Raw genomic sequence first — 61497 nt, 5'->3', positions numbered from 1 at the left:
TCTCATCTACCCCTGCATGTTGTTCCTGAGTACCGAACAGAAATAGACAAAACAAGAACTGCATTAATGATCAATCTTTTATGGAAGCTTGTTTACACCATGGATTAATAATAATAATAATAATACAGTTGACTGTGATATTTGAAATCTTAAAGCTTTGATTATTTTCTTGTAATTACACATTTTATCCTGCAAATTTGAGCAAAATGTGAGATATGAGCTCAGGGATATACAGATTGTAAGATATAAACAGATTTTTTTTCAGTTTATATTTCTTAATTATGACTTTTTTCCTCACAACTGGGATTATCCCGTCTTTAAAATTTCCCCCCAGAAATGGCAAATTTATATCCTCATCATTTCAAGTGATGATTAGCAAGCTTATATCTCACATTTGCAGGTAAAATGTCAAACTGAGATCGTTTTTGCCTCAGAAATGCAAATGTAAATGTCAAAAATGTGAGAACTGAACTCATCAGAGCAAAATAAAAACAAAAAAATCTACATTTATATCTACAAAATTGACTTTTTCCTGTATTTTTAAAAACTTCAAATAAAATCTGATTTATATATACTGATCAAAAAATAAATAAATAAAATAAAGAGAACACTTGGAGTTACATTGTGTTGTTTAAGTGGTCCCTTTATTATTATTTTTTGAGCAGTTTGTATAATTTTAGATTTCAGATATATATATATATATATATATATATATATATATATATATATATATATATATATATATATATATATATATATATATATAATATTATTTTGTATATAAAGTTGAAGTTAGAATAAAAGAAATTTAAAACTTTTTAAAAACCATTTTAAGGTCAAAATTATTAGCCCCTTTAATTTTTTTCAATAGTCTACAGAACAAACAATCGTTATACATTAACTTGCCTAATTACACTAACCTGTCTAGTAAACGTAATTAACCTAGTTAAGCCTTTATGTGACTTTAAGCTGTATAGTCTTAAAAAAATATCTGGTAAAATTTAGCTTAATATCATCATGGCAAAAGATAAAATAAATCAGTTATCACAAATGAGTTATTATGTTTAGAAATGTGTTGAAATAAATCTTCACTCTGTTGAACAGAAATTGGGGTTGGGGGGCTAATAACTCTAACTTCAACTGTATAGGTCTAAATTCACACTTGTAAAAAAAAAAGAACTGCAATTCTGAGAAGAAAAGTCTGAAATCACAAGATATAAACTCAAATAATTCCAATTATACTTTTTGCAACTTTTGGTTGTTTTTACAGTAGATCACAATTAACATTTTTATTTATATTTTCAATTTATAACCAGCAGCAGAAACAAGCTTTCATAGTTTTGTGAAAAATGACACATTGGTACAATTTAAAAACAAAATCATGTAAAAAAAAAAAAGATAAAAAGAAAGCAGTTATCCTCTTGAACAAAACCTGACTTCATTGGCTTTGGTGCTCAATAAAACAAGAAAACTTGTGTTGACTGAACATGGTCCTTTAAAGCTATTGAAAAAGCAAATAATAAGAACAAAAGTTAAATAATTAAGTTAAAAATAAACATCTGAAATCCCTCATAAAATCACGATTAACAATTAACACGTTTTTGGAGGCAAATCAGCCGTTGTGAGCATGATTTGTGGAATGAGCACCACAACCTAGTGGACAGACATGTGAACAACATGGCATTTACTACACAAGATCACCTTAAGAAGAATCAGACACACACTTGCACACACACAAACTGATCTGTGGAAATGTTCACATTCAGACCGAGAAACAGAAAATGGAGTGTAATTGTTTTTTCAGTGAAAAAAATACACAACAATTTAAAACAAAATAAATAAATACAAAATTATTCACAGCACTGGCTGTCATGTTTCAAACAGCTAATGAATTTATATGGAAAACAATATTATTAATGTGATTATAAATAAAACCCAGCAATCCCTCTTAAAACAAAGCTGAGTGGATATTTGTTTGTGTGTGTGTCTGCAAATGTGTGTCATTGTATAACACTTTAAATGGACTGTTTTTATTGAGTAAATGTGAAAGATTGTTCATTACGGAGTGTACTGTCCTTTAACTAAACAAATCATCAAGAGAGGCCTCAGCAAATGCTTTGCTGTCATAGGACACAAACTCAGAAAATATCATCGCAAAGAAAAGAAAATGTCTGTAAAGCAGATTTCAGACATCACATTGTGTCTAAAATAAATAACTCAGTGCATAAGATGTGTTTTCCCTCTCTTTCACATGGCCAGAACGAAAACAAGAAACGCCAACAAGCTTAACGGACAACCAAAGCTCAACCCACAACAAATTATTACACTTCATTTGTTTACAAAATAGTTTTTCTTAAAAATCCAAGTGAGAAAGAAAAGGATGAACGATGAAATTAAAACCGAAAAAGGTGCCGATGGAAACAACTGCGTCTGATTGGCTGACTAACTAATGACATCACGGCTGCGCCCTTGGCTAGAAGTATCAGCTGACGTCTAAATCACATGTACAGCTGTGTGGGTGAATCTCACTTCATCACAAAAGAAATTAAAAGCATATTTTGTGTAAATAAAAAAAAGTAATTTTATTACATCATTGTGCTAAATTAGATTTATGCTAATTACTATGATAATGGTTTTTAAATTCTACATTTTGTGAAAAACATTTTTGACATTGTGGTAATGACAATGATTTAATGTTGTTAAGGTAATGAAATTGTATTGTCATTACAGCAATGTGAATTTTTTTTGTCATTGTGATAATGAGGATGTTATTGTCATTATAGTATTAATAGCCATTGTCATTTGGCTAATGCTCTTTTTGTGTCACGGTAATGACATTATTTTAATGTTGTCACGGTAATGAGAATGAAATTTTATTGTCATTAGAGTTTTGTGAATTAGATTGTCGGTCATTAAAATAATATGAAAGTTATTGTGATTATTGTGTAAATAGAAGACTTCATTGTCAATTGGCTACCATGATTTTTTGTCATGGTAATGACAATGGTTATTGTTACAGTAATGACAATGGGTAATGTTATGGTAATGAGAATGAAATTTTATTGTCATTACAGCAATGTCAATTAGATTCATTGTGATAATGAGAATGTTATTGTGTATTAGCCATAGTCATTTGATTAATGAGATTTTTGTGTCATGATAATGACAATGATATGATGTTAAGGTAATGAGAATTATATTTTTTTGTCAATACACCAATGTGAATTAGATTTTCTGTCATTGTGATAATTATATTGTTATTGTGATTATTGTATCTTAGCCATTGGCATTTGGCTAATGAGACTTTGTGTCATGGTAATGACAATTATTTAATGTTGTTAAAGTAATGAGAATTAAATTTTATTAGCATTACAGAAATGTGAATTAGATTTTTTGTTATAATAATGAGATTATTATTGTTATTATTGTATATTAGCCATTGTCATTTGGCTAACGAGATTTTTTTGTCGTTGCAATGACAATGATTTAATGTTGTTAAGGTAATGAGGACAACATGTTATTGTCAATACAGTAACGTGAATTAGACATTCTGTAATTATGATAATGAAAATTTTATTGTGATTATTGTATATTCACCATGAGATTTTGAGCTAATGAGATTTTTTTTGCCATGGTAATGACAATGATTTAATGTTGTTAAAGTAATGAGAATTACATTTTATTAGCATTACAGCAATTGGATTTTCTGTTATTATGATAATGAGATTGTTATTGTTATTATTGTATATTAGCCATTGTCATTTAGCTAATCAGATTTTTTTTGTAGTAATGACAATGATTTAATGTTGTTAAGGTGATGATAATGAAATTTCATTGTCATTACAGTAATGCAAATTAGATTTTCTGTCATTATAATAATGAGAATGTTTAGTGTAATTATAGTGTAAATAGAAGACTTCATTGTCAAATGGCTAAGAAGATTTTTTTGTCATGGTAATGACAATGACTTAACGATATTAAGAATAGGTAATGAGAATTAGATTTTTGTCATTATGAAAATTATTATTATTATTATTATTTAAATACAGAACTTCACAGTCAATTCGCTAATGAGATTATTTGTTACAGTAATGATAATGAAATTGTTATTTTATTGCGGTAACTAAGTAGATTTTGTCATTACGGTAATGAAAATTAGATATCATTGTCATTACACTAACATGAATTAGATTTTCTTTAGTTATTATAGTAATCAGTACAAGTTTTAGCCCTGCTAGACTGTCTAGTCTGAATTGAGGATAATGGGAATTAGTTTTTTTCTCATTACCGCAATTTGAATGAGATGTTTTTTTGCAGTACAGTAATGAGAATTTTGCACAGAAAAGTTCTCATTTTAATAAAAATAAGAACAAAACAAAAACGCAAAATATACTTTTTTTTCTTTTGAAGACATGCTCTTTGTAAGATGTCAACACAGCTCTGTGTCTTCCCGCGTTTGAACCTTACGTTACTGTATAGCGGCCCAAACAGTGACTGAAGAAATTCAAGTGCTGTCACACAAAAATCGTATCGCCACACGTGCACACACACACACACACACTTAAATACTTGCTACGATATAAATAAATAGTCAGCTGTCAGTGGGCAAGGGAGAACAGGAGGCTTGCAATAGAAGATCGAGCAAAATACACAGGAAACGGAAATGACGCCCATTGATGTAGTGCTGGACAATTTTTCTGCATGATGGGACTTTTCATGGAAGGTAAGAGCAATCTAGGCCTAGAAAACAAGCTAGCCGTTTTAAGAAATGTCCAGGGGTCAGTTAGTGTAATGGTACAGGACGAGGGCGATAACACTATGTAGTGACCTGACAATAAGGCACAGTGCTCTGTTTGCGTCGATCATTCATGCTGCTGAAAGAAAAAACTAGAACTCTGATGACAAATAGCCTATTATCGTTTTCCCTTCATTCTCTGCTGCTTCCGTTTCTGTCCTAAATGGTGCCAAACAGGAGGATTTTTGCTCTTTAGCACCACAGTATTACACTACTATAATTTGTTCTCCATACAAAGTCAACTATAGTGAGTCCATGAGGTCCTCATCGAAAACATAACGGTCGTCACAACTAGTAAACCCTCCAAGCCCAGTCTGCACAATGTCGCACCAAGCTGTTCTGTATCGACATCCAAGAAAATGTGACACTTATGCTGCACATCTGGAGGGGCTAAAATGGACAAGGTAGCAGTGCAATCATGGATGTATCGTCACAGCTCGTGGATGACGTGTAAATAGATGCGCTATTCTGCAACTTAAATATATTTGGTGCATGTAACATGAGTAAATAAACAGCATTCGATCAAGTCTCGGCGGCTGTCAAGTGCGCAGCCGGTATTGCACGTGGATCCATGGTTTTGGTCAGGGCTTTAGGGCGCATTCAAGATGGCAGTCGCTTGTCAAATCCATCAGTTTGAACAAGTGTCAGTCCCGAATCCTGCAACCAGGCGTGCATTGTGCAGCTGAGGCAAAGGGCGAGCTTTATCATTTGACTGAAGTGTGTTTGGTCCTTGTGCCCTTTCCTTGCTGTTTTTGTTTTGTTGTTGTATTCTTCTTAGCTAAATTGCTTTATTTTATTTTTTACAATTTTTTTGTTTTCACGATGGCTGAATGCTTCTTCAGTCCTGTTTTGTAAGAGAGGTGTGCTGTGAAAATGAATAGACGGGGATCTGAATATGCAGCCAGAATGCATTCCTGCGGCCCCTCACTGTGTTTGCTGAGGTATCGAGGGGCAGAGTTATGAGGACAGGGCGGGGTTTGAGGGGTCTTGAAGGCGGGGTTTTGAGGGAAATGGGGTGGAGCTTGGCAGTAGTCTCATAATTTTTGCTTTCCTGAGACGATGTTGCGATGAAGCTCTGCATTCAGCTCCACATACTGTCCTTTAGTGCAGTCCAGGAAGTAGAGTTTGTCGGAAACAATGTTGGGGTCGAATCCGTCCCGTCGCATGTCTGTCTTCTGGAATTTAAAAGTTCCTGAAATAAAATAACCCAAACAGTTAAAACAGCAAGCCTATACATAAACAGTTAACTTCAGAATTACAATACCATTGCGACTTTGAAGATTTATATAGTGCCTAAAGAAAATCGTATGATGAATTTATTTAGGCACTGTATAATTCTTCAAAGTTGAAATAAATAAATAAATAATTTGAAATAAATAAATAAATAATTACTTTATTTGTCATACAGCCTGAAATCAAATATATATTTATATATTTATATGTATGTATATATATATATATATATATATATATATATATATATATATATATATATATATATATATATATATATATATATATATATATGCATCTTTACATACAACAGTTTATTTATATTTTTCTGGTTCTCGAATCTGATTAGTTGATAGCTGTAAGATTTTAAAGCAATATCAGCACTCATACAGCCTCTTCACCCTTGTGTATTACTCCACCCACACGAGTGGTGAGCAGAGGACTACAGTTAGTCAAATATTGCAACTGTTGGACAACATAATGTTCTTTTGAGGTATTTCAGGCAAGAATGTAGTTGTTTAGATTGCAACTAGCCAGTTTATTTATGAAAATAGTGCCTATTTTAAATATTTATAATTTTGGAGATACAGAGCAGAGCAAAGATGGTTGACATTCCGGCACAAGATGGCGACAGGCACCGCTTAAGTCACAGGTGTCAAACTCAGTTCCAAAAGGGCCGCAGCTCTGCACAGTTTAGTTCCAACCCTAATTAAACACACCTGATCAAATTAATTGAGTCCTTCAGGCTTGTTTGAAACCTACAGGTAAGTGTGTTGGAGCAGGGTTGGAACTAAACTGTGCAGGGCTTCGGCCCTCCAGGAATTGAGTTTGACACCCCTGGCTTAAGTCCTCAGTGGAGAAAAACAGCATTTTTTCAGTGTACGGTTCAAACTACAGCTAAACAAAACATTTTAAAACAGATAAGTCAATCTCTCCCTTTGTATTTTGTAGTGCTGTATTTACACCATAGTAATCTGGTAGAGTTTGCTTTACTCTTGACTTTTTCAGGGTTAATTGTTGTGATCTCCCGATTGCAACAGAGAACTATTGAGAACTCTCTGTAGATTTATAGCATTTCATGCCATTCAGCCTTATTATCTTAAAATGTGAGCAAAATTTTTTCATCACTTAAGCCATAAAGCTAGTATTAGAATAATTCTTGTGTAAAGTGATGTTTGTGAAGTAGCAATAGTTTCTGCTATTCTATTGCTCAGCTGCAAAGGTGTATGAACAGAGGATGAAAGTAGTTCCTCTTACAAAAAGATTTTTTAAGACTCTCTGTGTTTGATTTTCTTTTTTATATACACGATGGGGCCGTCAAACTATTGCACTCATATGATATTCCGTTTATACAATAAAGTCACTGGTGAGACACTAAAACACTCGGCCTGCAGCCTCTAGCCAACGCACGCCTCCCATCAGTGCCGACCTACAGCCATATCGCACTGCGAGTAAATATATATATATATATATATATATATATATATATATATATATATATATATATATATATATATATATATATATATATATATTCTTTTCTTTTTCCTTAAGAACAAATATAAAATCATTGCCAATACAATTAAACATATATGTTTTTAATTCTAAAAGCTGGAAAATATTTTAAAAGAACATGGAGCTGCTTGTTAAGCACATTAATTTCAAGTAGCATCAATAGATAATTTACTAGGATTATTCTTAGCCTGGCTGATAAAAAAAAATAAATCATAGTAAGTTAATATTTCTTAATTTAGCCTACTTTCATCTAACCAAGTCAAAGCTAAACTCAGCTGGGAGAGTTTGAATATTTCAGCTTAATCTTTTATCGTGCTTTTGTGCAATGCCCCTAAGATTTGTGAAATCTCACCTGTTTTGTCCACTTCTGGTAGAAAGCGCAGAAACACAGGACGGGCATAGGGTGGCAGGGCCTTCTCCAGGTCCCTGCTAAACTTGGCTAGGTCAGTATTGTTTTCCGGGTCTGCTATGGCTGCCATCCCTGCCTTACCTTCAGCACCTGAGGACAAAACATCAATAATAATCGCACAAGGGCAAACTTGGTTTATAACCTAAACCTTAACTGCATAAGGAAAGCCTACAGGCATGAAGAACCCTGAGCCCCTGTGGACTAAAATAACCTGTGTAAGGAGATCATTGCCTGGTCAGGTCGAGTGTCAGTGGTACAAGGACAGACATCTTTGAACTAAGGTAGATAGAGAGTATTGTATCTTACAACAGTCTATACTCTTTGGCAATCTGTTTTATGGCACATTGTACAAGATAAACTATTGATTCTTTGGTCCTGACACATATTGAACTAAACATGAAAAGGGACCAACTATGCCCCATTTACAAGATGTAAAATAAGTCTCTGATGCCCCTAGATTGTGGATGTGAAATTTCAGCTCAAAATAGCCCCCAAATATTTTTTTTATACCTCTTTGAACCCCCCCAGCCCCCAGCACAATATAAGCCCTTTAAGTAAAAACAGATGAAGGCCTCATTCAAATAGAGAAGTGTTTAGCAGTATACACCAAAAAGTTGTATTATATATGCATTTTGTCCAGAAGCAACTGGCGTATTGGCAGTATAATTTTTTTAAATCCTATGGCAAGATGAAAATGTCATTTTCAGATCGGTGCGAACACCTTATCTGTGTTTTGTGAAATGATGATGTCATCAGGCCACATCTCGTCCCTAGTCAGACACTGCTTTGTCATGTAACAGCAATAACAATGGCAGACTACATAAGTGTGTTTGTGCAGCAGAAACTTCTGAGCTTAACAGCTTTATTAAAATGCATTCCCCCATGTTCATCTCATGGTCTTTGTTCACAGTGCAATCTTCACCGCTATTTGTGTATCTCAATGAGAGAATTACAGCGCCACATACTGGTGAGGAATGTAAAAAAATTGCAAAAGGGAAAATCAATGACTTTGTGTGGTTGTAGCCTGATGGAGCAAAATATTTGCCATTTATCCTGAATCTCTTTCATATTCCAAAAATCGTCTCAGCTATTTAAAATTCGTGCAATTCAGTTTGTGAGTATGTGGTGTGTGTGTGTTTATTCTTACATCAAGAGTGAGAAAACACTGATGATTTTTAAACAGATTCTAGTTTATCAATTTGCATGTTGACCCAAAAATGTTTTAATATATACTACACACACACACACACACACACACACACACACACACACACACACACACACACACACACACACACACACACACACACACACACACACACACACACACACACACACTTACATGCTGTAGATCATAATTCTGCTAATGACTTTGTTTTGAAGGTGATTGTATTTTTCTTTCGGACGTCTGAAATGGACCAAGCTATATTCAGCACTTTGCTGCCATTCCTTTATAGATCTAGTGTAAGCAAAAACCAGAGACAGGCGAGGAGGAGACTTTGTTTGGCTCAGCATTCCCAGAATCCTCCAGGAGCTACTGCAGTCAGCTTTGTTGCAATTAATTATCTTCCCCACATACTGGCTGAACATCCCAAGGATCCATGAGACTTACAACTTAAAGGAATAGATCTCAGCAAAAACATGGTTTTATATAAGACTCTAAAATACATCATTTCCACTTTGAATATTGTTTTGGAAGAACACAAATTTCTGACTGTATTTATACGGAATTACTAGACTTTGCACAATTTTGTTTAGCAATGGTAAACAATATTAAAATGTCACTTTATTCCTAGCAGATTCTTTAGTAATTGTAATGTTAGCTCAAAACTAAAGAGAGCAGAGTAATTTTATTTAGCGAGACAAAGTTCAAATTATAAGCTGTGTTCTAAGTCACAAAATTAAGCAGGCACTACATTTAACTTGTTTCACATCCGTTAAAGTACATTCAAAATAGCATTAATATAAAGACTACAAATAGAATCCAGATGCACTTCATCTGTTATTTATCATTATCACATGACCAACTCACATTGAGTCACTCCTCTCTAGGGATGTGCAATAATTCGGAATCGAATCGCAATCGCAATTAGTTAAATCGCAAGAGGCTGTGATATGAAATATTTATGTATTATTTAATTTCCCCCTCTCAGAGCAAATACGTGACTGCTGTCTGTGTGTGACAGTCTTACTAATCAATTGAGAGAGCACACTTTCATTTGGCCCAATCAAAATTACGCAACATTTAACATTTTTTCTAGGCATGTACCACATTTTTATCAAAGTAAAAGTAGTTCAATACCCAAAGATTTTTTTCAATGCAATATTGTTGATAAAAAAAACACAAAAATGTAGTTACAAATTAAAATTGACCAAATTCTCTTTTTATTTTTTTTTCTAACAAAAGAGTAGTCAAAATTTCACAGACTGCTGTACAAGCTGTGCCAGATGCTATTAGCCAAAATCCCCCAATCAGAGCCTTTGGGCCCTATCATACACTCGGCGCAGTGTGGCGCAAGGCGTGGCTCAGTAGTCTTTTGGTAGTTTCAGCTTGGCGCAAGAGTCATTTTGAGGCGTTGCGCTACGCTGTTTAAATAGCAAATGCATTAGCGCTCATTTGTGCACCCATAGGCGTTCTGGTCTAAAAAGGAAGGCGTTCTGAGGCGGACCGCTGGCGCGTTGCTAATTTGAGAAACTATAATAGATTTTTCATTAGACCAAAACAAACCCGGTCTAAACTCCGGCGCAGAGTTGCGCCTAGCTTATGCACTGCTTAATACGCACAAGAGAGCAATAGGCAAATATCTTTACATATGAAAAAAATTAAATATTAAGGATATATATAGGATATAATAAGAATAGATATAGACATAAATATAAAGGATTAAAATATTACAAAACATATTATTTTCTAGCCTACATAAATATGAAAAATCACTGCTTTTATGTCTTCATCTCGGGAAGCTTTTTCAGTTCATTCATAACAATTTGCTTTTGTATAATGTTATTATTATTAGCAGTATTATTTTTTATAGCCATATTTATATTTGTTTTATTAAAAACAAGCTTAGATTTGTCCACCTGTCAGGTTTTAGACCATAAGGGGCACAGCATGTGTTTGAGGATATAACTCAGGTTTTTGAGCACATTTTGGTATTATTATTCATTTATTCGTTTGCTGGAAATTAGAACTGAATTTAGAAATAGTTTTGAAAAGAATATTTGCTCTTAATAAACAAAAGTATTTATTTATAGACTAATTGATGTCTGTGCGTAAAGGTTTCCCTATCCAAGAGCGAATGTGAAAGTAGTTCCATTATCTCTCATTCTCACGCAGTAGATGCTCTGTTTAACAGTTTTCTGTTAAAAAACTGTTAACTGTTTGCTTGTGAAATGCTCATTTTTTCCACTTAGACTTACTTTGCGTCCTGTAAATAGCGAAAGCGCTCTTGGCGCGACGCAGCTGACTCTTATAGGGAATGGGAGATGAGACTCTAATTGGTTTATTCTCAAAACACACCTATAACTCATTAATAAAATAAACTCAACCCTTTTAGACCATGCGCCACTGCGCAAGGCAGATTTCCCGTCCTTAAATAAGCAAAAACGCGTCCTGACATGCCCTGAAAGCGTTTGCGTCCTGTGTTTTGACCGTCAAAATAGAGCCCTTTCTGTTAAAATAACAGGTCACACTTTATTTTCATGGCCCGTTTGTTGAATTTAAGTTACATTGCATCTACATGGCAACTAATTAATTAGATACAAGATATAGACTTTTAGATTGGGGTTAGTGTAAGTTGGCATGTACTTGCAAAGTTTCTTATAGTCAGTTAAATGTCTGTTGAAGGAGCAGTATCAGCAGATATTAAGCAGACAAGACTCAAATGGACCATCAAAATAAAGTGTTACCAAACAATATATTAACTTTACAAACGTTTCAACCATTTGTATGCCCTCTTAATAGAGGCCCAAGCACAAACACTTAAAAAATATGTATCTTACTTGTGCATATATTTCTAGCATCTGTGTTAAAGCACACAATCAAATGGAGTTTACTTTAAACAATGGTCTCAAACTGAATTCCTGGAGAGCCGCAGCTCTGCATAGTTCAACTCCAACCACTTCCAACTCACAACTGCTTAAAAGTCTCTAGTAGTCTTGAACACCTTGATTAGTTGGATCAGCTGTGTTTGATTAGGGTTGGTACAAATCTGTGAAGAGCTGTGGCCCTCAAGGAATTGAGTTTGAGATTTATGCTTTACAAGAATATGTATTTGACTGTGTATCTTAAAAAATTAAAAACACTTGGGCTTATAAAAAGCTAAATTATTTGAAACTAAGCTATTTTTTGTTATTTGGTCCCCAACATACAAATGGAAGTTATCAGCTTAACTCAAGTTTGCTGCACAATAAATCACACATTTAAAGTCTGCGTGATTGGGAAGTTTTTGAGACTTATTCATTACTTCAAACTGAAATGCAATATTGAGTAGGGTGGAAAGCTTTCTTTTGCATATCATTCCATCATAGCAAACTAACTCTAAGAGAGGGTATTAACCTCAGACATTCATTGAAGATTACCAAAACAAACTTTTTTTTCAGTGTATTAACTTGCACCTATTATATATACACCTTAAGAAAAACAATGGGAGCTAGCAATTAAAACTTTTTTTAAGAATTTAAGGTCACTGATATGAAGACAAACAGCGAAAATAAACAGAAAAGAGAGAAGAAAAAAAAAAACTCAGATTACCTGGCACCTCCACTCCGTACACCACCACATCTTTCATGTCCAGCAGTCGGCTCAGTGTTCCCTCAACCTCAGTAGTGGAAACGTTTTCTCCTTTCCAGCGAAACGTGTCTCCTGTGCGATCTCTGAAATACATATAGCCAAAGTCGTCCATCACCAGCACGTCCCCTGAGAGAAGAGAGAGAGTTGTTAATTTATTGCCATATCAGCTTCTCTTGCTGTTTTATAGCAAAACCAGATCAAATTTACAACATTTTATATCAGAACATTTTCACTTTTCTGTAATACAAAAACAAAAATAAAAGTATAGATACCTGACAAATATGCACTGTCTCCCTTTTTGAAGACATCCTGGGCAATTTTCTTATTAGTGGCTGTCTGATTGACGTAGCCATCAAATCGCCTGAGGGGGTCGTTCTGAATGATTCGACCCACCAGCTGACCAGGCTCTCCTGAAAAGTAAAGGAATGAATGTCAAATGAGATTGTTTTTGCATTCTCTGTAGTGCCTCAAGCAGTATGTAATACTGTCAGCTGATGCCTTAGTCAATATTAGGCATCATTATTGTTATCAGTGATAACAATGGCGATATTATTAGAAGATTTGTGTCTTTGCTTTCAAAATGACTTTTATTTTGACAGCACTAAAATATCAAAAAACAGGAACTCTCATTCTTAGTCTTCTATAGTTTGAGGTTTTTGATTAACAGATCTGACTTGCATGCAAGTATTGCATATTTTCACAAAATTATTTGAGAAAATATGAATCCTAGCTGGTAAGGTGGGTACCATGTTTTTTTTTTAACAATTTCTAAAAATGCCTAGAATTTGATTAATACATGGTCATCTAAATAATTATTCTTTATATGAAAATGAGTTAATGTTTCTTTCGCAATTATGCATTTTCAAAAATATTTCAGAAATTATTTAGAAACTATGTTAATTACATTTAAATCTTATGGCTCCATGTATTAATTCATGTGTTTTAAATGATAATACACCTTTATATTAGCCATCATGCTAAGATATCGACACTTGCCAACCAAAAAAAAGCAGCTATGCAGAAAAATCCAACTGTTTATATAAATAATATTTTATACATGGTAATAATAATCTGACTTTACATCAATAAAGGCAAATCAAACCGTTGAGACTGACTTTACAGCTAGGGACAAATAAAGAGACAGCTTAAAACGTATTTTCTCTCAGAATTTTCATATCTATAAAATGATCTATATCTATAACTTTTAAAGCAGCTATAAAAATGAATTTACAAGCAGATTTTTTTCTAATGTCTACACAGCTTCAATCAATAAATAAATATAAAGCAAATGTGACATTACCAGACTTCCAGGTTTATAAAAACTTGTAGTCTGATTTTTATGTAAAGAACTGTTATATCAATATGAAATGATGCTTAAGAATGCCTTTCTTCCTTCTTTCATGACACATATTATATTCCAAAATTTTATATAATATGATATAATATAATATAATAAAATATAATATAATATAATATAATATAATCAAAAATATGTTTTTCATTTTTTGACCGTTTATAACAAATCAAGCATTTTTAATCAGCTACTTTAAAATCATAAAATCTTTTGTGGGTCTACTCCATGTATCTTTTCTAAGGTTTTTATTTATTTTTACAAGATTTATTTTTACAAATGTTTAAGCAAGTACTGTACCTGGACCGCATGGGATACAGACTCCATCAGGTCCTCTGATGAGCTCCATGGTCTCCTCATCCACTTTGACCAAGCGGATAGGGTAGACATAGGGCAGGATTCGGCTATTAAATCCACAAGCACCTGTCTGAAATTAAAACATCATGTGTTCTCATTAGAATTGCAAAACTACTGTAAACACTATATCAAGCAACTATTTTTTCAATTATCTTAAAGAGTCAACATTACAGTATTATCAATATTATTATCTTTTATCCAAGAGAATTAGTGACTGGAGCGCATAATAATTGTACAGTTGAAGACCAAATTATACATTTTTCAAAGGTTTCCTAAGTGCTGCTTAATGGAGAGAATATTTGTTTCCAAGATCTTTTTAAACAATAATTTAACCACTAATTTCAGTTGTCTTTGCCACGATGACAGTACATAATAGTGGTTTTATAAGATACTAGTAGTGCCATATAAAAGTCCTTACTAAGTTAATTAGGTTAACTAGGTTCATTCGGTTAATTAAGCAAGTCATTAGACAAGGGTGGTTTGTTCTGTAGCCAATCAGGAAAAAATTATATCTGATTTTTTTTTTATATATCTGTTTAATTCTATTTAATTATATTTTTTTAAATGTTTAAAATCATTGTAATACAATCAAAAGATTTTTCTCCAGTAAAAAAAATATATATATATATATTTGCTATAAAACATTATTTGGGAAATATGTGAAAAAGAGCTAATAATTTAGTTTCAACTGCAGGTGCAAACTCGCATGTAAGCTGAAACTGACCTCTTTAAAACATTCTTCCAAAGCTCTTAGCTAAGCCAGTTAATTAATTCTAAATTTTTATTGCCAATCTCAGCCAATCATATCCTTTTGTTTTGGATAAATTTTGAAATTCCACAACCAGCTCCGACCAGATCCTGCTCACATTGACTTTTAATGACCAAAAATGCAACATATTAAAATAGGATGAAGCAATTTGGATACACACAAGATTGTGTGATTTTTACAAAAAAAGTGTAAATTCAATATACCGTGTTCAAGGTATACCACGGTTTGGAAAAGTCTTTTAAAAACAGTCAAAAACAGTTAAAAACAGTTTTAAAACAGTCAAAATTTTCTGTTAGACCATACCTAAGGTATGAGTAAGATTTTTTTATGTAGATTTTTAGTTTTTTATAGGACAGCAGTATCTCCAGCAGAAAAGATCTCCAAAGATGCTGTTTTAAATAGTTAAAAAAAATCTGTGTTTTTTTAAACAAATTAAGGCAGCAGAAGTCCATAATTCATTTAAATTATTTAGCCTGACACGTTTACTGCTCCAAAAATATTTTTAATTTTTGCCAAATTAAAATATATTGTGTACAAATGTCACCCAGACATTTAAAAATAATATATTTAGAGCAGTAATCTAAATACCGTGATATTTATATCCAAGGTTACATACCGTCAGAATCTTATACTGGCCCATACCTAGTTACAGGTAATAACATTGTAAAGAATGTTCCATTCTACTTCATAAGACCTCAGTGTATCATCAGTAGACACATGTATTCATTTTGCTTAGCCTATACATTTTTTTGACTATCAAAGTTTTGGTATCTGCTAACATATGTTATATGAATCACCAAGGACCATGGCTTCAGCTAAAAATCTTCTTTATGCTCTATTTAAAAAAATAGAAACGTCGTCTACAATGTCTGTGGGTGTGTATATTATCTTTAAACTGTCATTTTTGGGTAAACTATCTCTTTAAATATTCCATAAGCATACATGCTAGTTTATGATGGCCTCATAAAGTTTATGGTACTGCACAAATTGCCACAACCCCCAAAAGTGCATCTATCCATTTCCACATGCATTATCCAGTGTTGTAATGATTTACAAGAGTACTGCTCATAAAGACTGTGTACAGACACTCAGTCTAAAGTGTGTTTTTGTATGAACAGACCTTGTTGTCGAAGTTGCCCAGGCTACAGTTGCACTCAGTGGCACCGTAAAACTCAGCGATCTGTGGTACATTGAAGCGGTTGGTGAATTCCTCCCAGATGGACTGGCGAAGGCCGTTCCCGAGTGCCATGCGCACTTTGTGCTTGCGCTCCGTGTCCTTTCTGGGCTGGTTCAGCAGATAGCGGCAGATTTCACCAATGTACTGCACAATCTGAGATGTAGGACAAAATATAAGCACAATTTAAATCCAGGGTAACTTTAATTTGCAGTCGACACAACTGCGACACTAAATTTGAGGTCTGGAGTGTGTTAAACACTGATTTTGATTCTGTTGGATATATAAATCATCACATTAATATTCATCTATGACAGATGTTTCCAGTAGGCCAGTTCCCATAACTTGTGTAATTACTGTATACAAGTTTAAAGTATACAAACAAAATCTCAAAATTTGTTTAGTTTGTGTATTTAAACTCATTTACATTGTTTGTGTACTTACTTAAAGAAAAAAAAAAAAAAAAAAACGGTAAAAGTCTTAGAGCAAGGGTGCCCAAACGTTTTCTTGAAACGATGAAGGGCAAAGCCAAATTTGATTGAGGGTCGTGGGCCGAAGATAAATATCAAGTTGTATTAAAAGTAGCCATGGATAATTTCATCATTAATTTCAAAATAAATATGAAACATAACTTTGCTATATTAACTAATGCAAAACAGATATATTTTTTATTTATAATGTACCTAATTTAATGAAAACATAAGAATTTCATTTATAACACAATGGAGTTTAATGCCGAATACACTAGTCAAGCAACACCTGCCTTTGCTTTGATTTGCTCATTGAGGACTTCTGAATTCAGTTCAATACATGATTAAGTCTTTAGCGTTTTTACAATGTAGATTATCTCAAAAGTGCTTAACATAGAAGTTCTAGTAGATTAAAGCTGTGTCATACCAGTTTTCAGAGTTCAGTTTAGTTCAGTTCAGTGTGGTTTAAGTTTCACTGCTAAAAGTCCAAACAAACACAGAAGAGCAAATCCATCGATGAAATGCTCCACAAGTCCCATACAAGCAAGCAAGTGGCGACAGTGGGGAGGAACAAACTTCACCAAATTGTGAATTTTGGTCTATGCATTGAGCAACAGTATTGTTCATTTCAAAACTAAAATCATTTACAATATTAAACTGAAAAATTCAATTCAGGTTTGTCTTATGTAGCTCAAAAATAAAACTAACAAACAAAAGGTTACGTTAATTAGAATGACTCTATTAAAGACATTAACCCAAACCCTAATTTCTCCCTCTCTTCTGAGATGGGATGGCAGGCCCTAGTTTGGGCATCTCTGTCTAGATGGCCAAAACAAGACGAGCCAATTTTTGAACATTGTGTTACACGTTTATACAGTATATTAAATTTTTTTTTAAGAAAGAAATTAATTCTTCATAAAAAATTTCTTTATCATGAAAAAATTATATACATTTATTAATTAGACATTAAGCAAAAGAAGAATTAATTTAGGTGTCTTGCATACACCCTTATTCAAAAGTAAGAGGTTGATAGTTTCAGGGGTTAAAGTAAAAAAAAAAAAAACCTGAGCCTGAACTTTTGTTTTAATAACAAAAGTAAAGTAACAAGAGCTTAAAGTGCTTAAAAACTGGTAGAATGAGACTGAGATATGAGATTATGCTTTGCAATATTCATTTAAAAGTACTGTCAAATAAAGTATTTTCTTCTAAACAATAACAAGTGCTTAAAGGGCTTAAATAACAAGTGCTATAAAATGCTAAAGAACTGAACTGCTAGACTGAAGATTAGAAGTGAAATCAAGGCCATTATTACTCATTTTTTCTATTTTTCTTTTCTTTTTTCTGGGTCCTGCAAACACTTTCTTTTTAAGACATTTGGACAAGAAGAGGTCCAGTGGAGGAGGCTGAGGGTCTGCTGTTTGTCCAATCATGTTTTTTTTTTTCTTCTGTCAAATGAAAATATCAGGCTACCTCAAAATCGATCACTCCACAGGAAATATGTATTTAATTAATGGTCCGCTGTTATTATTTCACAAAACCTCAGTCAACATTTTTAATAAAAGTAATTAGATTAAAGATAATGTCTAATGATTATGATTTATTTCCTCTGTCTTACTCTCGGTGCATGTGTGTGTGCGCTGCGTGCAATGGAAGAAAATGACAATGAACCTCAAGGGCTTTATTTTGAGGGTCCAGGCCCAAAGAGCAGGGTGCAAAAGCATTAACGGCGTGTCAGGTGTGTCAGAATCCACTTTCGCTATTTTAAGGATGGAAAAATCCACTTTGCGCCGTGACACATGATTTAACATGGTTGTGCTTATTCTCTTAATGAGTTATAGGTGTGTTTTGAGAATAAACCAATCCCAGTCTCATCCCCTATTCCCTTTGTGCCATAGCGTATTTGCTATTTACATTTATATTTATTATTTATATTTATGTAGGCTAGAAAACATTATTTTTGTAATATTTTAATCCTTTAATTATTTTTCCTTTGTAAAGATATTTGTGTATTGATGTACATTTATATTATGTATAATCCTGTGTGTATTAAGTAATGTGTAAGTGAGGCGCACAACTAACGCTCTCTGCGCTGGACTTTAAGTTCTGCTTTGATTTGGTCTATTGTGCCGGCGTAAATGCACACACGGCGGAGGCGCACTCTAAACTCACACAGGAGAAAACTTGACTTGTGGATAACATGAAGGTGCGCAGCCTAATTCATTTCATGTTTTGCCTAACTAATTCTTTAAATAAAACTCTCTTGAGCTATTAGGGGAAAACGTAGAAGAAATTTGTCATTAAATTAATTTTAGCAGAGATGCAGCTGCCAGTCATTTTCACATTAGTTTTTCAGTTAGGAATTAATATTAGACTAATAGAAATGTCTACACTATAAATAATTTTATACTTTATTTATTCATTATTATTATTATTTTTATTATCATCATTATTATCATTATTATCATTAAGCTATAAATTGACAAAATGCAGAATCCTTAAAAATATTTGCTTTCATTTTGACATCGCTAAAAGTCACTTTTACAGTTGTAAAGAAACATCCCATTATACAGCAGCAGTCTCAAGTTAGGACACTAAAAAATGCCTTTTGAGTTTAAAGATGATCGGCCTGCAAAGTCAAGTTTACAGTGTTACAATTTAAAAAGGTATACTGTGCGTATGTGGATTTACCGCGGATCCACCCCTTACATGTGCTGCAGGCTGAATGATAATCTAGGTAGATAGACAGGCTCTCTGTTTTGCTACATTAATGCCCTAAAATGTAACTAACACATTATTTTAAGTAACTACAATTTTTTTATAACATTCAATTGTAACATTTATTTTTTGCCTAATGCTGATATTGGTTGGGTAATAAAGCGTGATGACTTGGTTATGATTTAGTTTAGCTTGCATGTGTGGGCATAGTTTGACGTCTTTACCTAAAACTTTAAACATTTATATTATTTGTAAAGTAATACAGCTCTGGATAACTTGAAACAGCGACCACAAGTCTCTCCTCCATCATTAAAAGTTTGCCATAGACGCCTTGACAACCCAAACACTGCAGTCACCTCAACAGAAACCCTGCAGTGCTTTTATTTGACTGAAGAACGAAAATATACGATTTATATTTTTTCCTCACTGCAACACGCTGGAGATCCGGCATGATACCGGAATACTTTAAGCCCTGCATTTTAAATATTTTTGAAAGTCTTCAGGTTCATGGTGGCGAAGTAGGTGGCATGATCGCCTCACAGCAAGAAGGTCGCTGGTTCGAGCCTCAGCTGGGTCAGTTGGCGTTTCTGTGTGGAGTTTGCATGTTCTCCCCGTGTTTGCGTGGGTTTTCTCTGGGTGCTCTGGTTTCCCCCACAAGTCCAAAGACATGCGGTAAAGGTAAATTGGGTAAGCTAAATTGTCCGTAGTGTATGAGTGTTAATGAGTGTATAGGTGTTTCCCGGTGATGGGTTGCAGCTGAAAGGGCATCCGCTGCGTAAAATACATGCTGGATAAGTTGTTGCTGTGACGACCCCAGATTAATAAAGGGACTAAGCCAAAAAAGAAAATGAATGAATATTTTTTATTATTTTTCAATCTTAATCCTTTGTTTTCATATTTATTTCCTTATTATTTTTGTCAAAACATTTACAACTGTAACTTCTTATTAACTTTGGAAAATGTTTGGTGCATTTGGTGTTAAATTTAGAAAACATCCTTATTGTCACTTAATATAAATAATATGCAACTTTCATTCATTGATTTTCTTTTCGGCTTGGTGCCTTTATTAATCTGGGGTCGCCATAGCGAACTGATCCGCCAACTAATCCAACAAATGTTTTACACAGCAAATGCCTTTCTAGCCGCAACTCAAAACTGGAAAACACCCATAAACACTTGCATTCACACACATACACAACGGCCAATTAAGCTTACCCCAATCCACCTATAGCACATGTGTTTGCACTTGTGGGGGAAACCGGAGCACCTGGAGGAAACCCACACAAACACGGGGAGAACATGCAAACTCCACACAGAAATGCCAACTGATCAAGCCCAGGCTTGAACCAGTGACCTTCTTGCTGTGAGGGGATCATGCTACCCACTGTGCCACGTGACACCCATTATGCAACTTATTTAACTTTTTAACAACATTTTCACCCACTGAAATGACATAAATTCTCCATTATTCCACATGAATAGACATCCTTTACTTACAGTGCAGTTGTATTTGATACAGTCGTCCCAGAACTTTGAAGCACTGAACTTCTTCCTGATCACTACAGTCATTCCATGGATCAAACCCTGTCCAATTCCCACTATGTTTCCTGACGGACACAGACAACACACCTACTGATTACTTCCATAAAGTAAAGACAAAGAAAGTTCATTAAAAAGAAAAAGTAATTTCTTATTTTATTTAAACTGCATGAAAAACATACAAGCATATTAACAAACCACAAAGCTGTCACACAGGAAGTGGCCTGAAATGAACTCTGTGACAGGAAATGTGCACACATCATGAAGGTTTTGATCAGCCTGTGTTCAGTCACGTACCTGCAGAGTGGTAAAGCGGCAAACAGTCATAAAGCACATCCTCAGGCTTCATCCTAAAACCATAGTAGACCAAGGCAGCCATGCGGTAATACCTAAGGTAAAAAACAAAGAAGAGACCATGTTAAAAAAGGACAAAACACTGTAGGAAAAGGAGTATTGAACTATCACACACTTACCGACTATGTACAACAATAGCAGCTTTTGGCATTCCAGTGGTTCCGGATGTGTAGATGTAAAACAGCCGATCTAAAAGCAAAAGAAAAGGAGGAAGAAAACAATATATGTCATGCTTGTGCATGCTGATCCTTTTTTATTCCATTTTTTTGTGATCAACTGACCCTTCGCTAAGCCACACCCAAAAACCGACACACACCAATCGTGGCTTAGCAACCGTAGCTACGCACAGGAGGACTGTCAAGCTTGAGCTAGGGAAACTAGCTAAAGCGCTGTGCATATGGATTGTGGTAATCTGATACCCGATATCCTAAAAGTTTGGACAGGGTGGTGGAATTTTTTTTTTTCTTTTCAAAACCTAAAACACAAGGGGACAAATGCCAGCGTGGATCAAGCTCTGTGGGGGGCCGTAAAAGCAGCAAAATTCAGTCATATTTCCATCTGTTCAAGCTATTAATATTTGAATTACATATCAACAGAACAAAATAGAAATATGATCCCAAACTGAGGACTTGCGATTAATATACTTCACCCGCAGCTGTTTTTCAGTAATTTATAAGCCTTATGTCCATATCAGAGGTAAATTCAACAATGCTTTTGTCTGTCTTTTGGAGATTTAGTCATTGCTGACGACGTTATAGCGGGTTAGTTTCTGCTTTTATATTTGGTGTCTGATTAATATTTGCTGGTAGGGAAAATCTATTTATTGACTTCTGCTTTTCATACTTTGATTTGCATTTCAATTTATTTTTTTTGTCCACTCAACTGCAAATTAGAATAGAAACGGTATAAAAAGCACACAAACATACTGACAGTAATAGGTACTGTACATTGTTATGGGTCAATGATGCTAATATGTGGCACAAATCCATCAGTTTCCCATTTCTGGCTGTTAATTCTCTGAATGAATTATGTAGAAGCACTGTCCATGTTCGTTTCCTCATCAGTTAGTAACACTATACTTCATTGCACAACAATTAATCTACCGGGCTTTTAGGGAAAAGAGACAATGACGGTAATCATTGTTATTTTTAGATTATTTTAAAATTTCACCTCTCCTGCTGTGCATGAACTAAGCTGTTGAATGGTCAGCGTATGAAGTAGTTTCAATTTTGATTAAATTATTTTCTAATCGGTTGCGTATTATGTTGTGAATATACCCCTGTAATGCATGTCTGGCTTTTTTAGATATGTCACCTGTTCGCCAAAAATGACTAATTATATCCCTGGGAATGTCTGACACCGGCACATCCATATTGTAATAGAAATGCCAGGCATCAGTTCTTCATTACTGATAAACAATAAAAATCATAACTCCACATTACAGAAGCTGTGATCTGACTATTGCGAATGCACACATTGCGATATTGTTGATAAAACAATATATTGTGCAGCCATAATGCAAACAGTGGAATTTGACCTAAATTCAGACCCAATAAAGTTCCTCTCAGGACCTTCAAGACAAAAAAAATATGTCCCAAATTAATTCCATTTAAACTGCTATTTTAATCCCAGTGCCATTCAAACAAAATGTTATATGACCTTTGTCCACAGGCTTCCAATTTTTTAGTTGTTGCAAAATTATGAATATTTTGACTTTTTTCAGGTTCGCCCTGTGGAGCAAATCCAAATTTTTCTCCTGTTTTCTGCGTTAAGCTCCATGAGCCAAATCAATTTAAATTATGTAATTATGCAAACAACTATACATACAAAACAAACACATGGTTTGTTTGTTTTGTATGTACACAAAGTACTGAAATGTGCATGTATGTGTTTTACTTATTTAATATGAAAATGCACAAAAGTAAGAGTAAAACATGTAATGTTTCTTATTATTGAATTATCCAAGACTGTTATGATCATAAATAATCTGCTGAATAATAATAAATACTTCATCTTTTGTTTATAAGTGTTAAATTTCATTGCATTATGTAAACAAACTTCACAGGTTGAAATCCTTAACTCAATTAAATAATTTTTAAAATAATTTTTTGATAGTTATCTCTAGGACTGATGCTGGCTAAGAAATTTCTGGCAAGTTAGTTGGTAATGCCCTTTTTACCACAGAAATTTTGTTAACTCATATTCAACAATATTATAGTTAACTAAAACTAAAAACACACAATTAAATCAATTTTTAAATAAACTGGAGGTTGATTTTTTTCTATTTTGAGAGCATGCTACTTGCCTGTGAAGCTGCGATCTGGTTGTTTGGGCTGGATTGTACTAGTGGTCTCCAGGAGCGGGTCTAGATGCTCTGTTCCTACAGGAACCCGCTTAGGGTCCCATTCACCAGAGACGAAGAGCTTAACAGTCTTTCCCATGGAGCTGTGCACCTCACACATTGCTAAAACAAATAACATGCAGAGAAAAATAAATGAAGTCACCATCACAGGTACAAAACTACATATATAAAAGCTGGCCAGAAAGTTAAGAAATTTTAAATACCCGAAACTGAATATATAATGTAATGTAATATGTGCTTAAAAGTTGTAAGTTGTAAGCAGTTAGTTTCAAAGATTTAAAGTTAAGTTTGTAAGTTAGACAGACTGCTATGCAAATTCTACACCATTTGGTGGCTACATCATTGTTAGCTTTTTTGCCATTCTGGGAGGTTGCTAACAATGCTAAAATATTTTAGAACATTAACATGTAAGTACATTAACATGTTTCAACACATTGCTAGAATGTTAAAAGCTCATTTGACACATTGTTAGCACTGCTAGTAATTAGCATCCTAACTTGTTAGTTTCGGCATATTTATAGCATGTTACAAGCATGCTTAAAAACGCTGCGAGGAAGTTTTAGCACACTGCTAACATGTTACTAGCACATTGTTAGCATAATTTTCGCAGCATATTGCTGAAGTAAATTAACACTTTACTAATATGCCATAGTTACTTTTTAGTCTTTGCAAGTGAGACTCATTTTTATATTTTATTTCTTAGAAAAACCAAAAGTCTGATCATAGCTAACATAATAACATGACAGAATGAGTCTAGAAAACTTTACAGTGAAAACACAGGACAAGCAAACAAGCCTGGCAATGTTAAATCAATAGGAACTAAAGCTGACTCAACCTGGCATGCTTTATGAGTCAGTTTCCAATTACTTAAGAGACAACTTGGAGCTCAATTACATTAGGACATGTTGCCATCCATGACCTCTAGTATGAGTCCTTTTTGCTGCAGTGATGCTTGTTCACTGTGTGCTTTGACCTTTGACTGGGATAAATCTTCATTCTTTACCCTATGCTACTCATTCATTTGATTCTCTAGAGTACACATACTTGCCACTTCCTTATTTGCTTCTTGTAGTGTGTAACGCTTGCAACACTTCCTTCACTGACACACTTATATTCAGGCAACAGAACAGACATCATTAACAAAATAAAATCCTTGTCTAAAGTCAACATGAAATCATTATTTACCTTCTTGCTACACATTCCTTGTATTACAGTGCCATATGAATCAATGCATGTCATGATTCAATCCAAAATGGATTTAGTCTTTTAGAATAACACAAATTAAATAAACTAGTGGACTTTCTTTTAGAGTCTTCAAAATTTTAGATTCAATAATATAAATATCCTGTATCAACCAGTATTAATTTTGTTGATAAAAGATTTTTGTCATAACTTTTGTGACGAACAGGTTTCTACCCTCAAAAACTACATGAAAACTAAATGAAAATTAAATGAAAATTAAGTGATAATGATGACAACTATAATAAAAATATACTGATTTTTTTCGTTGACTAATAAAAATGAGACATAATATGAGATAATGTGATTGATGTTTTGTATGGAACACATATCATTTGCCAGTCAAATGTCATTACTTATTTAATCAGTGCTATATCTGAGCACCAACTATTGTAACACTAACTGCAAGAGCTTGGTGGACTAACATTGCAAATTGGACGTTAACTTTTTTAAGCCCTTTCAAAGAATTAATGGCTTGAAACTGTTCAACAGACTGGTTAAAAAAGACTACATTGCAGAAAAATGATTTTCATACTTTGAATTTTTGTTTTATTTCTAGTCCAAATATCTAAAAATTCTTGAATCCAGAAGAATTTTCTAGACAAACAAAACATATCGTCTCGTTTTAAGAATTAATATGCCAAAAATAAGTGAGTTTTTCCTTAAAACAAGCAAAAAAAAAAAAAAATCTCATGTCAAAAGGAAAAACAAGATTATTTTGCTTACCCCACTGGCAGATTTTTTTTGCTTGGAATAACTGACTTAGTTTAACTTAGTTATTTGTAAAAATGAGAAAATATGTTTTGCTTGCCTAAAAAATGCTTCTTGGTATAGGAATTTTTAGATATTTGGACTAGAAAGAAGACAAAAAAAAAAAGTAAGAAAGTTTTTTTGCAGTGTAGTAGTTTACCACTACTTTAAAATAAATATAAAAATTAAAATAAAGGGTTTGCAAAATAATTTCACAATCCTGCATTTTCAGTGGGCCACTGTTCTTACATGTGGATTGATTGCTGACACATAATTTTACATATTACTTATGACATACAGTTAAATTATTAGCCCCTCTTTGAATTTTTTTTCTTTTTAAAATTTTTCCTGAACGATGTTTAACAGAGCAAGAATTTCACAGTATTTCTGATAAAATTTTTTCTTCTGGAGAAAGTCTTATTTGTTTTATTTCGGGTAGAATACAAGAAGTTTTTTTATTTTTTATGAACCATTTTAAGGTCAAAATTATAAGCCCCTTTTAGCCATTTATTTTTCGATAGTCTACAGAATAAACTATCGTTATACAATAACTTGCCTAATTACCCTAACCCGGTTAACCTAAATAACCCTTAAGTTAAGCCTTTAAATGTAATTTTAAGCTTTATAGAAGAGTCTTGAAAAGTATCTACTGTAGTCAAATATTGTTTACTGTCATCATGGCAAAGATAAAATAAATCAGTTGTTAGAAATGAGTCATTAAAACTAGTATGTTTAGAAATGTGTTGAAAACAATCTGCTCTCCGTTAAACAGAAATTAGGGAAATAAATAAACAGGAGGGCTAATAATTCAGAGGGGCTAATAATTCTGACTTCAACTGTAAATAAATATTGCATATCTAATTTTTAGTCTTGAATGATAAGACTACATTCCATAATTTAATAAGACAATATTTTCATTGAATTACACTTAAATTAAACAAAATATATTTTAGTCAACTAAACCTCGAGTAGATTTAGTAGACTAAAATCTTATGAAATTTAGTCGACTAAAACTAAAATGATTAAGAAGACTAAAATATGACTAAAATAAAACTGCTTTTAAGTCAAAATACTATGACTAAAACCAAATCGAAATTTGCTGTCAAAATTTCATCATGTCACTATCATGTTGTATTATAATAGTAGCATATTTTACAACTCAGCTGTCATTGTAACAGATTAGTGCAATGTTTTACACACAGTTATCGTTTTTTTAAACATATTGCTATTGTAATACAATACACTACAAGATATGACACAATATGTGGCTACATGATATTTGAAATGATTACATTGAAATATTTAGCTTTTCTGCCAAACATATTATTATATGAATTCGATTTCAGAAAATGGCTTGAATAACTTTAGGCTGAATATTTTAGAATTGATGCAGTGAGTTTGTGTTATAGTGCATCTGGATAATACTGTATAATTAACTAGATTATATATATATATATATATATATATATATATATATATGTACGTACGTATATATATGTATTTGTACTTATAGTTAATAGCTGAAGTCAGAATTATTAGCCTCCCTGAATTATTTGTCCCGTTTATTTTTTTCCCCAATTTTTGTTTAACGGAGAGTAAATTTTTCAACACATTTCTAAACATAATAGTTTTAGTAACTCATTTCTGATAACTGATTTATTTTATCTTTGCCATGATGACAGTAAATAATGTTTTACTAGATATTTTTCAAGACACTTCCATACAGCTTAACGTGACATTCAAAAGGCTTAACTGGGTTAATTGGGTTAACTAGGCAGGTTAGGGTAATTAGGCAAGTTATTGTATAACGATGGTTTGTTCTGTAGACAGTCGAAAACAAATAAAGTTTAAAGGGGCTAATAATTTTGTCCTTAAAATGGTCTTTAAAAAAATGTAAAACTGCTTTTATTCTAGTCGAAATAAAACAAATAAGACTTTACGTATAAAGATTTAATAAGACATACTGTGAAAATTTCCTAAATCAGTTCAACATAATTTGGGAAATATTTAAAAAAGAAAAAAAAAATTCTAATAATTCCGATTTCAATAAATATATATATATATAAAGAAAAACATAATGTGCTTTAAATTTTTGGGAATTCTTAGTATTACATGATACAGATATTGCAGTAATACACATATTTATTCACTATATAAATTAAATGCAATTAATCTTTGTTAAAGCTACAAATGCTATAGTTTATGGAACCTGAATGCTTTAAACTCCAACCTTTTAATATAACAACAGAAAAAAGTATGCAAATTATGAACTTTAAACCCACAATGGGCAAACTTTGCAATTAAACCTACAAATTACATGCATTTCAAGTTGTGGTGCCTGGTTACCCTTGATTCCTACTTGACATTGTGCATCTTGCAATGCAACTGCGATGTCAATGCGATATATTGTGCAGCCCACAAATACATAATGCTGCTAATATTCAGGAAATAGTATTCAGTAATAAATTATTTCAAGACATTCTTTTTTTTTAAACTACTAACAATATAGAGAAGTAAACAAGTCTGGCAAATTCAAATCTAAAAATGACCTTAAAGGGCCCTCGTTTCAGCAGGGTGTTTTCACACCTCTACTTTGGAAAAAGTCAGAAAAGTGGGCGTGTCCAGCTCTGTTTAGGGGGGAGTGTCGGAGGAAGAAAAGAGGCTTGGTGTGGGAGTGTCTATTTGGGCGCGCTGAATTTCAGAGTCAAAACACACAACCACAGCGGACAATGTGACTGCCACTTACTGATGTCCCACTATGGAGAGCCCCTGAACCACTCATAGATGTAAGCTTGCTAAGTAAACCTAAAGATGAATATAATGGAAAAGAAGTAAACACGATTTTAAATAATAAGTATTATTCAACTTTACAAATTTTTACAGATGGTTCTAAAGAACCTAGTAGTAAAAAGATAGAAATAGGTGTTAATATTCCAGAGTTCAAAGTAAATATTAGTTTAAAATTGTCCAATAATCTATCAGTATACACTGCAGAGTTAACAGCTATAATTATAGCATTACATTGGGTTGAACAAGTCAGACCAAACAAAGTAGTAATCTGCTCAGATTCATCTTCAGCCTTAGTTAGTATAGCAAACTCAAAATCAGATAGAGAGGATTTAATAACAGAAATCTATTTATCTTTATATTGATTAAAGGAAATAGGAGTAGTCGTTTATTTTTGCTGGGTTCCATCACATATTGGGGTATCTGGTAATGAAGTTGCTGACAAATTAGCAAAGGAAGCACTAAATAAGCAAGAGGTGGAGGTAAATGTACCTCTGGGGAAAAGAGAGGCAAAATCGATTTTAAAGGAAAAACTAATAAATAAATGGCAAATTAGATGGGATAATAGTAATACTGGAAGATGGCACTATTTAGCATAGCTTTAGCATCTTTGGCCTGTCTCTTTTGAAATTGCTGAGGAAAATAATGTGTGTTGTTTTTATTTCAATTCACTGACTGCAATCACCAAATTCACTGTTTGATTTGATTGATTACAAGAGCTGGATTCACTGGTCAGATGCACTAGTAGCCCACTGAGAACATCTGCTGTTTACAAGGTGGTAATGCCAAGTGAAAGGCATAAACTAAAAATAAACAGACCATTATTGTTCATCAGCATGGACGTAAATATATTTATCGCTATATTTATTTATATAGTTATCATGCTTGTTGTGAACAAACCTTTACAGTGCCACATATTTCTGGCTTGTATACTAGGTTTGCATGTGACGCATAAGGGAAAGCTTTGAGTCATGTGGGTATAGCCTTAATCCCTGTTTTTGAAACAATGTAAACAGGTATAAACATGCCATCAAAGTAATGTTTTCATCAACAATAAGCATCAAATGACTTCTCACCTTCTGTTAGCTCACTGCCGAACACCACAGCTTTGGCGCTGGAGATGTTGACACAGTGAACCAGAGCCTCTAGTCTCAGGTTGAAGTTGATAAGTGCTGCCTCCACGCCGATCTTCGCCATGCCCAGCCAGAGGCCAACATACTGATGGCGGTTCTCCATGAACAGAGCCACCACATCGCCCTCCCTGAAGCCTTGCTGGAGTAAAAAGTTGGCCACGCGATTGGAGTACTCATCGAGCTCCTTGAAGCTCCATTTCTCATCCGTTCCTTCGAAAATCAGAGCTGTCTTGTTTCCATACTTCTTGACGGACTTGGCAAACAGTTTGGGCACTGTGTTGCGTTCACGTAGGTGTTTCTTGACATTCAGTTTTACCCTCAGCAATACACTGGCTGCACTGTAAAAAAAGGGGGTAGAGAAGTGATTATTTTAAAATTACAACATTTATATTTAATAAATATGTAATTTTTTTTTAAATGTAACCAAAACATTGAATAGTAATTCAAGTATTACAGTTTCCACAATGATATTGAGAACGTTCGAGGTTACAGAAGTAACCCTTCGTTCCCCGAGGAGGGGAACGGAAGTGCCATGAATGGGAGGATTCGGATCAGAAGCCGCTTATCTGGAGAGTATTGAACGGGCCAATGAATGAAATTAATTGGCAGCGTAAGCTTGCGCAGGTGTGCGACATCTGCAATCATCTCAGCATATAAGCACACCTGAAGCCAGCAGACGCCATCCTTTTAAGCTGAAGAGACTTTCAAACAGCTAAGGGACAGTCATTATGGCGACGGAATATGGCACTTCCGTTCCCCTCCTCGGGGAACGAAGGGTTACTTCTGTAACCTCGAACGTTCCCCTTCGGTTGGGGAACTTCAGTGCCATGAATGGGAGAATATGGAAAGCGCCATAATGACTGCACCTTACCAACACCCCCGATGAGGAGATAGTCAAGCAAGCGTGACGCACCCACATCATGGGGGGCGCGGTCCTCCAACGTGTCCCTGGCCCTAATTTATCCTACTTCAACAGAAGTTTTACGGATTTAGATATATTTTTTGGGAAGTCGTGAGCATCTAGATAATTCTAGGAAATACGACAGTACGTTGGGAAGCGTGCAATCCCGATAGGGAGGACGCTGCGGAGGCCATCCGTTACCCAAGGGGGGGATAGATGGCAGAATTTACCTATGGACTAGCCCTAAAAAGGGGGAGTACGCATAGCAAAGAGTGGTTAGCGGAGAGGGAAGACACGGGTCCGCCCAGGGGGGGGACTTAACCGTGGCGGAATAAGCATATGGGATCGCCTAGTGGGGATCACGCATAGCAGGCACCTATACCCAAAACGCGGGCTGACCAGCGGGCAGACCTACAACGTAGTGGGCCAGCAAGTGACTCCTCCGCTGAGTCAGTGCTGGGGGCCACGGAGGAATCTGCAGGGCTCACCTGACGGGGAACTTTACTGACAGATAAAAAAGGCGCACGTACCTCCGTGTTAGGGAGAATGGCGCAGCAAGCGTGTTTCAACACCCTACCGAGTTGTCTCCTCAATCACCAAAGGGTTACCTAATACCCTTGAGGAAACCGGCTCCACTCGCAGATTGTAAAACCTTGCAAATGTGTTGGGTGTCGCCCAGCCCGCAGCTCTACAGATGTCTGTTAGAGAGGCGCCGCGTGCATGCGCCCAAGAGGATGCAACGCTCCGAGTGGAGTGTGCACGTACTCCCGGGGGACACGGCTGACCTCGACTCGACACAATCCAGTGGGATAATCTTTGTTTCGATACGGCACTTCCCTGCTGCCGACCGCCATAACAGACAAAGAGCTGCTCAGATGATCTAAAATTCTGAGTACGGTCCACATAAATGCGCAGAGCGCGAACTGGACAAAGTAAAGAAAGGGCTGGGTCTGCCTCCTCCGGGGGCAGCGCTTGCAGGTTCACTACCTGATCTCTAAAGGGGGTGGTAGGAACCTTGGGCACATAACCGGGGCGGGGTCTCAGGATAACGTGAGAGTAATCCGGCCCGAATTCCAGGCACGAGTCACTGACCGAAAATGCCTCCAGGTCCCCGACCCTCTTGATGGAGGCCAACGCAACCAGCAGAGCTGTCTTCAGGGACAGAAATCTTAGAGATACTGATTCGAGTGGCTCAAAGGGATCGGATCGCAGACTCGTGAGAACGAGGGCGAGATCCCAAGAGAGCATGAGAGGGGGGCGAGATGGATTAATTCGCCTAGCACCCCTAAGGAACTGGATGACCAGGTTATGCTTTCCCACGGTGCCGCCAGCTACCGCGCTATGATAAGCGGAGATGGCGGCCACGTAAACCTTGAGAGTGGAGGGCGACAGCCTGCTGTCCAACTTCTCTTGAAGGAAAGAGAGCACAACACTAATCTGGCAATTTCGGGGGTCTTCTCTGCGAGAGACGCACCATTCAGTGAATAGACTCCACTTCAGGGCGTAGGCGCGCCTCGTGGAGGGGGCTCTAGCCTGAGTGATGGTATTAACCACCGCAGTCGGTAGGTTACCTAAGTCTTCCTCGCGTCTAGGGACCACACGTGGAGGTTCCAAAGATCGGGGCGAGGGTGCCAGATGGTGCCCTGTCCCTGAGAGAGTAGGTCCTCTCTCAAAGGGATCCGCCAGGGGAGGGCCGTCGCGAGGAGTGAGAGCTCTGATATCCCGGTCCGGTTGGGCCAAAGGGGCGCAACTAGCAGAACCTGTTCCTCGTCCTCCCTGACCTTGCACAGAAACTGCGCGAGCAGGCTCACTGGGGGAAACGCATACTTGCGCATGCCCCGAGGCCAGCTGTGGGCCAGTGCATCCGTGCCGAGAGAGCCCTCGGTCAGGGAAAAAAACAACTGGCAGTGAGCGTTCTCGGGGGAAGCAAACAGATCGATCTGGGCCTCCCCGAATCGCGCCCATATCAGCTGAACAGACTCGGGGTGGAGTCTCCATTCTCCAGGGCGTAACAGCTGTCGTGAGAGCGCATCGGCTGCACGATTGAGCGTGCCTGGGACGTGAATGGCGCGCAGCGATTTCAGCCGCGGGTGACTCCAGAGGAGCAGACGGCGGGCGAGCTGAGACATGCGGCGAGAGCGCATACCCCCCATGCGGTTGATATACGCCGCCGCCGCCGTACTGTCCGTCCTGACCAGCACGTGTTGCCGCTCCAGCACCGGTAAAAAGCGGTGGAGAGCGAGGAACACTGCCAACAGCTCTAGGCGATTGATATGCCAATGCAGCTGGGCACCCTTCCAGAGGCCCGCAGCCGCATGCCCGCGACACACGGCCCCCCAACCCGTGTTGGAAGCGTCTGTTGAAACAACAACATGGCTGGACGCCTGTCCTAGAGGCACACCGGCCTGTAGGAACGAGGGGTCGTTCCAAGGGCTGAGGGCGCGGCGACACAGCGCAGTAACCGAGACCCGGTGTGTGCCCGCGTGCCATGCGCGTCTGGGGACCCGATCGTGAAGCCAGTGCTGAAGTGGTCTCATATGGAGCAACCCGAGCGGCGTGACGGCGGCTGCGGATGCCATATGCCCCAGGAGCCTCTGAAAGAACTTCAGTGGGACCACTAGTTTGCTGTCGAGCTCCCTCAGACAGTTCAGCAACAGGCGAGCGCGTTCCTCGGAGAGGTGCGCTACCATGGTGATCGAGTCCAGCTCCATCCCGAGAAAAGAAATCCTCTGCACGGGGGCGAGTTTGCTCTTTTCTCGGTTGACCTGAAGCCCCAGTAGGCGGAGATGCCGAAGCACCTCGTCCCTGTGCATAATCAATTGCTCCCGCGAGTGGGCTAAAATCAGCCAGTCGTCGAGATAATTGAGTATGCGAATGCCCGCGAGCCGAAGGGGCGCTAGGGCACCCTCCGCGAGTTTGGTGAAGACCCGCGGAGACAGAGAGAGCCCGAAGGGGAGGACCTTGTACTGCCACGCTCGACCCTCGAACGCAAACCGCAGAAATTGGCGGTGGCGTGGAAGAATGGAGACATGGAAATACGCGTCCTTCAGGTCTATGGCTGCAAACCAATCCCGAGGACGAACGCATTGGAGAATGCGCCTCTGCGTGAGCATTCTGAACGGCAGCTTGTGCAGACAGCGGTTCAAAACGCGCAGATCTAGGATTGGCCGTGACCCACCGCTCTTTTTGGGTACGATGAAGTATGGGCTGTAAAACCCACTCTCCATCTCGGCTGGAGGAACCGGCTCGATTGCACCCTTCGCCAGGAGGGCAGCAATCTCCTCTCGCAAGACAGGGGCGGACAGGGGGTTGACCCTGGAGAAATACACGCCCGTAAACTTGGGGGGCCGTTTCGCGAACTGAATCGCGTAACCGAGTCTGATTGTGCGTATGAGCCACCGCGAGGGGCTGGCCCGCGCTAACCAGGCAGGCAGAGCCCTCGCTAATGGAGTCATCGCTACAATCGCTGACGTACCAGCGGTGGGGCAGCGCGGAGTGGGTGTGCTGATCCGGGAAGCACGAGGGTCCCGCGGAAAAGCTGGAGGAGAGCGATTCGCTCTGGCTCCGCACCCTGACTCCGGAGAGGGGGCTGGAGGGCTGAGGGAAGGGAGACCGTCCCCCCAGCGCTCGTGAGCCACTGGCGAAGCACGTAGAGTCTGCGAGCCGGAAGGCAGCGCGTCCCGGACTGGCAGAACTCGTGCAGTCACATCCGGGGAAGGGAAAAAGTGCTCTTTTACTGATGTTTTGGTGGCACTGAAAAGTACCGTTGTTATCGGGGCCCCGCCCTCCAGCGGGGAAAGAGCAAGTTTCCTCTTCTCCGGATGGCCTGTCTCAGGGACGCTTCGCGGTCCGTTTACCGGACTTAACGGCGCCCTGGGCAGGAGGGGCTGCCTGCTTTCGAGGTGAACGCCGCGCCCGCTTGGCCGGAGGCGCAGGCGGGGGCGGGGCAGCACTCGTTGGCGGGCGCCCTCGGCGAGGAACAGCGGAGGTGGATGGCTCGGCGGGCGGAGCGGGCTTACGGCCACGCCGATAGATGACATTGCCCATCGCATCCGACTGCTCTTTCACCGCCTTGAATTCCTGGGTGAATTCACCGACGGTGTCGCCGAACAGGCCAGCCTGGGATATGGGCGAGTCAAGAAAGCGAACTTTGTCAACGTCGCGCATATCGGCCAGGTTTAGCCAGAGGTGGCGTTCCTGAACCACAAGTGTGGACATCGTCCTCCCCAGCGCACACGCGGCGGACTTAGTAGTCCGAAGAGCATAGTCGGTCGCGGTGCGCAGCTCATGTAATAAGCTTGGGTTGGACCCGCCCTCGTGCAGCTCGGCCAGCGCCTGCGCTTGGTAGCGCTGGTAGGTGGCCATCGCGTGCAAAGCAGAAGCAGCCTGGCCCGCAGCCTTATAAGCTCTGGCTCCGAGGGAGGCAGACAACCTACAGGCTTTGGACGGGAGGCGGGGCAAACCCCGCCACGTAGAGGCGCCGCGCGGACAAAGATTGACCGCGATAGCGCGCTCCACTGACGGGATCGCCTCATACCCCCTGGCAGCTCCGCCGTCAAGGGCGGTGAGGGCGGAGGCACTCGCAGCACGGGCAGAGAAAGGTGCCCTCCAGGACTGCGTGAGCCTACTGTGCACTTCCGGGAAGAAGGGGACGAGAGGCTTCGAAGGCTTCGCCTTCTGGTCCTCTACGTAGCACCCATCTAGTCGGTCCGGCCGCGGAGCTGGGGGATAAACCATCTCCAACCCCACGGCCGAAGCAGCCCGGGAAAGCACGGCTAACATGTCCGCTTCAGGATCCGATTTGACAGCGCTCACCTGCCCGGAGGGGGCGAGCGGGTCCGGATCTTCGTCGGACAGTGAAAGCCCACCCTCCGATGCCGCGGAGGACATCTGATCTCCGGTGTCAGCGAGTGTGAGAGCTACCATCTGGTTAGACGGATCACTCTCACCACCCGAAGCTTGGATGGAGCGCCGTGAGGAGCGAGAGGTCCGCGAGCCCGTGGGCGGCGGATTAGCTCCCGCTGAAACCCTCAGATCTGCCCGAGCGCCCGCTGCTTTTTTAGAACAGGAGGCAACTGGGGTGGCTCGCTCTCTTGCGAAAGTTAGCCGCGATCTTAGCTGTGCAACGGTCATGGCATCGCAATGACGACATGAACCGCCCGCGAGCACCGCATTAACATGCTGGACCCCCAAACATGCAATGCAGTGATCGTGTCCATCATCCGGAGACAGGAAACCCCCGCATCCAGAAACGCACAGTCGGAGCGCCATCCTGAAAAGGACGTGCTGCACGACTGTGTTGCTCTTTTAGGAAAGTTGCAACTATACGCACCGCTCTGGAGGACCGGACCCAAAGAACCGCAGGCAAGGGAGTAACCCAGCTCGACCGTCTGCCACCGCGAAGACCCACTCTGGACCGGGAGACACACTCGTTCGCTCTGAAGTGCTGATCAGCAAGAGGAACCCTCATCGACTCACTCAGAAAGGATCTGAAGCGAAAAGGATGGCGTCTGCTGGCTTCAGGTGTGCTTATATGCTGAGATGATTGCAGATGTCGCACACCTGCGCAAGCTTACGCTGCCAATTAATTTCATTCATTGGCCCGTTCAATACTCTCCAGATAAGCGGCTTCTGATCCGAATCCTCCCATTCATGGCACTGAAGTTCCCCAACCGAAGGGGAACATAACTGTTTTTGTTCTTCTTACTACTAAAACTGATACTAGTACTACTACTACTAATAATGTTTAGAAAAATATCTAAAAAGAAAATCAGCAAAGTTTAATGACTGCCGAAAGACAAGACTGGAGTATTGATTTCGAAAAAAAAAAAAAATAAAAATAAATAATAATAATAATAATAATAATATATATATATATATATATATATATATATATATATATATATATATATATATATATATATATGTATATATAAATATATACACACACACACACACACACACACACACACACACACACACACACACACACACACACACATATATATACATATACATATATATATATATATATATATATATATATATATATATATATATATATATATATATATATATACACACACACACACATATATATATATATATATATATATATATACATATATATATATATATATATATATATATATATATATATATATATATATATATATACACACACGCACGCACGCACACACACAATACATTTTTACTGTATTTTAAATTAAATAAATGGAGCTTTGATGAACATTTTTACTTTTAATGGTAATGCTGTTGATTCAACTTCTTGCTTAAATGACAAATAACCAATCTGTAAGTGTCTGGAAGTGGTGTTTAAGCATGCACAAACACTGTCACATTACTAAAAGCAGTGATCCCTGACCCATAAGAGTTCTTATGTCCATTAACAGCTATCCTAAAAGCCTAGTCCTCCAATCCAGGCACTTACAGAGTAATCTGTGCTGCTGAAACGATAAACCCACACCTCCAGGGCTTGAAGTAGAAACTGACTTTCATAACCCCTGGCACTTGCAACCAGTGACAAAACTCTTGCTTGCTATTCAAACAAAGAAGTTCAGATTTGAACAAGAGAAAAAAGAGAAAGTCTTAAGACACTGAGCAGTCATGCTTCAGATTACTCAATCTACATTTCAAAACCTACTCTCTTAAAGAAAAAAAAACAAGTTGAACCTGCCTGGAACAACCCAGAAACCCAATTCTACTACATGCTCCTCTTAACAAACACACGCTGTAGCTAGTAATACAGGAATGTGTTGTTGTATTTGTTGAGGAAATTCTTTCATGAGTACCTGTTCAGCCTGAGTAAGTACAGATGAATGTATTATGCATTCGGTATTCACAAAACCACACCGGTTTGTATCAGATTGCATTTAAAAACTTCTGGATTAGTCTTTTATATGGAAGTCTTTAGAGGGAGCTCAGAAGAAAGCAAAAGAGTAACACATGGTCTTTTAGGACTTACATAAATTAAAATAGTATACTGAATGTTATAATCTGTGGTAAAAATAAGAATTAATCACTTTTTATTGTTTCAGTTTGCAATGAAATGGGATAACAAAACAGGACATTCAGACTTCCCAGTTTGACAGATTTTTCTTGCAAAATCAAATGGATATGACGAAAAGTGATTTATAAATACAAAGGCTTACATATAGCTATATTAACTTGATTTAAATAGAATAAAATAATTTCCAAAAAAAGTAGAAATGTTACCATAAAATAGAAATGTTTGAAAGACATTGAGCTCTGACTGGTTTAAAAACATAAACTTCTGGTTTAAAGAACAGCCCACAATGCAGCTTGTGAATTTACTTCAGGAAATGGTCTAACATCTAGGCAAAGAGTGGAAAGCTAAAATAAAATGTGTGTGCGTGTGTCTGTGTATGTGTGTGTATATATATATATATATATATATATATATATATATATATATATATATATATATATATATATATATATATATATATAAAGAGTTTAGATACAAAAACATCTAAGTGCTATCTTAAATATGAGCAACTTTCTCAGGCTCCTGGGCTTATAGGTTTAGTAATTTCACTTTTATGGAAAACAATTGGTTCTTTTCATTTAATCTGAAGTAAAATAACTGATTACAAACCTAGAAGGCTAAGAAAAAATGCTAATTTTAGATGAAAATTTCAAATGGCACTTAAAGTTTCAGAATTAGGGATTTCCAGATCCAATCACGTGATTGGAAATCGGGGCTGACCATGCGGTTTGAGACTCGATCAAAATCGCACGTTTCCCGATCAGTACTCGAATAGTAAATATAGTTGAATTCAGAATTATTAGCTCCCCTGAACTATTAGCCCTCCTGTTTATTTTTTTCCCAATTTCTGTTTAACAGAGAGAAGATTTTTTTAAACACATTTATAAACACAACAATTTTAATAACTCATTTCTAATAACTGATTTATTTTATCTTATCTTTGCCATGATGACAGTAAATAATATTTGACTAGATATTTTTCAAAAAACTTCAATACAGCTTAAAGTGACATTTAAAGGTATAACTAGGTTAATTAAATTAAATAGGCAGGTTAGGGTAATTAAGCAAGTTATTGTATAATGATGGTTTGTTCTGTATAATGTAAAAATATAGCTTAAAGGGGACTAATACATTTGACCTTAAAATGTTTTTTTTTTTTTTTTTTATAAAAACTGCTTTTATTCTAGCCGAAATAAAACAAGTAAGATTTTGTCCAGAAGAAAAAATATTATCAGACATACTGTGAAAATTTCTTTGCTATGTTGAACGTCATTTGGGAAATATTAAAAAAAGAAAAAATATTCAAAGGGGGGCTAATAATTTTGACTTCAACTGTACATATTGTCATTATTTTTTAACACATTTTCAGACAGAAACGCATGTGGCATGACATCACTTTGTTGCAGATATGCTATTGGTTAAATGCTGGCAAAGTAGAACACAAAAGCAGCTTTGTCTGCAGTCTGAAGGTATTGTTGATGATGACAACATTACCATAACAAATTGTGAGATGAGTAAACTTGGAATTGCCTGCCAGTTTTTTTAATTTGAGGTGCTATTTGTTTTTACAGTATAATAGATTTACTGTTGCACTGAAGTCCAAAATTTATGTTATTTGTTACTTGATTTTTTAAGCTACCTTGCAGAAGTGCTCTGTTTGTTAACAAAGTTGTTAAATGTTAAAATAAGGTAATTTAAATAAAAAATAAGGAACATCCTGGATCTGTTTCTTCACTCTTCTTTATTCTATATGTATTTTAAAAGTATCAGATTGGGTTTTAGTATAGGTAGATATTCAAACTCAAATGACTCGAGGGCAAAAAAAAACAAAAAACAGATCAGAACATTTTTATTCTGAGCTCTTCATATATATTCTGTATGTATAGTGACATTTTTTGATTAATATTTTAAAACTGTTCATTTTTTTCCGAGTTTTGATGCCTAATGTTGTATACAGTTTAGAAAAAAAGGTAAAAGTAGAAGTTATATAGAGTTGAAGTCAGAATTATTAGCCCCTCTAAATTATTAGAGCTCCTGTTTATTTTTGTTTCCCAATTTCTGTTGAACAGAGTTTTCAACACATTTCTTAACATAATAGTTTTAATAACTCATTTCTAATTTTGTCCTTAAAACAGTGTTTAAAAAAATTAATAACTGCTTTTATTCTAGCCGAAATATAACAAATAAAACTTTGTCCAGAAGAAAAAATACATACTGTGATAATGTCCTTGCTCTGTTTAACATAGTTTGGGAAATATATAAAAAAAAAAAAAAAAAAAAAAAAAAAAAACAAAGGGGGGCTAATAATTCTGACTTCAACTGTATATATATATATATTGAAAAATTTTTATGTGATAAAATGTGACTGTCATTTTATTTTTTATAAAAAAAATGTTCCAAAACCACAGGTTTACTTGCAGGCCTTTTTCCAACTCTGACTAAAAGGCTGATTTTCCATGGCCTTAATTGAAAACAGGGCATATTATTTTTTGCAAAATATTCAAATAGTTTGATCTTGAATATATTCAATATATATATTCATATGTTATATAAATTTAATTGCTATTTTAAAAGCAACAATGGATATTTAACCCAAACTTTAAAATGAAAAAAAAAAAAAAAACACAAGTACCCAGTCTTTGAAGTGGTCAATTTGGTCAACAATAGGCAAATTGTAAGGAAAATATCATAAACGTGAAATGAAATTAAGAAATTATGAATATAATTCCAAAAAATAATTTTAAGAAACTAAAATTTAAAAATGAAAAACAAACCTTTCAGATATTCCATGTATGTAAAAAAAACAACAACTGACTTTCAATGTCTGGAAAAGACCTTTTAAAATTCCATGACATTCGAGAACTTGCATGACTTGAGGGAATGTGTGTTTCTTGTGTGTCACATGTTATTTTACAATCTGAATAACATGTTATTCAATTATTTTCTGTAAAGGAAGGACAGGCCAAAATGGATATTACAACAGAAACTTACTGCAAGTCCCGGTATATAGTCTTTGAAAACACATAGAGGGACTTCCATCCTCCGGAACCCACGTAGAAAATGAGAATGGACGGTAGAACCTGCCACCAAGGTAAGCCGATGAACAGCCGGAGAACAAAGAGAAGGGCCGTGGCACACGCCAACCGCAACATCCTAACACACAAACAACACACCCGTCAATCATTCGTTTCACCACTTGACTATTGCATTAACATTTTTTTTGGACCTGTGTGATAGAAGTCTAAAAACACCTTGTTCAATGATAAAAGTTATAATGTAATCACTATCAACCTGACAATTAGAAAAGGTTGAAAGATTCAAAGATGAACTCAAGATAAGCTTCTTAATCATATCAAGAACAGATAGCTGTCATAGAAATCTTTGTCCTTTGAAATGTATGTTAAAGGTCTAGGCCTCAGTATTGAAATGTTCTATGGGAAAAGTCTGTTTTTTTTATTAATACTGACACTTTTACATTTGAACTTATGGCTGAGAGATTTGACAGAGATCTTATATTGCGATAGAAGTCATCTTATATCCTGGTTAGGCCTGTCAGATGGATGGGATGTCAAAAAAATCTTAAAACGAAAAATTAATTTTTGTGAAATAAAAATAAATTTGAGGAATAAAATTTTAAAAAGTGCAAAGAGAAAATTAAGTTTTGAGAAATAAAAAAGAAACTTGAGAAACAAAAAAAGAAGTGCAAATAAAACTCAAGCAGTAAAAAAAACAACAACCCATTAGTAATTTTAAAAAGTATATATACAAGTATATATACTTAATCTTTGCCATAAAAGTTATGTTACTGTACATACACACGCATGGCTGATAAAAGTGCTCATTTTAGAAGAAATTTTCAGATTCAGGCATTTAGAGGTTTTTACATCTGAACTCTTCACGCACGCACGCACGCACGCACCCACACACGTTTTCGCCTTTACAAAACCCGTCCAGTCAATTGAAACGCTCATTTTGATTTGTTTTTTTTAGAAAACCGTGAGTTTGCGATGCTGTTTTCACTTTGCACTTCATGTTTCTGCATGTTTCACTTTGTGGCCCTGATTTGACAAGGGGGCAGAATAAAGAGAACATTAGCGTTTAATGCAGGCCCTTTTGTAAAAGCAATTCTATAAAAAATGTTTTGTATATACACTATATAGTTTATTTATTTATTTTTGCACATATGTATATATATATATATATATATATATATATATATATATATATATATATATATATATATAATTTTATTTTTTATAATTTTTTTACAGCTTTTTTAGTAGTTCTTTTTTTGTTTGCAAATTTATTTTTCATTCATCAAAACTTTAATTTCCCTCTGCAGTTATTTATTTCTCAAAAATGAATTTTTGCTTTGCAGTTTTTGGAGATTTACATTTATTTTTTTCCTCAATACTTTATTTTTTTGCAAATTTTTCTTTTATTTTGCAAGTACATATGGCCCTAGATTGACTCCATACTGTCCCAATATCTTTTTTTAGTTTAATGGTATATTGCACCAAAATATATTGTGATAAATGATATTATTGTCATTTTAAGACCATTTTATGACACTCATTATATTATGCCAGAATGACATAATGATAGTATCATAATGCAAGTACACTCTTCCAAAAAACACAGCATATTTTATTCTTAAGAACACTTTATTTAATTATAGTCATTTAATTAATTTTTTAATTAGGCACTGGAATCAGAATGTGAAAACGCATGTCCTAAACAATCAAACAAACAAACAAACAAATAAATAAATAAATATTAACAAAAAAGTGCAATGTAAAATAGTTACAAAATAGACTGCGATATCTGGTACCAGATCTACTTTTAGTCGTCAGACACCCACATGATGAAATATACTATAGTAATTTATAGTAAATACTCTAGTTTTTGTTAACATGCTGACACTGATACCTTCAACAGAGATAGAGATGTTGCAAATATGTTGCTGATACTGGATTTTAAGTATGGGCCATATATATTGCATCACCAAAAATGATTGAGGTCAAGTCTACGTGTTGAGCAACAAGCTGATATAATGATTATTGTGACAGGTCTAATCCTGATAACAACATATCACAAAATAGTATCATTTGTGTAAATTTAATTAATAAGTTTATATACATTGATCACATGTAAAAAAACAAAAAGTATATATGCAGATAGTTACTCATTCATATGTGATCATATGTACAGTAGACATCCCTGTAATGGTGTGTATTGTGCTTATATAAATTATGAAAGTATTAACATAAACAATGTATTTTGTGACACCACAGCATAATATGAAATAGACATTATTATTTTGTCCATATGATGTATATCGTCATATTGCACAGCCTTACTTGAAGTTAAATCCTGCTGCTATAAAACAATTTTATTTTATATTTTATTAAAAGTGCAGCACGGTGGCTCAGTGGTTAGCTGTTGCCATACAGCAAGGTCAATAGTTCGAGTCCCGACTGGGCATTTCTGTGTGGAGTTTGCATGTTTTCCCCCTGTTGGCATGGGTTTCATCCAGGATCAAAAGAAGAAACTAGTGTACGAGTGTGTACATGAATGAGTGTTTCTGGGTGTTTCTCAGTACTGGGTTGTGGCTGGAAGGGCATCTGCTGTGTAAAACATATGCTGGAATAGTTGACGGTTCATTTCACTGTGGCGACCCCTGATAAACAAGGGACTAGGTCGAAGAAAAATGAATGTATAAATGAATGAATATAATTAATATAATGTTATAATTATGCATTATTATTAAGGATAACACTTTATTTATGCACATCTGTCTCACAATAATATTAATGATTAATATAATATGAATAATATAAATGAATAAAAGTGAACAAATGCAGACAATATTTTCTTTTAAATCATTTAAGAGTTAAGTATTCACTTTGTATTATCCAAATTAGGGTTGTAACGGTATGAATTTTTTACGGTATGATAATCGTCTAAAACAATACCACGGTTTGACGGTTTCGCGGTATACGGTATTAAATAGTAATTCTCATAGCAAAGACCCTGAAAAGAATAAGAACACGTTTTCTGACTGAACAAAGGTTTTATTTCAACAAACTTTTAAAAGAACCATTTTAATAGAACTATAGAAATCTTTTATAAAAATAAACTGAAAAATCTCCCATTTTAATAAATTAAATTAGAAGGAATAAACAAGCAAGGTCTTTTAAGATTAGACAAAAATAAACTTAAACTGTCCTTCCTTATAAGCAGGATAAATGGGAGACCAAAAGTGCAATACCAAGTTTATGGCTGTAAACATGTATTTAAAGCGTGATTTCAGAAAAAAAAAAAAACTTCTTTGATTTTCTACTTAATAATAATAATAATAATAATAAAAATAATCTACAATATATCTTGGATGCACTGAGTGTGAGTAAATAAACCTCATGAAGTAAAGTGAATTTTACTTTTAAAATGATTCATTAAAAGCCACTGTAGCGTTTCTAGGCCTCCTTTGCACTAAAACACTTGTAAAGTAACTAGGGTAGATTGAATGTCAGTGACCGAAGGTAACAGAGCTATCTGATCTGTACTATGGTTTCCGTCAGCTCATCTGAACGCAGTAGAAGCTTACACTTGCTAAATTACACCAGTCATTCTTGCTCTCTCTTGTGTTGCCTATATGAAGGAGAATGAGCCGAGCTGTCACTTTAAAATAATTATTTAATTTGCAGTCTTCTATTGCAATATATTGAAGTGATCTACATTTGTATTCTAACATTAAGTCACACTATAGGGCTGGGCGATTAATCGAAAAGTAATTGAATTCGAAATTCACAATCTATAATCGTTTAAAATTTTCCGGGTCATTTATTTCAATTACTTTCCCTACCGCATGGAGTCACGTGACCTGGCTCTGTTTACACTTCTGCGTTGAGTGAAGCCTTCACGTGATCGCTTACCCCTCATGTGACTGACGGCAACCTTCTCAAATAAATGTAACTACATGTTGCGAAGATGTATGGCGCAAGCTCTGTGATCGGTCAGCTTGGTAACAATGACGAGTATGGGCCACGCAGCAAGGGCAAAAAAATAAAATCTAAAATAAATTTTAAAATCATTAATCATAATTGAGTTAAAATTATATTAATCGAAATAATTAATCTCGATTAATAACATTAATCGAGAGTATTAATCTTATATTTTGATTTTAGGCCAAATCGCCCAGCCCTAAATGGCCAAAACCATAATCGTACAAACAAATTATGGCAATAGACTATTGAAAAATTATTCATTGGATTTACTTTAAGGTAAGTGGTTGCAAACAATTTATATGGGCTGAATTTAAACAAACAAATTAAATTTAGTAATGTTCAACTCAATTTATTTGTTTAAAAAAAAAAAGTTAATCCAATAAAAAAAATAAATTTCAGTGCACATAAATAATCCATAATACTCTGCAAAATACAATTAAGCCTGGTTATTAACCATACGTTTAGGACTTTTTTATTTGAATTGTATGAATCTGAATATATTTATTTTTGAAGTATTCACATTTTGTTTTACAAACTTTAAGGTGATTTTAAACAGCACAGAAAATCTTAAAATCACAAAGTCGTTAAAAGTGCAATTAAATTATCCATAGTATTTTATTTTCTGGTTTAAATATATAAACATTCAAGACATTCACTTGAGATTAGGGCTGCACAACATATCGTTTCAGCATCGATATCGCAATGTGTGCATCCGCAATAGTCACATGGCACGATCTTCAATATTGAGTTGGGATTATGTTGTAATTTATTATAATCAATGCACGGCGATGTGAGGGTGCAGTGGGTAGCATGTTCGCCTCACAGCAAAAAGGTCACTGGTTCGAGCCTCGGCTGGGTCAGTTAGCATTTCTGTGTGGAGTTTGAATGTTCTCCCTGCGTTTGTGTGGGTTTATTACGGGTGCTCCAGTTTCCCCCACAGTCCAAAGACATGCGGTACAGGTGACTTGGGTAGGCTAGATTGTCTGTAGTGTATGAGTGTGAATGTGTGTGTGTGGATGTTTCCTAGAAATGGGTTGCAGCTGGAACAGCATCCGGTGCGTAAAAACGTGCTGGATAAGTTGGCGGTTCATTCCGCGGTGGCGACCCCGAATTAATAAAGGGACTAAGCCGAAATGAAAATGAATTAATGAAAAATCAATGCAGAGTTGAATTATAATGAAGTAAAATGTTAGTTCACCCAAAAGTTTTACTTTACTCACTATTTCAAATGTTTATGAGTTTCTTTTTTATGATGAACACAAAAAGAAGATATTTTAATAACTCAAACATTTAAAACATCACTACCTGAATACTGTTACTGTCCAGAAAACTATAATTCACTTTTTTATCTTTGCTATATTTTATTTATCTATGCTTGTAATTTATTTGTTTTATATGGCAATGTCAGATTTTTCCAATATCGTGCAGCCCTACTTGAGATTCAAAATTAACTAAAAAAAAAAAAAACTATGCTTAAAATAAGAATAAATATCTGTCAATGTGGTTTTAAAAATACATTTTCTGTTGAATCAAGTTGATTTTTGAGCGCACTGTGAAATATTTGTTTGGATTTTAGCAATGAGCTTTCTTCATTTTGAACAATTTCACATAAAATAAGACATTGTGTCTCACATAATCTTTCAAGACAAATTTATTGATTTAAGAATCTTTTGAAATAAAAACAAGATAAAATAGGGAAAAAATGTGATAAACTAATAAAAAAGGTGTGATAAACGTTATTTCCATATTATATCTTGCATTTGGCAGCTGACTTATTAAAAACTTTGATTGACTAAAGACAAAACAAAAGATTGTAACAAAACTGAATATTAAATCTATAAGCATTTCGAAAAATTATTCATTAAATTCTCGCAATTTGGTCATACACATTTATTAGAACTTTGGTGTTCTTATCTATTACACAAAATTGACATATATTAATATGATGATGATGATTATTATTATTATTATATTAATAGTCTTATTGTGACATTTTACCTTATATGTATCAACACTTCAATAAACTGTGTTTGAGTGGAAATATACCAAAGGTTAAATAATAACTGACAACAGAGGTAAAAGGCCACTGGTGTAAAAATGTGGCAACTAGTCCCGGTCAAATGAACAGATACGTAAACAATCCGCCGTTTCACACTTTCTCAATCTATTGACGGACAGAAATGACGGCCATACGTCATCATCCTCATCATCATCGTACTTTTCGCTGCAGCTGGGAAATCCTACAGTGTGCGACGCGTCTATATGTGTCCTGAAAGATGTTGAGGAGAATTTAAATGTCTGTTCAGACCTTTAACCGCATGACGACGCGAGACAAAATGATGACAGACGTGCTGTGGGTGCGGATGGATATTAAAGCAATGCAGAAGCCAGCATCATCCTATTCATCTTCCACCTCATCATCATCATCATCATCAGGCGAGGGTTACCGCAGAGACCTGATTTGTTGCTCAAGCCCGGAAATCTGAGAGCACATTGGATGTACGGCACTGTTGGGACTCGTGTGCGCGACTCGGCTCATTCGAGCACTTAAGATTCAGTACTCTGATTCAGTGATTCATATGTGCCATCACGCGGTGGCAGCATTACATGTTGATGTTTTGAACCCGATTATGCTTTATTGACAATAAGTAATTATACAACGTTTATTTCCTCAGACGAAGATATTTCAGCACAATTTGTAAAGACAACGTTAGTTTTATCTGAAGTACAGTGCTTAGCATAATGGAGTACACCCAATTTTGAAAATGTATATTTGTATCCATTTCTTAGTGAATATATGCAAAGCATTTTGGTGCATTAATCAAAACAGATTTATTAAACAGATATACATATTAAAATAATGTTTTATTCACCAAACATATTCACAAATGAAAACATACTACAATTAAACTAAAGCAAAAAAAAAAATAAATAAATAAAAAAAAACAAACTACAACATTTTTAAAGTTTTTTTGCTTCTCTTGAATTTTGCTCTTTTTTTTATAATTGTATTTAATATTTTTCTATAACATTGTACATTTGGTTGTACTAGTTTTTTGACCGTTATCATAAGTTATTTTGTTAGATAAACTCCAGATTTGGCTTCCGTACTGACTAAACTAAAGTATATGTACAAATATATAATTGTAAAGCTTCATATTAAAAATGTGAATTTAAAACAGATTTGTGAGGGGTGTACTGAGCACTTTATATTTGATATAGTGCATTAATGCCTACCCACTTTTTTTCAGCAGTATTTTTTTTTTCTAAATATTTAAAAGGTTTTTGATACAGCATCAAAAACTATGGAACAACCCAATTAGGTATGAGGTGAATAAAGTGAATTACAATATTACAAACATTGTTTTTTTTTTTTTTACAATAAAAAAGTGATGAAAATTAGACCAAAATAGATTTTATGATAGAAAGCTGCAAATGACACAATAAAATTAAATATAACGCAGAAATATTACATTAATCGCTTAACGATTTTGGTTGCATGTATAGAAATATTACACAAGGCTAAATGCTAAAGATTTTTTTTCGAACATCCCAGTTAAAAAAGACTTTCATTTGCCCTATCAAAAAATAATTAAAATTAAATACATTCAATATTACAATAATAATAATTTAGTTTGAATATTTCTTTTTGTAATTTCTAAATAAATCCATTCACAAACTCTATAACCCTTACCAAGAATAGAACAAAACATAGCTGTCTGTTACTTCAGTCTACAATAATAATGATTTATTAATAATAATATAGGTCAGGTCAGTATCATCATAAGTAAATAAATGTAGAACTTTTAAGCAAATGTTAATTAAAAGCTTTTTTTAAATAAAAAGTTTAAAGCTATATCGAGATGAATTGCTGTCGATTGTATGGGTGTAAATGGCCAGAGTGGGTTGCTATACATGAACACAGAAAAATTAAGACCTGTTGAAAAAATATGTAAGACCTACAACACGTCAGTAGATTTAAGACTTTTTAAAGCCTAAAATTTAGCTTTTAGAGATTTAAGACATTTTAAGACCCTGTAGACACCCTGTTCAGAGACCTAAAAGTTAACGTTAGCCTATTTTCTGGTAATTGGGAGTTTAACATATTCAGAAATGTTTCCCAGCTCATTGCGCCTAAGAGTTCAGGATTCAGGTCGATTTGTGAACGAATCCATTCGCTTTAATGACTCGGTTGAAAAGATCCGACTCAAAAGAATGCTTCGCTCGCGAATCGGACATCACTACAGCAATGCAGTACACTGAGCTTCACTCTACTGTTACAATCACAAAACACGTTGTATGAAATTCAACTCGTACAGTCAGGCAATCAATTATATTATGCGTTTATACGATCGGTTATATTTGCTATGCGTGTTTCATACTGAAAAGGCCAGTGCGCATGAATGACATCCTATTTCCCTTTAGCTGGATTATGAGCAATTACACTGCTACACATGACACGGCATCCATCGGCAAACATAAGCAGAACACAATGCATATTGACGCTATAGTAAAATCAGTAAATTCATCTTTAACAAGCAGCTGACAGCTCGCTATCATGACGATTAATGATACAGGAGATTCCGGAAATGACTAATGGCTAAAATATTTGAAATGTTGGTGTTTGTGGTCCGGGAAATACCTCGATTTTGGTCTTCGCTGTCACAATAACGTGTGTATTATGGCAGAAGGGGAACCTGTTCCGTACGATCCCACCTTGATCGGCTTAAGCGAAACCTCCACCGTTTACCTGCGCTGATACACACGCGCCGGTGTGTAACGGCCACTCGCCCGCCTTTTACCTATTTCCGCGGCTCCTATGGTAGACTTTGCTCCCGTTTATTTCATTTTTTCACTCTTATCTGTTATCGCTTCATTGTGGGGATAGCTTGTAGCGCTGGTAATTCCAATGACCTTATAATTTTCTTACTTGCGCCCGCCTCCTCGCTATTCGCCGGTGCTGTGTGTACACATTGAATGACAGCGGTTTAAACCAATCGTGCTCTCAGAGCGCAGCCTTTTCGCTGTTGAAAGGCGGGGCTTAAAGTCCTGTCAAGGAAATGTGGCCCAGCCAGCGAATCATCACGACAGTTTCCACCCGGTAGTTGCAAAGCAGCTCTGCGGGACCATGAGGCATGATGGAGGAGGAGAACGAGAGCTATTGTCAGACATCTGTCCATCTGCAAGCCATTGTACTGGCAAAGACAGCTGTTTGTGAAAATTAAAAGAACGTAATGCACATGATAATACTAATGTTTAAGGAGACAGGATTTTTACTGAAATATATAGCAAAAGGACACGAGACTGTTGGTTTCATTCAAAATGCATGAATTGCAAACATTTCTATTTTAGTTTGAAGTATGTATTTTTATTTCTGTGAAATTATTTTGACTATACTCCTGATTGCATGTAGCATTCGATACAAGTTAATTCACAAAAACAAACTGTGTATAATCGCTTATCTAAATGTAGCTCCTAAAACAACTTACCTATGTAGCTGACGTCACAAACCCCATTTATTTTTTAGCCCCCTCCTAATAGTTTGCATTTTAATGTTAACATGATTTGCCTAACAAATTACTTTCCACTGTGTTTCTTTGTACTGGTCACAACATTCATATATTTCTTTTAGAATGGTCGATGAAAATCATGTGAGATAACAGTAACAAAAATTGATTTCATGTGGTATAAACACTTCACTGTGGATATCATGTTAGACAGCACCAGTGGTGGAAAGTCATGAAAAATCGTACTCAAGTAAAAGTATAATTACTTACTTAATAATGTAGTGCAAGTAGAGTAAAAGTATCTGCTGTAACTATTACTCAACGTATGAGTAAAAAGTAGCCCTTTAAGAAGTATTACACTGTGAAAAGGTGATGTTTTTACATGCAATTTATGCATGTGTGTGTGTAAACGTAACATTTTGTAGTGCATTGAGATACTGTTTAAGAGTATTTGACGATTTCAGTCATTGTACAGTAAACATTCGCCACCATCAATGACATTCAGTTTAAACAGTCATTGCGTGTAAAGATTTTGGACATCATCTTCCTGGATACTTTCCAAACATATCTTCAAATTGTTCATAATAATGAAAAATTATTATTATTTGATAGGACTGGAATCAAAGAATTGATTTAATAATTTGTTTATCCCCATAGACAAGAAAAAAATTAAGTAATTACGCAGGTTGAAATAAAGTAGTGGAGTAAAAGTAGCGATATTGCACTAAAAGTGTATTCAAGGGAAAGTAAAAGTACACATTTTAAAACTACTTAGTAAATTACAAATCCTAAGAACAAAAAACTCAAGTACAGTAATTGGAGTATTTATAATTTGTTACTGGACAGCACAAATCAGTTTACAACTGTATAGTGATACGTACATTATCTACTATCAGCAAAGCAGATTTTTTTATCTATGCAATCCAAAAATATTGAGACACAGGCCATAATTTATCTATCATAACTAGCTTATGGTGTACTTAGTTCACCTTTAGCACAGCTGGGACAGCTACGCAACATAACACATTAAGCAACCTCACAAATACTGCTTAAATTTATTTAATTAACTTTCAAATAAATGCATTTATTGGTAAAACAAAAATAATAATAACAATAATAAAGCAGAATTTATGACACAGTACTCCCTAAAGGAACAGTTCACCCATAAATGAACCTTTCATCATTGTGCCAAATCTGACTTCCTTTCATTTGGAGAGCCCAAAATGAGACGTTTCGAAAAATGTTCATGTTGCTCTTTTCCTTACAACGCGAGCATCTTCAAAGCTACATGTCATCTCATTTTGGATTTCAAATCAAAATAAAAGGTAAGGAATTCATGACAGACATTGAATTTTTAAACAAACTGTTCCTCTAATTCACCAGATTTGGATGACAACACAATGGCCGTAGACACCGGTTCATACACAATAATCCTGAGTGCATGATAACACGTCAACACAATATGAGGAAAACGATGCTCAGAGAAAAATGTCAAACCAATTCTTATCACAGTGTTAACAAAAGACCTTTCTATTTCTTTGAAGGTTTGTATGTAAAATTAAATCAGAGTTATTTCAGACAGAAACTTCTTAATTAGGCTCATTCAGCCCAATAGCATGAAGAAAACACTGGTGTGTTCTGTATAAATACAAAGATATAACACTAACAGTATTATGAGGCCCTTCCAATATCTGTCAGTCATCCAACTCAAGGCCAAAGTGACTGTACAAGTCTCGTGTGGTCACTCCACGCAGGCCGGCTGTAGGAAACACAGAGAGACAGTTGTCTTTATCAATGGTCACATGGGGAAAAATGACCCCCTCCAGCCCTCAGAGCAGCTGAAGTCACTGTGAGGCCGGAGAAACTCAGCATGCTGGGAGTCTAAAAGGGTCCATTATCTTACAGAATGCAGCGGTAATACCAGAGGATGCCATTATCATAATCTTGACACTGGTGAGAAATGCAGAGCGAGCGTACGGAGGCTGTAACCCACTTAGATGAGTGTGATGGCAGAAGTGTGTAGGCCACAAGTGTTTATGGAGAGGAGGTTATTGTGGTATGAATGTCTGGTAGCAGACTGGCAAAAAACACCTTTTAAAATGTATTATTAAAGGCATCACGTCTTACCTAGTCTGCCCAGTAGAGTTTGTCCAATGTCTTTGATGTCATTGTATTCATGCAGCAGGTCGATGTGCTGATCCAGCTCTTGTACAACAAATCCTCTACAAACAAAACCACACAGCAACGCTAGCTCAGTTTAATCTGCCAGTAAACCAATAGTGGGACAATAATGCAACTAAAAATAAGCAATCTTAAAATGGACATATTTTACATTTAAGATATTTTTTAGCTATTATCTTAAAAGGAAACAAAACTAAATATATACAAAAAACCTGCTATCATAAAAGGTCCCATGAAATTAAAATAAACTTTTTAGATGTTAGTATCAGTATTGTTAGCTTGTTGGATATCTATAAGCTAATGTGCTCCAAAACAGTGCCAAAATTCGCATTTAGAAGATATAAAACTGATATAAACATGTAAAGCATAGATCTCAAACTCAATTCCTGTAGGGCCGCAGCTCTGCACAGTTTTGCTCCAACCATAATCAAACACAGCTGATCCAGTGTTCAAAAAAGTCCTGAACACTTTGATTAGTTGCATTAGCTGTGTTAGATTAGGATTGGAGCAAAACTGTTCAGAGCTGTGGCCCTCAAGGCATTGAGTTTGAGATCTATCATGTAAAGCTTCTGCCTGAAGCTGCGGTCACACTGCACTTTTCTCCTCATAGACTTCCATTCATACGCATGCGAATGAGTCAGACCGGAAACGCAAGCACCTACGACAGGTTTTCCAGGTTGCTGCAATGCAGAGTTTAAGCTTGATGAACTCTGACTTGCGAAATACCATCACTTGACTACATGAGACCAACTGAGGATCAAAACATGACCTCTCTGTACAGGAATTTAAAATATGGACCAATCACTCACTTTTTTAATGTCTAATCATCTTGTTCAATCCCACCCCTTTTCGCAGAGCCGTATGACATAATTTTGTAAGCTCAAACTCAAGTGTGACTGCGGCATAAATGGATTTTTTTTTCATGTCACCCCATACTTCAGTTTTTCATCAAATCACGACCAATCAAATGCTCTCTAGAGTCTGATATGTCCCTTCCCTCTTAAGACGCTTCACATTTGATGCGCTTGAGCTCAATCACTCTCACTGGCAAAGCGGTGATAAACCAAAAGGCTATTGACTGTTTTATAAAAAGGGGAGGAGCTACACTATGTCCCGCCCTGCAAATTTAAATGCACATTTAAAAGCACTTCATGGGACCTTTAAAGTCCCCATGAACCAGAAAGATGCAATAATTTTTTTTTTCTTATTGTGACGCAGAGAAACAGAATATTAAATGCGTAAAGAGTAGGTGTGTTTTTTCTACTACTGGCTGATCGGATATAGTAAAGTAGGCATTTCATTCAGAAAGATCAGGAAAAGAGTTATTACAAACAAACAGACTCCTCCTCCTCCTCCTCACCATTTCTGTTTGTTGTCAAAACTGACAGCTTGGTTAAATATGTAAGCTATGGCTAATTCCTAAGATAAACGTAATAGACCCTTTTCACACTTCCGGGCTTCTCAGTAGAGGAAGTCATCATAGTTGGGAAAACTTAGAGCGCAGTGAATGGGAGAATTCAACAAATAATTTTTTTTACAATCTTATTTGCTTAAATAATAAAAGAAAAACGCCACGATGATGTTATAAAGACTTTCAGACAGAGGAAAAAAATTGCGTGAGACTGATGACGGCAGTCAGAGGAGTGAATAACGTCAAATTTGCTGTCCTGTCTCATAGACGCTGCATTAAAACCCCCTCGCACAAGCGGTAATTAGTTTTTTTGTCATTTGAAGCAAAGATGATATACTACATACATAAATACATGTAAATTTTCATACATTTAAAAAAAAATAAAACTATTAAAAGATTTTAAGATGCTGATGACCGTTAAACGCGTCATAACAGGCTTGTGAAAAGGGTCCATCTGACAATTTAATTGAAAAATAAAAGCATTTTTAGATTTCAATTAAAGATTAAAAAGGCCAATTTTTTTTCTTAATGACATGCATAGATGAATTGTTCACCACAAAACTAGATACAAAAATTCACAAAATCATATGCTTAGTTTTGACTTCTTAGCCACTTTAAGAACACTTGAAATAAAGAACATTTTAAGCTAGGGATAGTTCACAGACAATATACATTTGCTGTTAATTCACTCAGGCCATCCAATATGTACAGTAAAGCAAGCAGTTTTTTATTCAGCAGAACAATTTTTTATTTCTTGCTTAAATTGTGGTTCTTTGCCATTTAAAATTCATGATACATGTATATACACACACACACACACACACACACACACACATACATACACACACACATACACACACACATATATATATATATATATATATATATATATATATATATATATATATATATATGTGTGTGTGTGTGTGTGTGTGTGTGTGTGTGTGTGTGTATTTGTTTTTTTTAAGATATATGAATAATTAAGATATATGAATAACAAACTTTGCACAAAATTCTTCAGATCAGTGAGTGTTGTTAAAATATTTATATTATTTATTAATAGTTATTCTAATGTTTTGTTTAGAAAAATGTGTAGGTTTGCATCCGGACCAACAGTTTTGCTTCATAAGTCCTCAGTGTATCCTCAGGAGTCATGGGTATTAATTAAGGCTGTTTCTCAATTCCAAGAACGCAGAGAACGGACTCGCGTTCTTGTGGAGACCGGTCTTTCTAAGTGACCGCAGAATAACGAACTTGGGAGACCACGAGAACAGAGAATGCGTCCTGTGAGAAATGAGATGCTGCGTTCTGGTTTTTCCTGATGGTCACATGACCTTCACAAGTTTTTTTATGGAAAATAATTTAGACATTACAGTATTTATACAACAATTTATTGTTTTTCCCCTTTTCACAATATATACTTTGCATAAAGACCTTACAAATATATACATCGCACAATACAAATAAAACTTAAATACAAATTTCAGCAAATAAACACCCTTAATGTGTTTATGCCTTTATAAAGATTTTCATGGTAATGTTTACTTTCACCGTCTCATTTAGGAAAACTCCTGCCTGGTAAATAAGTTATATCTCTGAACTTTAATATTAAATCTAAATTAAATGCTTCCCACCTCCTTTATTCAGCCGCAATGACTTCTGGGACTTCTCAAGCGAGTTTTCCACTTAAGTCTGCATCGGTGCGTCTTTAATATCAAGGACACATCTGGGAATTTTCACGCACCCTCCTGTCTTGCGGTCTTGAGTTTTGGAGCTGAACTTTGGCAGTTGATGTTGACGTTACACGAGAACACATAGATGCAAGAATGCTGAAGAACGCATATTGAGAAACAGCCTAAGTTTTGCATGTACACATATTTTTTGGATGTTTAAGTGGCAGTAGCTGTTGACTTTCGCCATTTTAAGAATCGCAAGGACCAAGGTTTCAACAAAAAAAACTAAACAAAAAAAAAACATTTTTATTGGAATACTGAAAAAAATTTAATTCAGAAATATCAGATGGCCGAGGTGAGTAAATTAACTGCAAATTTTCAGTGTGAAACGGAAGTTGCTGCGGATGTTTATTTAAGTATGATGAGGTACTTTCAATTGAAATGGAATTGAGTGGGGGGCAAGACTTTCTTTTAAACTCCTCCTCACATGTTTCACTTGTAGAAAAAATAAAGTTGAGGAGGCAAATGGTCAGATTTTGATTAAAGGTTACCAAAACAAACCTTTTTTTTATTAAGTAGATTAACTTGCAGGGTTCACATTAAAACTAACAATGTATGCTAGCAAAATCAACATTGTAAAGTGGATTTCGTACTTTAAAGGTCCTGTGAAGTGCTTTGAAATAGGCATTTTTATATTTTTTCATTCATTTTCTTGTCGGCTTAGTCCCTTTATTAATCCGGGGTCGCCACAGCAGAATGAACCGCCAACGTATCCAGCAAGTTTTTACGCAGTGGATGCCCTTCCAGCCGCAACCCATCTCTGGGAAACATCCGCACACACATTCACACACACACTCATACACTATGGTCAATTTAGCCTACCCAATTCACCAGTACCACATGTCTTTGGACTGTGGGGGAAACCGGAGCACCCGGAGGAAACCCACACGAACGCAAACTCCACACAGAAACGCCAACTGAGCCGAGGCTCCAGCGACCTTCTTGCTTTAAGGCGACAGCACTATCTACTGCGCCACTGCTTCACCCTTTTTTATATTTATGTTTAACGTAATCTCAAACGAAACAAGATGGGAAAAGAAGATAGAGTGGGGCATATTGTAGTTCCTACCTTTTTAAAAAAACAGCCAATAATGTTTATTTTTATCACCGCTCTGCCAGTGACAGTGGTTGAGATCAATGAAAAGCAAATGAGAAGCTTCTTAAAGGGGGTGGGGCATGTCAAACCCTAGAGGGCATTTTAATGGTCAAGAAGATTTGATGTGAATCTGTAGTATGAGGTGACAAAAGCGTTTATCCATTAAGATGGAAGTTACAAACTACAAACTTTACATGTTTCTATCATTTTTATTTCTTCTAAACGCAAATTTTGTTACTGTTTTGGAGCACACTAGCTTATAGATATCCTAAAAGCTAACAATACTGATACTAACATCTAAAAACTTTATTTTAATTACATGGGACCTTCAAGAGTGAACACAACAATATATCTAGCATCTAGAATTGCTGAAGTTCTCTTCGACTGTAATTTGCTTTGTACAAAAGCGTCTGCTAAATGAACAATTGTACATGTAATCTTTTTACACCTACTCTTTTTCCAGTGAGGCAATCTCTGAATCCAGACAATCCTGTGTTTTCTTGAGCTCTTTCACTTCTTCCTCAAGACAAACAGGAGATTTCACCATACTAGGCTTCAGTACCTATCATAACAAACCAATCACAACTTATCCATATGCATATCGACTATAACTCACATTGCACACTCTTCAAAGATCACACATGATTTGTAGAAATTCAATTCAAATGAATACTGTTTTTTAATAGTTGTAGACATTGTATCATAGACTACTAATATGTCAAAATTACAATATCAATATTTATTAATTTTCTAAAAACATTTGACTCAATCAATAAACTTTACATACTGGAGATTTAAAACCTGAGTTGACGCTCCTAGAGTTACATCTGGATTCTGAAAGTCTGTAAGGAATAAACAAACATTACTAGTTATGCTTTCACTAAACAGACTTGTATTGAATGTTTGTTTTTCTATTGATTTAAACGCAAGAATACAGTTATACATAAAACAGTATACAAGAGAAATAACAGAAATTACATTTAACTCAAGCATAGTTATCATCTACATTAAGTATTTTTAGATGTCTTAAAAGCTTAAATATTACCTTGTATTGAAGTCAGGGAATCATTTCAAAAAATTAGATCAATAAAAAAAAGGAGTTTACAGGATAATACATTTACGATTTTTGGTTTGTGAATGTGGGACTTTTCAAATAACATGAAGTTTCATCAAATCAAATTTAAGACTTTTAAGGCCGGGCTAAACAATAATGACTATTTCTAACGGCCTGGTTGGGCCAATGGACTTTTTTTTTTTTTGCTTGCCACAAAAAAAAAAAATCTAATGTAATTATTTCTTAGTGACATACTTTAATGTGTCAAAAGAAAAAAAAGTTGCAAACACCATTTTCAACATACTAGATTTTTTTTTTTTTTAGATGACAGGTTTAACATTGTTCAAATAAGGGTTCATACACATTTGTACTTCTAAAATTCCATGACATTTCATGCCTTTTCCAAGATTTTTAAGAGCAATTTCATATTCTAATGCACAGGTGTCAAACTCCAAAAGGGCCGCAGCTCTGCGCAGTTTAGTTTCAACCATAATTAAACACACCTGATCAAACTTATTGAGTCCTTCAGGCTTGTTTGAAACCTACAGGTAAGTGTGTTGGAGCAGGGTTGGAATTAAACTGTGCAGGGCTTCGGCCCTCCAGGAATTGAGTTTGACACCCCTGTTCTAATGTTTCATATAATGTCTACGCATAGGTGGTTATTAATACGAAAAACAGTGCACATTCAAATTTCTTTCAGCCTGTCAGAAAACATGCAACAATCGATTTGGTTTAAATGTTATTATATCTATGTAAATTTTATTTAAACAATGCTTACACCACACTAATGATGTGAGAGCATGTTTTTGGCCAAGGACAGAAAAGTAAATACAACTACCATATATTCATGTACTGTATACAGATATTTGTTAAACTAATTTTCATGACTTTTCCAAAACTTTTGTGGGTTTTTTCTGTTTTTCCAAAACCTTTCCAGGTTTTCCATGACCGTATTTAAAGAGTTCAGATGCGAAAACCTCTAAGTGTCGTTTAAAATGTTCATCAAAAATAAACATTTGTTGTCGGCCTCCTTTGTTTATGTTGAGATATTTCACTTTTCACAAGACCTTTACACAGAAGCCTGATAAAAATGCTCATTTTAGAGAAAACTTGCAGGCGGCATTTAGGGTTTTTTGCATCTGAACTCTTTATTACATCAATAATCAAATATATTTGTTGGCTTTTGGTCCAAATTAATTGAGTATAACTTCTATTCAACCTAATGCATTATAAAACCTTAAGTTTCATGCCTATTTATAAATATTATGTCTACTTGCCCTTACTGTAAATATTTTTGTATGAAAGGAAGATAACGTAAAGCAATTTATGGCTATGTTATTATCATGAGGAACTGTGTAATTGTTTTCAGTTTTCTTTCTCTGATTTTATTAAGATGGGTTATTGGTGATTGGATGGATGTCGGAATAACCTAGCTTTACTTAAACAGAGGAAAATGAAGACCTGTTTAAAATTATTTAAGACATACAACACAATATTTCAGTGAATTTAAGATTTATTAAAAGCATAAAACGCTGAAATTTAAGAGATTTTAAGACTTTTTAATAACGTGACCCCGCGGATACTCTGTTTAAATGTTGCAGTTTGTTTACCTTCTTTTTGAAGACACGCCCCCTTGACGTGGCGTAACTTTGACGTGCGCATCATCGCTAACGGGTTGGGTGTTCATTTGTAGTTCTGCTGTCTCGTTCATTTCTTTCTACTGAGAATAAAGATAAAAATGAAAACATATGATTTACATGACCTCTAAGCTCTTAATGAGGCGCTCTTGAGCAGTGAACCGTCCCGCGCAGTTTCTGATGAAGAAATTCCCGCCTTGCTGCGTGTACTTGCGTCATCATACGTACTAATTCTGATTGGTTCGTACTGGTGTGAGCCTTTTGATTGGTGCATTGATGCTCTTCCGGTGCACCGCAGCTTGGTTGGGTAAAGTAAAAGTCTAGATGGGATGCAGCTGCGGAAACTCCATAAGGGATACTCAAATCAATAAAGCATAATTTTTGTGACACTGTACAATAATAATTAATAGTCTTACATTACTGTGAGGTTTAGGGTTAGGTGGAGTCAGACGTTAATAAATTACGATCTGAATGGTAATTTTATAAATAATATGAATAATACTCGGTATAATTACTTTTTTTACATTGCACTGATGGTAAATTATGCTATTTGTTAGAGATATGATAAACAGCGCTAATAACATATTTTATGTTGCAAATCAATAAAACAAACCCTACATCAAACGGCGGCTTGTAGTGCAATCACAAAGCAGTTTTATATTTAATCGGTAGATGGCGGCATTTTATAAGTTATGGCAAAACATCAACCAGTCTCATGAGATATTAAGATTAGGTTTTATAGATTTATTTGAGCGTTTATTATTATTAGCGTTTAGAGATTAAATAACAACAGATAAGTAATTTAAAATGACCAGAAAACTGCTTTAATGTAAAATAAAAAAAACGTAAATAAAGAGCCTAGATTTTATAAATATTGATTTAAAAATATATTATAATTATTAATGCATATATGAAGAGTTCAGATGCAAAAACCTCTAAGTGCCGTCTGAAATTTCCATTAAAAACGAACATTTTTCACAGCCTCCTTTCTTTATGTTGAGATATTTCAATTTAAAGACCAGGAAATTGACTTTTTTTTCCATAAAAGTGGTATTACTGAACATACACACAGGAGCCTGATAAAAATACAAATTTTAGAGGAAAATATCAGAAGCCATTTAGAGGTTTTTGTATCTGAACTCTTAATATATATATATACAGTTGAAGTCAGAATTATTAGCCCCCTTTTGATTTCTTTTTCTTTTTTAAATATTTCCCAAATGATGTTTGACAAAGCAAGGAAATTTTCACAGTATGTCTGATAATATTTTTTTCTTCTAGAAAAAGTCGTATTTGTTTTAATTTGGCTAGAATAAAAGCAGTTTTGATTTTTTTAAAAACAATTTTTGGGACAAAATTATTAGCCCTTTTTAAGCTAATTTTTTTTTTCGATAGTCAACAGAACAAACCATCATTATAGAATAACTTGCTACCCTAACCTGCCTAGTTCACCTTATTAACCTAGTTAAGCCTTTAAATGTCACTTTAAGCTGTACAGAAGTGTCTTGAAAAATATCTAGTAAAATATTATTTACTGTCATCATGGCAATATATATATGTGTGTGTGTGTGTGAGTGTGTGTGTGTACAGTTAAAGTCAGAATTATTAGCCCCCTTGAATTATTAGCTTGACAGTAATGACAGTAAATAATATTTGACTAGATGTTTTTCAAGTTACTTAAGACACATTTAAAGGCTTAACTAGGTTAATTAGGTTAACTATGCAAGTTAGGTATATATATATATATATATATATATATATATATATATATATATATATATATATATGAGCATTATCACACTCGTAGCAGTGCGTTATGGCTGTATATCGACACTGGTGGGAGGTGTGCCAGTGCCGATATACAGCCATATCGCACTGCTATGAGTGTGATATTGCATTTATACAACAGTTTGACGGCATAATTATGTATATAAAAACAAAATCAAACATGGAGAGTCTCAAAAACTCTTTTGTATGAGGAACTACTTTCTTCCGCATTGGATTCAAATCATAAGCTGACAGTTGAGCAAGCTAAGCAAGCATCTTTTAAACTTTAGATCTGTAGTGTCTGCTTTTTGCTGGCTCTATGTGGGCGGAGTAATACACAAAGGGTAAAGAGGCTGTATGGGTGCTGATATTACTTAAATATATCACGGCTATCAGCCAATCAGATTCGAAAACCCGACAAAACTGTTG

At 35.7% G+C, this 61497-nt stretch overlaps 2 protein-coding genes across 2 annotated transcripts; both read right to left on the bottom strand.

Moving 5' to 3' along the window:
* Positions 1 to 5601: 5601 nt before the first annotated feature.
* slc27a4 (solute carrier family 27 member 4) lies at positions 5602 to 49614 on the bottom strand. Its single transcript, NM_001017737.1, is given in 13 exon segments — positions 5602 to 5987; positions 7896 to 8042; positions 12706 to 12870; positions 13017 to 13154; positions 14396 to 14522; positions 16342 to 16551; positions 21078 to 21187; positions 21417 to 21508; positions 21593 to 21662; positions 23779 to 23937; positions 29688 to 30082; positions 40667 to 40828; positions 49325 to 49614. Coding segments are annotated over 12 exon segments (1932 nt in total). The 5' UTR covers position 40828; positions 49325 to 49614; the 3' UTR covers positions 5602 to 5829.
* A 1616-nt stretch (positions 49615 to 51230) lies between these two features.
* On the bottom strand, positions 51231 to 59516 carry swi5 (SWI5 homologous recombination repair protein). Its single transcript, NM_001326527.2, is given in 5 exon segments — positions 51231 to 51948; positions 52317 to 52411; positions 57063 to 57172; positions 57398 to 57452; positions 59275 to 59516. Coding segments are annotated over 5 exon segments (426 nt in total). The 5' UTR covers positions 59376 to 59516; the 3' UTR covers positions 51231 to 51883.
* Positions 59517 to 61497: the final 1981 nt, after the last annotated feature.

The sequence above is a fragment of the Danio rerio genome, chromosome 10, assembly GCF_052040795.2.
Source record: "Danio rerio strain M-AB ecotype USA chromosome 10, GRCz13ab, whole genome shotgun sequence".
NCBI lineage: Eukaryota > Metazoa > Chordata > Actinopteri > Cypriniformes > Danionidae > Danio > Danio rerio.
This window is presented reverse-complemented; position numbering and strand designations above follow the sequence as displayed.